This window comes from Oratosquilla oratoria, chromosome 9 (assembly GCF_046742065.1).
Source record: "Oratosquilla oratoria isolate Oo_2021 chromosome 9, ASM4674206v1, whole genome shotgun sequence".
Classification (NCBI taxonomy): Eukaryota; Metazoa; Arthropoda; class Malacostraca; order Stomatopoda; family Squillidae; genus Oratosquilla; species Oratosquilla oratoria.
In genome coordinates this window covers 46,033,224-46,105,312 of record NC_134785.1, presented here as the reverse complement: position 1 = coordinate 46,105,312, position 72,089 = coordinate 46,033,224, and the positions used below count along the sequence as shown (strand labels likewise).

General features: G+C 39.7%; 3 protein-coding genes across 5 annotated transcripts in view; all 3 read left to right on the top strand.

Moving 5' to 3' along the window:
• LOC143028054 (uncharacterized) overlaps window positions 1-589 on the top strand; it is a 786-nt gene extending 197 nt beyond the window's left edge. The window contains exon 1 of the mRNA XM_076189695.1: window positions 1-589. This exon is cut by the window's left edge and continues 197 nt beyond it. Coding sequence (XP_076045810.1) covers window positions 1-589 — 589 coding nt within the window.
• Window positions 590-12,867: 12,278 nt separating this feature from the next.
• On the top strand, window positions 12,868-47,276 carry ldbr (lariat debranching enzyme). Of its 3 annotated transcripts, XM_076190327.1 has the most exons (9): window positions 12,868-12,982; window positions 17,709-17,905; window positions 18,763-19,054; window positions 19,464-19,688; window positions 20,580-20,800; window positions 22,349-22,679; window positions 38,190-38,297; window positions 41,849-42,021; window positions 42,894-47,276. In XM_076190327.1, exons 2-9 carry the CDS (start codon window positions 17,709-17,711, stop codon window positions 43,243-43,245), a joined length of 1,899 nt encoding a protein of 632 aa, XP_076046442.1. In that variant the 5' UTR covers window positions 12,868-12,982; the 3' UTR covers window positions 43,246-47,276. The 3 variants fall into 3 exon arrangements, with proteins under 3 accessions (XP_076046442.1, XP_076046443.1, XP_076046444.1); XM_076190328.1 differs by lacking the exon at window positions 38,190-38,297; XM_076190329.1 differs by lacking the exon at window positions 12,868-12,982 and having other exon boundaries at window positions 17,766-17,905; window positions 18,763-18,854.
• Window positions 47,277-65,930: 18,654 nt separating this feature from the next.
• The window catches only part of LOC143028361 (cyclin-dependent kinase 4-like), a 495,706-nt gene continuing 489,547 nt past the window's right edge, over window positions 65,931-72,089 (top strand). The window contains exon 1 of the mRNA XM_076190325.1: window positions 65,931-66,043. The gene's annotated coding sequence lies outside the window, so the exon portion shown is untranslated. The remainder of the gene's footprint in view (window positions 66,044-72,089) is intronic.

Sequence of the window (72,089 nt, the reverse complement as noted above, 5' to 3'; positions counted from 1 at the left end):
CACATGTGTTTATGCGTTTCTCTCTGGCAAATCACAGAACATATATGAAGAACTTTTCCGAGCCATTGTCGAACAGTGTGCCACATTAGGATTCAACCTTGATCCTACGACAATTACAACAGACTTCGAACTCGCTACTGTGAATGCTATTCGGACTGTTTTCGGGGAACATGTTCAGTGCCACGGTTGTTTCTTCCATTTAACACAGAGTACCTGGAGGAAGATCCAGGAATTGGGCCTTGTGACGTTGTACAAGACAGATGCTGAAATTAGACTATTTTGTTCGATGCTGGATGCCTTGGCTTTTCTACCATGTGACAGAGTTTCGGATGGGATGGCATTCCTAAGAACTATTGTTCCCGAGCAACTGCATTTTCTGGTGAATTATTTCGACGTGTCTGGACGATATCGCAGTATCCAGATGTCTGCAGCCCGTCCAGGTGATGTGCTACCACCACTTCACCATATAACCTTGTCTGGTGAGTATCGTACGAACAATTATTGTGAGGCGTGGAATCATGCCTTCAAACAGATGATAGGACACGACCATCCTTCTGCGTGGATCGCGATCGAGCCACGACACTCTTAGAGAATGCCCGAGGCCAACCATCACAAAAGCGTCAAAGACACCAAACAAAGGATTTACAGTAAACGCTCTTCAATCTTTGCAAAAGATCAATTAGGTATGGACAGGAAAATTTGGCCGTGTTTCTTCATGCTAAAAATAGTTGAATCAGCTTTAATTGAGGAATGGCCCAACATTAACATTTCTAAAAGGCAGTTGACTCCTGACATTATTTCCCGAGAGGAGGTTAATAGGCTTGTCCGAAGCTTACAACCCCCTCCAACTTTCCTTCCCCCTCTTACCCCGCGTCTGAGTAATGCCATCAGTCCACATTCCCTCTCTTTTCTTTGTATCTGTAGCTTATAAGTCCCAATTGTCCACAGCAAGACGGCCATCGACCTCTCTTTCGTCTCTTCAAACCTGGCGGGGGCAACGGACTGGCTTACCCTCAACGATCCCATGTCCTCAGACCACCTCCCCATATCTATCACCATTCATCTCTCCCCTACACTCCATCTCCCACCAGCGCAGGAAAAGTTAAACCTTTCCAGAGCAGACTGGAAAGCGTTCCAAGCCTTCCTGGTAAATTTTCAATGTCATCATGACCCCAACTCCACAATAGAGGACCTAAACGCCAGATTCACTGACACCGTGCTCGCAGCGGCGAGCCACGCCATCCCCCAAGTAAGAACCGGAAATGGGAGACGGGGTCATCCATGGTGTTTATTCCATTCATTAACTACACGGTTGGCGAAGTTGTTTCTACCTACTTCCAAATTGAATCTATTTCCGCACAGATTGAGACCATTGTGTCTTGTCTGATTCTCATTCAATGTGAAAATTTTGTCACTTTTGATGTTGTCAATTCCCTTTAGGATTTTAAATACCTAAATCAAGTCACCTCTGAGTCTACGCTTTTTGGGGGAAAACAGATTCATATGGTTTAGTCGATTTTCGTATGATTCATTTTTGATATTTGGAATCAGTTTTGTGGCTAGCCGTTGTACTTTTTCCAGTCTGTCAATATATTTAATGAGATTCGGTGACCATACGGAAACAGCATATTCCAAATGTGGACGAACTAACGATTTATATAGTTTGTTAATGAGTGATGGACTTTTGAAATCAAAAGATCGCACAATCAGTCCTAGAATCTTATTTACTTTCACAGAGGCTGAAATACACTACTTGGATGATTTGAGATCGTTACTGATAATTACGCCGAGATCTTTTTCACTATCCACTTTTGTTAACGAATTTCCAAATAACTTGTAATTGTACCTACTGTTATTTTCACTTATGTGCATTACCTTGCATTTACTTGTGTTAAATCTCATTAGCCATTTTCAGACCATTCCTATAAATTATCTAAATCTTCTTGAATATCTAATTGGTTTAAGTGATCATTTGCCACTCCGCACAGTTTTGTATAATCAGCAAATTTAGAAACAGTAGATTTTAGTCCATGGTTTATATAATTTGTAGGACATTTCCCCATATTTAATTTATTTCTATAATGAAAATATATATATATCTATTTATTAGATATTCTATATTTATTCTGGATGTGATACTAGGGTAATATAGGGTGATATGATACATAGTCAAGAGTGATAATTTATATTGTTCTGAAGATCAAAGTAAGGGCAAACTTTAGCGAATAGTCAATGGGTGGTAATTTATATGGTCGAGTATATGGTCTTGGAGATCAAAGTATGAAGGCAAACTAATTTACTAATTAATTATTCTTTAGATTAATCTAAACACACACACAATACATACTAGACACTAGAAATGTGAGCTGAAGTCAAAACGCAATACTAATTTATATTGTTCTGAACATCAAAGTAAGGGCAAACTAATTTATCGATTAATTATCCTTTAATCTAAACACACAATACATACTAGAAATGCGAGCTCAAGTCAAGATGCAATACTAATTTTTTTTGTTCTGGAGATCTAAGTATGATGATTTTATTTAAACATTACAAATTTACATTATATATTCATTTAATTTGATTGAAGTATATGGTTAATCAAATTTAATTCAAAATACTATTTCCTAAAAAACCTGTGGTTTTAATTTATTCAATTAAATACTTCAATATGAATTGAAAGTTGAGGCTTATTATGAAACTATAAACTAACACTATGCATACAGTTCTTGCAGTGGAGCAGTGGAAAATGTGGGAAAATGTCCTACAAAATGTTGGAAAATGTCCAGTTGGAAAATGGATGTTGGAAAATGTCCGTGTGGGAAAATGTCCGTATACCCCTTGAAACATCCCCATTCTTCCTCCACTCATAGTTCTAATCTATCCTTCTTTCAGTTTCTTGTACTCTTTCTCATTTAAGCAATTAACTCTAAGCACCTTCTTACTTTCTGTCATTTACCTCTTTCTCCATCTATCCTCCACTCTCAACTTACCTCCCACTAAAAAATTATCTGATATTCCTCCATTCTCTCCCTTTAAAATGTATATATCCCAAACTGGTAGATAATGTTTACCTACACACGGGCCTTTCTCCATTCGGAGGCCCGTAAGTGTTGAGTCGCTCTGTGTTCAGCTACTCCGGCGTTTTTGTAGTTATCTGGGCGGAGGGTATCCGACCAGGATGTGGGCAAGCCGTTCTATGTTTTCGGTGATGTTGTAAACTATGTCGGCTCCAGTCTTCCAAGCTTCGGGGGCCATGGGGTTGAACTGTCTACCTCTTCTCAGGGCGATGGTGTGAGCGCACTCTAGCAGGTAGTGAAGGAGAGGTTCTGAGGTGTTCATCCCGCAGCCAAAACTCTTCTCCTGGTTACCATTATATAGTTGTAGTTGACTAAATTACCAGGGTAGTCAAGCATTAAAGGATAATTGACCAGGGTGGCTAATTCGAAGTTGACTCAATGACCAGGATGGTCAGAAATGAAAGGGGTTGGTATAAATTTAATTTAGGACCTTCGGATCACGGACGTTTGGCCCCAAAGAGTTAGTAAAAATATATTCCCCGTCGCCCAAACATGACATATTCCCCAAAGAGATAGAACAAAAATATTCCCCCTTGTCCAAACATGATGTAACCCCCCAAAAAAATAGATAAATAGAACTAAAGATAAATAATTTACTTTGTGGGTCAAACATCCACCTATGGTCACCACCGCGGTCCAAACGTCCTAGATTGTTGGCCCATGGCCGAGACGTCCGGGGCCCAAACGTCCGGTCATCCTCAAATTAAAAATCTGATGTTCAAATAAAAAAAAATTACTATAATTCAAAATGTCTGAATTTAAAATCAAAATATATTATTCTTTTATATCAATACGTGCACAGCTATACAAAAATGTCCATTCCCCCATATGAGGGAGGTGACCAGTCAAGGCATGCATCCACCGTTTATCCATCTTGCACCCATCTAACGCCTACTTCTTTTCTCTTTTAATTCAACTACTCGTGGATGAAGAGCCATCTTTGATTACCGTCCACAAACCGGATGAGAAGAAATGCAACAAGACACAGCACTTCCAGAGAAGGGTCCGGCAGCCAAAGCTGGTTTACACCAACCGATTTGCTACATGGCGACCCCCACCCCCTCGTTCAATAACGAAAATACATATCCGACAAGCTGAAATGCCTTCATGCCCGCGTCAATTTATCATCAATTCACAGGCACTCCCCACTCACACCTATCCTCTACCCTCTCCCTTCCCTGTTCAACAGACATTCCATTTGTACCCAAAGCCTGACCCTCAAATTCACCTCATTCACCTTCCACACTATTTTGCTAGTCTATTCGTACTTAATGTTTAAAACAATTGAATATCAATATAGACATTTAAATTCAAAATGAATTGAAAAAGTAATTGTGTGTTATTCTTATATTCCTTTTTAAGATGAACATTTCTTTTTTTTTAACAATGTCTAAATTTTGTCATATCTAATTCAATGCATTTCTAAGAATTTAGTTTTCTATGCGCAATTCCTAAAATCTTTATTTTCATTCTATTTTATAAGATTTGGGAATTCGAATATTAGATTTAATATAATTCAGGATTTCTACAGTTTTAATAATTGAAAAGAAAACGAAATTCAGGATTTCACACATTCCAAATATTAGCAATTTGGAATATTAGAAACATATGAGCTTCGGGTTTTTAAAATGATATTCACTTTTTCATGAACATAAATCCGAATGTTTTAGACTACCATCCACATATTTCAACAAGTTCACTTGCTTTAATCTGAACTTCAGGTATCTTCAAGCTGAGAGTGAAAAGATGTAGATTCTTTTGAGTGTCGTCGTAACCTATGGGCGTATTCACACTAGCGGTTTGAACCGCACGAAAAAAAGTGGCGGTATAGTATGGTAAAAAAAAATGCACGGTTGTGTGTGAACCCCTCTATTGACTTTTACTGAAATTAAACCTCCGCGGTTGAAGCCGCTAGTGTGAACAGGGCCTATTGTTTGTGTAGAAGAGGAGAATTGTTACGGAATCCGTTTCGAATCTCGAAAAATATCGATCTACATACCAATATGCTTCTTCCCCCCTTGTGAGGGAGGTAGCCAGCTAAGGCATACACCCGTCCCACCCATTTGTTTCCCTCTTCTCTTAGCTCCTAGTGGATGAAGGGTCATCCGTCTTCTGGCCACCGCCCGGGTCAGAAGCCGAATCCGGACAAAACACCCCGGACGTATTTTACCCAGGGTGGTTCCGTCTGGGGGAGGGGGGGTATCCGTGGGTGTTTTTTGTCCGGAGATGTTTTCTCCTACTCTTCCACAAGCAACGCGGGTAGTGGGTAGGGGCAAAGTAACTTCACATACACCTATGTACAGTATACACATGCACCCATATATGTACCTAGACAAATATGCGCATATACTCATATATACAGTGCATCTACATATATGTGGATATATACAGATTTGCGTTTGTGTGTGTGTGCGTGCGTGCGTGCGTGTATAGATATAGGAAGTGGAACAATTGTTCATTGGGAAAATGTTGAAATATTGTTCTTATTGTCTTGCTACATTGCTTCTGACCCAGGGCAGTGGGCAGAATACAGTGAAAAGGATCTCGGCGTAATTATTAGTAACAATCTCAAATCATCTAAACAGTGTATTTCAGCATCTGAGAAAGCAAATAAGATTCTAGGACTGATTGTGCGATCTTTTGACATTAACAAGCTATATAAATCTTTAGTTCATCCACATTTGGAATATGCTGTTTCTGTATGGTCATCGAATCTCATAAGACATTGGCAGATTGGAAAAAGTATAACAGCGAGTCACAAACCTGATTCCAAATATCAAAAATTAATCATACGAAAATCGATTAAAACATATGAGTCTGTTTTTCCAAAAAAAAAAAAAAGCGTGGACTCAGAGGTGACTTGATACAGGTATTTAAAATTCTTAAGGGAATTGACAACATCAAAAGTGACAAAATGTTCACACTGAATGAGAATCCGACAAGAAATAATATTCTCAAACTGTCAGGAAATAGATTTAATTTGGAAATTGATAGGAGCAACTTCGCCAACCGTGTAGTTAATAAACGGAATAAAATTTCTGCAGAAGCAGTGCAATGTACCGGGTAATTCAGTTCGAAGCTTTAAGATTCGTTTAGATAAACACCTAAGCAAGATGCTGTAATGCCTGTCATCTATATTATATTATTTGTTTGCTATTATATGTATGTTTATTATCATTTGCTTGATTTTCATTACAACTATTTATCTGTCAATTTAGTATTATTTACTATTTACCTATTTGTTTATTATTCAACTATACCTAGGCATTCATTTATTTTATTTATTATTAGTTATATTTTCATTATTACAATTTTATATATTCACTTATCTATTTATCATCATATTTTTTTGCGTCCGACCTAGTTAAGGACCAAAGGGTCTCCTGTAGGCTTGCTCCTCCTTTGTAATACAGGGATGACCCGTCATCCAGGAGGAGCTAAATGAGGGAGGAAAGGGTAATGGAGGGGAGTGAAATGGGTGGGAGTAGGTACTACGTGCCTTTGTAGGGGATAAAAAACTCTTGATGTATTGATAGATGGTATATAGAATAGCTCTAATTGTTTATTTTGTCTTAATCCGCCAGAGCGCTCTGTAGGACCGACATTTTTTCTTAACTGATACATGATACATGCATGCTACAAAGCTCTATACTAGAAATACGGTGTCCTGACATAATCCCTCCTGGACACAATCCCCCCGGACAAAATCCCTCCGGACAATATCCCTCCTGGACAGAATTCCCCCTGGACAGAATCCCTCCTTGAGTATATGTTTATTTAAGCATTTCAATATATTAATGTATAAGGATTACAAAGGCGGAGCATGCCGACAGGAGACATTTTGGTCCATATCTAGGTCGGATGCGAAAAAATCATAATAATAATAAAATGATAAATAAAAACTATAATACTGTAAATAACAAATAAAATACATAAATAAATACATAGGTATAGTTAAATAATAAACAAACAGGTAAATAGTAAATAATAATAAATTGACATATAACTAATAATAAATGAAAATCAAACAGACAAATGATAACAAAACAAAAACAAATAATATAAAATAAATTATCATCATTACAGCATCTTGCTTAGGTGTTTATCTAAATGATTCTTAAAGCTTCGAACTGAACTACATTGCACTACCTGTGCAGGAAGTTTATTCCATTCATTAACTACACGGTTGGCAAAGTTGTTTCTACCTACTTCCAAATTGAATCTATTTCCGCACAGTTTGAGACCATTGTTTCTCATTCAATGTGAAAATTTTGTCACTTTTGATGTTGACAGTTCCCTTTAAAATCTTAAAGACCTGTATCAAGTCACCTCTGAGTCTACGCTTTTTTAGGGAAAACAGATTCATATGTTTTAGTCGATTTTCGTATGATTTATTTTTGATATTTGGAATCAGTTTTGTGGATCGCCGTTGTACTTTTTCCAGTCTGTCAATGTCTTTAATGAGATTCGGTGACCATACGGAAACAGCATATTCGAAATGTGGACGAACTAACGATTTATATAGCTTGTTAATGAGTGATGGACTTTTGAAATCAATGTATATATTAATGTATTTTGATATATATTCTCATATGATATTTGACTGTATATGTGAATATATGTTTATTTATGTATTTTAATATATATATAATATTTTCATATATGTTTGTAAGGTGTAGTAGTGAAGCAATAAACTGTTTTCATAAATGATTTATTCTAATAAGTATATAAATGTCTGTACTGCATGCATTAGCACCTCGGTAAAGTACGATGTTAATTACTTTGCACGTGATGGTATATAATGGGAGAGCTGCTAATCTGAATAATGTGGGGGGATTTTGTCCAGCCCGCTCACTTTTGTGGAGGGATTCTGTCCAGGAGGGATATTGTCCGGGGGGATTGTGTCCGGGAGGGATTATGTCCCGGATCCAGAAATACACCCAACAAAACTTGTCAGAAAAACGACAAAGATTCGTAAAAAAAAAATCACCCTACCCAAAAAGGAAATTGACAGCCATATTACATATTTATTACAAATATATTACAACGGTATATTATAGGCATATTACAACAATATATTACATATTAGTCATATTACATACTGCAGACATATTATAAAAAACATATAACCTATTACAGACATATTGCAATAAAATATTACATATTACTGTATATTACATAAGACAAACATATTACAACATATTGCATATTACAGATATATGACAGCAACATATCGACTACAGACATATTACAACGAAATATGTACTGACACATCATGGGTCAGATAGATGATGTTTAGGTGTATATACTTTCTGAAGAAGTAATTACTGAAATATAAGAAAATAAATATTCCTTATCTTCTCTGAGTTTTCTTTGCAAACAGATCAATACACACACTCACATACACTGTAGCTATCTCCCTTCTCTAATTTCCTGTGTGTGAGAAATTATCAGGCTGGTTGACACCCTTTTCCTTGCACTGTCTACGGATTTTGGGACGGGTCTACGACAGAACGTCGAAAGACAGAATGTCGAATGGTCAAAATGTCGACACGACAGATGGTCGAATGCGACATAATGTCGGAATATGCATTTCACTGATTATTCAGTCATGTGTGCCTTTTATATTAGTGGCACTTGACCAATCATGACTAAAAGAGGTTGTTTGAAGATGGATATTGTTTTAAAGAAAATCTAACTCGGCAATTAAAGATCGATATTTCTCAAATCACTCGATCCATTATGGCCGCCAGGCATGATTTTCTTCTTTAACATAACAATGAAGATAAAACAACTTAAACAACAGTCACTTATACCAGTTTTCCTTGTATTGTATTCGAATAAATGTAGTTCAAGAATTGATTTTGAAATTAGAATATTTACTTAATGTACAGTCAAGAAACTTTTTTCCTCCTTTTTGAGCAACGAAGACTTCTGCCATGTTTTCTTTGTATTCTATTCGAATGAATGTAGTTCAAGAATTGATTTTGAAATTAGAATATTCACTTTATGTATAGTCAAGAAAGTTGATTAGGATTTCAGTATAGTTGTTGAGCGTGAACACAGGTTTGCTTTTTTCGGTCATTTTATGTACTTAATCACATCGATATCTGAATTTTCGACATTTTGTCGCAGTCGACATTTTGTCGCAGTCGACATTTTGTCGTTTCGACATTCTGTCGTTTCGACATTCTGTCGTTTCGACGTTCTGTCGTTTCGACGTTCTGTCGTTTCGACGTTCTGTCTTTCGACATTGTGTCGTGCACCGTTTTGGGACAATTGGAATTCATGGATATAGACTAAGTTGGTATTGTACATTAATTTGAGTCTAAAGTAAATTAGATAATAGGTGACGGGAACGAACGAGCGTTGCTCCTTTCCTGTACACTATAATTAGGTAAATACACAAATACGGCTACCAAAAACCGTGGGGCAACAAAAGGAAGAAAGAAAGAGATGAGAAGACGATGAGCAGATTTAAAAGTAGAGAAATGGTGATTCGAAAATTAGTACACACATTAAAATATATTATAGTGGTAGAGTAGCAAAAAGAATATCTCCCACTAAGAAAGGAACGGAAAATAAAATATAACTAAAGGAAGTGTGAAATAGAATGGGCAATGAGGCAGATGCAAATAAAGAAATGTAGATATTTAGGTTGAGTAGGTGTGTACAAGGATCCATGACATAATACCTCCGCCCAAAATACCTCCACCCAAAATACCTCCTAAACTACCCATAATACCTCCATGCAAATGATAAGTGTTATGATAAGGACATTTGGGAATTATATTGTAAACAATACGCAGAGTATAGAATCCTATAGAAAGTATCATTAGAGGACTTTTTCATTCAGGATTATGGTAGTATGGTAGATCAATTCTATAAAGAAATTGTTAATCAAAAGAATCGGACAAAACAATTGATCAAAGGAATAATTAATTCTATATAGAAATTTGCAATCAAAGGAATCAGACAAAACAATACAACGACTTCAGTTCACATGTTCAAATCAAATAATATATTTTACCCTATATAATGTATTTTACCCTATATCAGTACCTGGTCGCCATCTGTAATGGCATATATTAATTAAGCCGATTTTCAAAAATAAAATAAAATAAATAAAATAAAATAAGATACCTCTGACTCCAATTACTATATGCCAATTACTATATGCCATTACAGATGGCGACCAGGTACTGATATAGGGTAAAATACATTATTTGATTTAACTTCTGATTTTAAGGACCATTGTATCCAGTTTATTAAACAATTACCTATGGGTGAACATGTGAACTGAAGTCGTTGTATTGTTTTGTCTGATTCCTTGTTTACAATATCATTCCCAAATGTCCTTATCATAACACTTATCATTTGCATGGATGATTTGAGATCGTTACTGATAATTACGCCGAGATCTTTTTCACTACTCACTTTTGTTAACGAATTTCCAAATAACTTGTAATCGTACTTACTGTTATTTTTACCTATGTGCATTACCTTGCATTTACTTGTGTTACATTTAATTAGCCACTTTTCAGACCATTGCTGTAATTTATCTAAATCTTCATTCCGCAAATTATAATTATTCCAATAAACTTGACAATTTAAATTTATACCCTTTTAAGCAGTACAAACAGCACAATATGCATGGAGGTATTTTGGACATTTTTGGAGGTATTCTGGGTGGAGATATTTTGGGTGGGATTTTGGCCGGAGGTATTTTGGGTGGAGGTATTTTGGGCGCCTTCCTGTGTACAAGGCACGGTGAATGGATTGATTGTTTAAGATTGGAAACTAACAAAAACTTGGGATTTGTTTAGAAAAACGACATGAATTGAACTTGATTTGTACAATGTTTACAAATGTGCGAGTCGCAACTCCACCGGTCCTCATCATCCAGGCATCTTTCCTAGTGTCTGGGACGTATAGACATATAACGAAAGATGAAGATACAGGCATATAGATAGTCAACCGTTTTCTTGTGTGGTCTAATCTGAAGTGGCAAGGTAAGTAGAAAAATACTTAAGATGTCTAGTAGACATGATTTCCTGTGGTATCATAATTTCATTATGATTTACATCGGAATGATGTTCTGACCTTGAAAACGTAGTGATATTGGGTTTTCGGTTATATTTTGCCTCTGGAATATCTAAGTATCCAGCAATACTCAATCAGCATAGAAGGGCTCCTTTGTACCGAATTTTTATGTTCGAAATGTCTTGGTGAAATAGATATCCCGCCATGCTCGTGAACGATTGCACCAAGCATTATAGGGAAAAATCCGCTTTTTTTATTAACCACTAGCAGGCGACCTATTCGTGTTTGCTTACTTGTCTTACTAGTCGTAGCTATAGATGGGTACAGCTCCCTTCGAGGTTGGGCCATGTGGGACTGGATGCTCGTCTGGTCTGTCGGACAAGAACTTGTCCAGCCTCCTCTTGAAAACTTCAGTGCTGACACCTGACAGGTCTCAGATGTCCTTCGGGAGACAGTTGAAAATCCTGGGGCCAAGACTGTTCAAGCTCTCTTCCTGTATTGTCCTGATCCTCGAGGGGAGGGGGGGGTCACTTATTAAATGACCGTCTATAACAGGTTCTACCAAACCTGGGGTGGTGTTGGCCTTTGATGCCCTCTCCTTCACTTTGCGATTAGCTTGGTATATAGCCTTCGAGGTTTTTCCAAGTGTAAATGATGCTATATAGTTCCCGTCGTCTTTGTAGAGAATACAGTCTGTGGTGTTTCATCTTTTCCCAATAGTTCAGGGTGTCCCTCTCTACCTTCCTAGTGAAGACCCTCTGCACCTGCTCCAATACCTTTATCTCTTTTACTTTGTGGGGAAACCAAAGTTGACAGCTGTACTCAAATTTTTTTATACTACAAGGGTCTTCCACGGGGAGGAAGGGTGTTCTGGTCCTGAATGTGCGAAGGATCCAGCCGCTCATTTTTCTTGCCACCTTGGCAGTGACATTCATGTGTGCCTCAAAGCTGCAGTTATTATTGACTCCAAGGTCCCACAGCGTTTCCTTTACCTCTATTCTATCTTCGCCCACTGTGGATTCGCATTCCTTCAGGTATTCATTAGTGCCGTATTTTATTACTTCAAAATTTTTGTTGTTGAAGGTCGTATTATTTTCACTTGCTCATCTATATACTGTCTCCAGGTCACTTTGTAATTTCACTGTCTCTATCGAGTTCGATATATTGTCTTCAGCGAATGATGAGACTGGGACGATGGCTCCTCCAGGTCAATGTCATTTATATCAGAGCCATGTGTTATTCTGACAGGCTTTGCTCGGCCATATCTAGGTTCGGTGGATTTCTATTAGTTTTGGTAAATGACTCATGAACGAGGAATCTTAACCGAAGTGAAATTTGCTGAAGGAGAGTTTGTATGTTACAAATGATTCTGATATACAAGATATCCTAACATGAATGATAGCTGATATTTCACCATCCTCGTGTCAGCTTGTTTGAATGCATTCATATGGACATATATGAAAAAATATATTTCCCTATTATAAGGGGTTAGCTGATGCAAGGCATATATCAGCCCCAAGCTTTGACTGTCAACTTCTAAGGGGGAATGTTATTTTGGAATAAGCGAGATCATGTGACAACATTCGAACAAGTTTACTATCTAGCGTCATATGAACAACTGTTCATTTTTTCACTTTCTTTGATAGTTCAAATAAATCGTCAAAAATCTAAATTTTAAATTCAAATATTTTTTGCATTAAATGTTCATAGATATTATTTTGTATTTCCACTTTATTGCAAGCGAACGCTTTCAAACACCGGTTGTAACGTAAATAAGCGTTTGTATTGTGCGTCTTGATAGGGTAGGGGCAGGGTGAAATACTTCGTTAGATATCAATTATAACACTTAAGTTTATAAGGTAAGATTGTGTGATTGATATATGTATGTTGTATGATATTTAGTTACGTTTTAGTGGTAATATATGTTCAATTTAAACAGTTTTCAGTTAGATATGCCTTGTCGGTCCATTGTGCATGGCCATTTTCAATTTTGCTACACTAACACTGCAACTACATAAGCATCCACATTTATATAAGTTTAAAGACTATGATAGGTTCGCGATGTGTATTTCTTCACCAGTTATGTTGCATTTACTGGGCCCTGATCAAAATGAAGTAAAGAACTAGTGTAAATGGATGTCAGGTGTTCTTGACAGTTATGAATCATTTAAATTTTAATGTAGATTGTAGTAGCATTCTATAATATTTTTAGAATTTAACAAAGCGATTAATTAGTGGCCTATCTAACTGTGCTCAGAAGAATCCATTAAAAATTTGAATATAGAGCACATTACCATGATTACACAACCCACCCCAAACTACTGGTAAGGTAAGGGTTTGAAACTAAGTACTGTGTAACTGTAAGGGGATATCACTTCCTATATTATACCTGTCCTCCATTATTTAGAATATAACTTAGCATATAGAAATCTAGACTTTAAAACATTTAAATAGTGTCTAACATTCATATCTCTTGGTTCGAGCTTTGGCTTTGCTATATATTTCATGGAATGGTATTTGCATATATCTGTATTATTTTAGTTGTGCACACCTATGCAATATACCAATAGAAAATTTAGATATTTTGTAAATTATAATACATGAACGTAATATGTGATTTTCTTGACAAATAACAAAATGCCTTGCTACAGGCAAATCTAGTACTGAAAAAAGCCGCTAGGATACAGTCTAGATGCCATGTTATCGTCTGTCCAGTCCATTCACTGTCAGTTAGACAATGTCTTTCACGTTGTGGACCTGGTGTTCTCCATCTCCAGGAGACATTAATAAATGCTGTTACAAAGACAATAGCTGAATAGGGCTTCCTTGGACTTTTTGAGAAAACATGGGGTTCTGCCGTCATCTGTTAATTGCCCAAGGTACAATAATAATCAGACCATCAGCATCCATGACAATGACTGATAATCTTTAGAATTTGAGGTATCAAATTACTAAATATAGGTTAGGTTAAAATAGACAAATTTATCATCTAAGTGTATAAGTGCATCTTAATTTCTTCAGCCTCTGCATCTATCAAAACAAACACAGCATATCATTCCACTGCTATAACTTTGTTAATCAGTTTTATTAACTTTTTTGTTATTGATTTCTGCCAAGAAAATTGCATATTACATTGATGTGCTGTAATTTACAAAATTAATATTTAATTTTCTACTGCTATATCGCAGGTTGGAAATATCTATTTATAAACAAGTTAGGATGCCTTCTAACCCATAGAACAAAGTGTATAAAACAATGACTTCCAAATTAAGTTCACTTATATATTACCAAAAATACATATGTATGTACAGTTAAATGCAGTACGTGAATTATCATAAATTGAAATTAAGGATATAGACAAAGTTGGTACTGTACATGAATTTGTTCTTTGGTATGATCCAGCAAATTGGATTGCAGGAGATGGAACTTCATGGGTATCACTCCTATCCTGTACTTCAATGTGATAAATACCATGTTTGTAAATGCTAATTCTGAAAGAGGGTAAAATTTGGGTATACTTCTTAAATTGTGCATGCAAGGATATTTTCTATGAAATTTATGACGTCCAATATCTCCTAACCTAATTATAAGCTAACTTTACCTAACATAACATAAATCTAATAGAAAATCCATAGAAAAAATAGATCTTTCAAATGCAAAATAGAAAGAAGTGAAAATTGTTTCCAGGATACCAGAATAGAACATAAAAAAAATCATGCAAACACAGATATTTAATATGAAATTTACTCCTAACCTAATATAAGCTAACTTCACCTAATGCAACTTAACCTGATGTAATAATTCCATAGAAAAAATAGAACTTTCAAATGCAAAATAGAAAGAAGCAAAAATTGTCTTCATTATACTGGAATAGAACAAGAAGTTTAGCTGGTGACTAACTCATAATTGTACAATGCTGACTTGCTGGTTATGGTGGTTGGTGTAATTATATGTGTGAATTGTTCTTTATTTTTTAATTGTGATATTAAGTTTGGGTTACTCAAACCTCTAGACCTTTGATTTTCAACAAGTTCATAACAATTGTTTATGCACTATGTCAGCCAGGGTGACATAGCACATCCCTGATGAAGTCCCACCTTTACCTCGAACCACTCACTCACTCACTCACTCTCCATTTCTAATCCTGACACATGCTCTACTACTTTTGTAAAATCTCTTTACAGCTCCTAGCTTTCCTCCTATCCCGTATATCTGCAAAACCTCCCACAGTGCCTTCCTGTCTACCCTGTCGTAAGCCTTTTCCAAATCCATGAAAGCCCCAAAAACATCCTTCTCCTTTCCTATAGCTTTCTCACATATCTGTCTTGCCACAAAAATCTGATCTAAACAACCTCTCCCTGTCCTAAATCCACACTGTTCCTCTCCAATTACTCCCTCTGTTCCTCTCCTAATCCTCCCAATCAAGATCCTCCCATAAGTCTTCCCAACTACACTTAACAAGCTAATTCCTCTGAAACTACTACACCCACACTTGTCCCCTTTTCCCTTGTAAAGTGGAACTATAAGGCATTTCTCCAGTCCTCATATAAGCTGAGGGTTAGCTGAGGCATGTATCCAGTCATAATGTCCCCTTGCTAAAGTACCCCCCCCCACACACACACACACACTGTTTCATAAGAACATAAGAATGAAGTAGACTGCAAGAGACCATAAGGCCTACACTAGGCAGCTCCATATCCATCACCACCTGTCATCCCCATCCATAAAGTTGTCTAATCGTTTCTTAAAACAACTGATAGTTTCAGCGCTTACTACATGAATACTAAGTTTATTCCATTCGTCAACCACCCTATTAGTAAACTAATTCTTGCCTGTATCATTCTTCTCAACTGATTCTAGTGAATTGATGTCCATTCTGTAGGATGTAGACCAAAACTGTACCACATAGTCAAGGATGGGTCTAACTGTCGCTAGATAGAGTTTAATAATTACCTCTGCACTTCTATTCGTTACTATCCTAGCAATGAAAACTAATGCTCTGTTAGCTTTATTCCTGGCGCTAATGCACTGTTTCCTGGTCTCTCTCGCACTCATGTCAATGGTAGCCATAATACATCCCCATTATCATGTCAGAGGCTGTCAGTATGATGGTCAGAGAGTAACTAATTAATGAAGTGATGTGATAATGAGATTGTCAGTTTCCTGATTATAGGATGTGGCATTGTTCTTAAGTGAAGTGTATAAGTTATTTGAATGATTGTATTCATTTCCTCCCAGACCAATAATAATACAACAAAATTGCAAAACAATAAAGTAAAAGAGGTAATTTTTTAGAAGTGCACACCTATGCAACATAGCAATGAAAAATAAAAAAAATACAGGGGACGAAGAAATTACAGTTTGGTAAATTTGTCTATTCTAACTTACCTACTTACGTAACCTAACCTGCATTTAGTTATGCATGCATATACCAAAGGCATTTTTTCCCCTTATAAGTGAGGTAGCCAAAAAAACAAAGGCATAAAAACCACTCCCACCCATTCCATCCCAATCACACTCCACTGCCCTCCACCCTTTTCCCTCCCTCTTATCTTGGTACCTCCTGGATGGCGGGTCATCCCTGCATCTTGCCCACTGCCCTGGGTCAGAAGCAATGTCGCAAGACACAGCACAGTAAGGCCATTTCATTAAATCGGCGGCTCCCCTCTCCGTCCCCTTGTGCAGAAAAGGAGAAGACTGCGATAAATCCCTTCGGACTGTGTCAAATTATTTCTCACATATTCCCTCACCTCACATTCCACCTCATGCATCACAGCATCATCCATATCCAACCATTCTCCATTCAGCCCTATCTTTTGTCCTGTCCTGTCCGTTCTCAACAGACATTCCCCTCTTTCCCAAAGACCCTTTTACCCATCCATCCATCTCATCCCAGGTCAACTCCCTCATGTTCATTCCTTCCACCTGCCTTCCACACCTCTTTTACTAGTCTCTTTCACTCATTCTTTCCATGTATCCAAAACATTCCAATACTCTTTCATCAACCCCATCTCCCAGCTCCCTTTCCACCCCTGTTCTCCTCACCTCATTTCTCACTCTATCCTGTCTAGTAACCCCTATCATACTTCTCAGAAGTGTTTCCTTTCTGCCTCTCTTGAATTCTAACTCTATCCCATACATTGTCGTAGGCACAATCACCACCTTAATATCTTTGCATCCATTCCCTGATACTTTTCATTCCTCCAAGACATCTACTTTCATCTACAGTTTACCTCCACCCCAACTCTGCACATCCCCCAACCCAATATTTCTCATTGTATCCATCTTTGTAACCCTCACCATACTTCATAAACATTTAATCAGAAACAATGTGGCATGACATGGCACCTCCATAGCAGGTCCCAACAGCTGTTTACCCCCCCACTGTTTCCTTTACTTGGTAACTTCCATTTCTTATCCTATCCCATTGGTTCCTGACTTGATAAATTGTCATGCATTACCTCGTGTCTTCCTTAGAAAAGGAATTATAATGTGCAGAATTGACAACATACATACAAGCTATTGTAACTATTTAATGTGTATTCACAGTGTTTATCATTTCATATTGTTCCTTTGTCATTTCAGATGTATATAGCAGTGGAAGGATGTGCCCATGGGCAACTTGACACAATCTATAGGTCCGTTTTGCGTTTAGAAGAAATGCACAAGATGAAGGTTGACCTGCTCATCTGTTGTGGAGATTTCCAGTCTGTGCGTAATGAACAGGACTTGAAGTGTATGGCTGTTCCTGCCAAATATATGGAGATGTGTGATTTTTACAGGTAAGAGTAATGATAGAGTGCATGGTCTTTCCCATAGATTCTTTGTAGCTATATGTGGTGAGGCGTGCAATTATATTGCTTCAAATCCTGCACTGATCTTTGGAAAGTGTCAGTAAACTATGAACCTTATTCTTGTTTAAAAACAATTATTAATTACCAAAGCAAGAAGATCCTCATGAAATTCTGTCCTTGAAGTTTTAGCATGTCTTCTTCATTGGTACAATATGAACCTTGTTTAAAATAAATTATTAATCATCAAAGCAGGAAATGCCTCATGCAAATCTGTCCTCTTAGAAGTTTTAGCATGTTGCCTTCTTTTTCTTCTTTTCCTATTTAAGTGAGGCAGAAAGGAGGATTTAAAATGTCGTGGAGATGAAGTATTTTAGAAGTATGGTGAGTTGGTTTTATGGGGATGTATGGAGTGAGAAATGAAGTAAGTATGGGGTAGAAACAGCTGGCAGATAGGGCTGTTCAAAGAATAATGGGATTGTTTGATTATATGGAAAGGATGATTGTAGAAGGCAGGAATGGATGGAGTGAATTTGAGGGATAGTGGAGAATTGTCAGTCAAATAGGAAAGGGTGATGGCAAGAGGTAGGTATGAGTGGATAGGGGTTGTGATTGGATGGTAGTGACATAGTCCCAAGGGATTTCTTCTTGTCTTCACTTGTCTTATAGGTGACATTACTACAGTACTGGGTGTTATGATTTCACATCATAAACACTCTACTGAAGGGTCACTTGCAGCTGAATTTATGAACCAGGCTGTACCTAGAATAGAAAGACGCGTACCACTGTAAAGAAGGGATTCCTCTATCTTCAGAGTCTCATGCTTTCTATATGATTTCATGTTTCAGATATTACTCAGGGGAAGCCAAAGCTCCTGTTCTCACGATCTTCATTGGCGGGAACCATGAGGCTTCCAACTACCTTCAGGAGTTTCCATATGGTGGGTGGGTGGCCCCCAATATTTACTACATGGGCTATGCTGGTGTTGTAAATTATGGTGGTCTGCGAATAGGTGGCATTTCAGGGATATATAAGGGTCCAGATTACCTTAAAGGCCACTGTGAAAAGTCACCTTACACAGGGGAAACTGTCAGAAGTGTATATCATGTCAGAAACCTGGAGGTTTACAGACTTAAACAGGCAAGTTAGATTGTCCCAACTAAACCCCCAAGCTTGGTGATATGCTATGTAGTTTATTTTATTTATTTATTTTTATAGTTAGTTTTTGTTTTGGGCATAGGATTTTATTTAGTGTGTGGGTGAACCCTAGATCAACCATTGGTTATTGAGACCCATTTCAATAATGGAAGCCACAGTAAATCAATATCTCCAGTCTATGGTTCACCCCATATCTGAATAAAATTTCCTTAAATTAGCTGCACAGTATGTCACTGTGGTGAAGGGGTTACATCTTCATTCGTACCTCCCCTTAGGGAGGCAGTTTGGTGTGTTCCAAGACTTTTTTGGATGATAATGTATGTGATTACTTGTTTTCTCATGGGTATGTGACCCATTGTTAAATTATAATTAACCTTTTATGTAATTGCAGCTCTCAGGTGATGTAGACATCTTCTTGTCTCATGATTGGCCAAGAGGAATCTATCAACATGGCAACAAGCACCGGTTATTGCAGAGAAAGCAGCACTTTAAGGCAGAGGTTGAAAACAACACACTTGGGTCCAGAGCTGCAGAAGATCTTCTGAAGAAACTTCAGCCTGCATATTGGTTCTCTGGTCACCTTCATGTTAAATTCCCAGCTCTTGTTAAGCATAAGGTAATTATACTCTCTCTCTTCTCTCTCATTCATTGTTCTTGCTCATCTTAACACTTTACAACTAATTGTTCCTCTCATAATCCTCTCAATCTTAAGCCTTCCCAACTACACTTAACAAGCTAATCCCTCTGAAACTACTACATTCACACGTGTCCCCTTTTCCCTTGTAAAGTGTAACTATACAGGCACTCCTCCAGTCCTCTGGCACTCTACCCTCTCTCCAGCAAACATTGAATAACCTCACCAGCCAGTCCACAATCACTGTACCTCCTTTTTTTAGACATTCTGCATGGCATCCATCCTGACCAGGTGCCTTACCTGCTTTCATCATCTTAAAAACTGCCTTCACTTCACTTCACTTCTTTAAGAAGGAATGGCATGGATAATCCTTTCCCTTTTTCTTTCCTAGGGGATTTAAATGAGTCAACTGATTATGGAATGAAAATTCCGGATCGTTTAATACTCTCCATTTATTTTTTATATTTCCATTTTACATGATTTGTGGGAGTTTGTAATGAACTAGTTCCTTTTTTTGGAGTAGAATCAATGATGCACCCCAAAGTTTTGGTTAATTCATAAAACAAAAGTTTGAGAAACACTGGTCTATTGAGCAAGGAAGGTATCAATGGTATTTTGATGCAGCAGGAAGGGATTTCTCCCCTACTCAATTTTCCACATGAGGAGCGGGGGTCTTCATTTAAGTAAAGTGGCCCCGCTATGGATATGCTGTGTCTTGTTGCATTGCTTCTGACCCAGGCAGTGGGCAAGAGCTAAGATGAGAAGGAAACAAGGGTAGTGGAATGGGTGCATGACTTTTAAAGATGAAGACCTAATAAGTAACAAAATCTTGACATATTTATTTTTAAACCCCTCTTTCTTGTTTCTTTCCAGTCTGAAGGATCTGAAACAAAGAAGGCAACCAAGTTCCTAGCACTAGATAAATGTTTACCAAGAAGAGAATTTCTCCAGGTATTGGAAGTGAGTCACAACCCCAGTAAAGACCTAAGTCTCGAGTATGACCTCGAATGGCTCACTATCTTGAGGATGACCAACCATCTTCTCTCTACAGAATCACGCGTCACCTACATGCCTGGGCCAGGGTCCAATGAAAGGTAAGGACTTTTCTCAACTTCAGCTATACTAAATTAACAGTGATCTAGTTGTATCTTCAAAGATTGCAAATGATGGTGATGGTTGTTATGCATCTCATCAAACTAGTAAGATATACTCAACTACATAGATGCATGTTTAATTTCATCTTGGCTTTCACCAAGACACTTGACAGGTTTTTGCAATTTGCTAATATGGGAAGGGGGGAACAAAAGGAGAATTGAGTTTGTAAGTATTGGTTGCAAAGGATAGTTATGGAGACATAAATGAGAAGGATAAAGAGAATGAATGCCAGAAGCTGATTGACAATAGGAAACGGAAGTAGAAGTAGCATGGCTTTGTTTCAAGAAGTGATAAATTGTACAAATATGGTATGTGGGATGAGGAAGATGAGAGGGAATGGGAGAATCAGCAAATGAAGTATAAAGTAAGGGTGGTGGTGGTGATGGTTTGGTTGCCATGCAGAACTAGGAAGCATGTGAGATGTGCAGAAAGAAGAGAGGTGAAGAAAAATGCAAGGTGAGGGAGGCAAAGAGGAGGACAGATATCAAATTGAAAAGAATGGAGGTGGGGTCAGGGTAAAAGGTGCACAGACAGACAGATTTCAATGGAAGTGAAAGCAATAACAGGAACATGAGTATTTTTAGGATTTGTTGAATATGGAGATAGTTTGGAGGGGTTGATTGTGGCCTTGGGAGATACTAGGATTGAAAAAAAAGATACAAAGAACATGAATAGTGATGAACCCTTGACTGGCATCTGGGTTAAATGAAACTACCAAAAATAGCAAAGAAGACAGAATGAATTTGTGGGGGAGACCAGGATTGTGATAGATTGAGAGAAGGGGTTCTTGGATACGCAATGAATGTCTGTCAAGTATTAAACTGCGATTGCAACTGATAGATGCAAGTGAGGGGATTTTTACATGCCTACTTTATAAATTCTTGAATGGATGATGGAGGGGTGGTATATAATGAAACACTGAGGTTTGGTTGTTGGGCTCTGCTGTTGACATTCTATGTCTTGATGCATTACATAACATGCAGTGTGTGGGTTACAGGTATAACCCTTCAACCACAAGGAAATAAGAGAAGGGCCAACAAGTGTATTGTGGATGTTGGATAGGTATGGGAAGGGTGAAGTGTAGACCATCCATCTTGTAAAGAAAAAAGAGCCGTATGATATGTGTATATTGACATACTCTAGAACTGTTGGTGTGCCAACTTGTGAACTTTGGTTTTAGCCTCGTTTCAAATGGCCCCATCATGAAGTTGGTTTTCTTGTTCTTTATAGTAGAAAGGTCATGTACTTATTCATATTCTGTTCTTGCTTATAAAGTGAAAGGGAAATTACATTAAAAGGTATTAAGATGGGAGATGATTGTATGCAATACATCGTATCTTAAGCAGTACAATTTTTTTATTGGTGGCTGAAGAAGTTGGGGGGAATTGGAGATTATGGTTTTTCTCAGTAGTTACTGGGAGAAAGTCTGAGAGAGTAATGGATTTTCCTCGGCACAGAAGATTCAGCATTGTATGTTTGTTTACCAGATATGACTTCACACCCACAAAGGAGGAGCTTGAGGAAACTAGAAGAATATTTCGTAACAACTTGACGATCCCATTGGCCTTTACAAGAACTGCTTCCGTCTTCAATGACTCTCATGGCAAGCCCAACATGCACACTGTGAGCATGCCCAGGCCACAGCTTAATCCACAGACGATCACCCTCTGTGATAAATTAGGCATAGATGACCCTGTATCTCTTCTCTTGGGGGGCAGACGAAGAACATCACCGAAGCACGTGGAGTACTGTGGTTGGAATGATTCTGATCTTAACATTACTTTGGAGAATTCCAAAGCATCTTTGAATCCTGATGAGGTAAAGGGGTTGCACTGAGTGTGCTTTTTGTGTTGTTTTTCTTCATAAGAGTAGATGTTGGATTAGCTACAGGTCACATGTTTATGCATGGAAGGATGAAAGGCATTGCAGATGGTCATTTTCCTTAGTAGTTTTAGATTTGCATAGGTGAAAGAATTTTGGCTTAAGTTGTTTGGGATTTCTATTACAGTTTTAATTTATCTCAATTTTGTTCACTTCCTCATGGTATTGTGGATATTTTCTGACATAGTTATACTGTTGTTTACTCTATGTATTTTTTCTTCTGTTTTATTCTGCATCATTTCTATATTGAGAGGTCTCCTGACAGCATACTTTGTTTATTTTTGGCAAGCATTTCATGTCTTTAGGGTTTCAGTTGCGGAGGTGCATGTATGTATGGAAAATCTTCACTTCCTTTTTTCCCCTATAAAGGGGTTATCCAAGTCATTTAACACATGTTCAAATCCATTCATTGTTCCTCCATCATAGCACCTTGTGGATGAGGGGTCACTGTTGTTGCCACTATACTGTTGGATTTAGAGGCAATGCAGTGAGACACAGCACTTCCACAGTAGGTTACTCCCATCACTTCATCATATGGTGTCCCTCTTCCCTGCTCAAAAGATTAAAAAGCAGAAGACATGCCTTCAGGCCTTATCATTCATCTATTGCCAGATACTTATTGATCATAATACCACCCTTCATTAATTTATCCTTCACCTTTTGTACATCATGTCATCTTGCTTTTACCCATGTCAAGAGTTTTTATGGGAGTAGTAGAGCTTGTGTCAGGATTAGAAATGGAGAGAGTGAGTGGTTCGAGGTAAAGGTGGGACTTCGTCAAGGATGCGTTATGTCGCCCTGGCTGTTCAACTTATACATGGGGTAGTGCGAGAGGTAAATGCAACGGTAGTGGGTCAGGGATTGGAGATGGTTAAAGAAAATGGAGAAAAGTGGGAGGTGAGCCAGCTGTTGTTTGCGGACGACACTGCGCTTGTGGCAGGATCGGAGGAGGGATTGAGGAAGTTGGTGACAGTTTGGGAGAGTGTGTGATAGAAGAAAGCTGAAGATAAATGTGGGTAAAAGTAAGGTGATGAGATGTACAAGGGGTGAAAGTGGCAGTAGTAGTGAGCATTAAGGAAGAGCGACTGGAGGAAGTGGATAGTTTTAGATACTTGGGTGTAAATGTGGCAGGAAAAGGTGGAGGTAGAATGTAGATCGAGAGAAGCAAGTAAATGCCTTGGTGGATTAAAAAGTGGAATGAGGAATAGACATTTGGGAATGGATGCTAAGAGGAGACTATATGAAGGAGTGGCTGTGCCAACAGCACTGTAAGGGGCAGAAACATGGAACATAAGAGAGGAAGAGAGAATGAGTTTGAATGTGTTTAACCCCTTCCATACGGTGCCGCACACGTAGGCGTCATGGGGAGCGAGTGTATTCGCGAGGCTGCCATATCGGCGTCTTGATTATATTTATTGTAGTTCTTTTGTAATCGCATTTTCTATGGTTATCAAAATTCACGGGTGAAGAGAGAACGATCGATATAAGCGGTGACTATATTTTATGATGCGAGTATTATTACGACACGTCGTACGGCTGGCATTGGCTGCTGCCACCGAGATCTAAGTCCATGACGCCTACGTGTGCGGCACCGTATGGAAGGGGTTAAGATGAGATGTATGGTGGGGGTTACTAGGCTAGATAGAGTAAGAAATGAGGAGGTGAGGAGGAGAACAGGGGTGGAAAGGGAGTTGGGAGATAGGGTTGATGAAAGAGTATTATGATGGTTTGGACACATGGAAAGAATGAGTGAAGAAAGGCTAGTAAAAGGTATGGAAGGCAGATGTGGAGGGGGTGAACATGAAGGGACGTCCTAAGATGAGGTGGATGGATGGGGTGAAGGGGGCTATGGGGAAGAGGGGAATGTCTGTTGAGGAAGGACGGGAGAGGACAGAAGACAGGGGTGAATGGAGAAGGGTTGTATATAGATGATGTGATGCATGAGGTGGAATGGGCAGGGGGATGGGGGTGAGGTAGTATGTGTGAGGAAATTTTGACGCAGCTCAAAGGGATTTCTCCTCATCTTCTCCTTTTATGCATGGGGGGACGGAGAGGGGGGGTTTGTATTGCAACACTGCTTCTGACCCAGGTGCAGTGGACAAGGTAGCAGGGATGACCTGTCATCCAGGATGTGCTAAGATGAGAGGGAGGGTGGAGGGGTGTGGAGTGTATTCAGGGATGGAATGGGTGGGAAAGATTTTATGCCTTTTCCTTTTTGGCTACCTCTCTTGTATGGGGGAAAAAGCCTTTGTATATGTATGTACTTTCAGTTTTCACCTTAATGTCATTAGCATACAAGACCTGGCTCACCTCCCACTTCTCTCTAGTCTCTGTCTCCAATCCTCTGCCCATCACCCTTGCAGTTACTTCCTGTACCACCCTATCCATGCACATATTGAACAGCCATGGTGAGATGGCACAACCCTGGATTAGCCTCACCCTCACATCAAATCACACACTCGCCATTCTCAACCCAAACAACTCATGTAAAATATTTTGACTAATCTTAACAGCTTTCCCCATATCCCAGGTATTTGCAATACTTCCCACAACTCCTTACTGTCTACCTTGTCATAGGCCTTGTCATTCACCCATAAAGGTTAAGAAATATATGCATATCTTTTTGCCAGAAAACTAAAAAACTGACGTAGCACTGTTCCTCACCAATTACTCCCTTTGCCTACTAATCCTCTGGTTAATACCCAACCAACAAGCTCAAAAACTGATGTCTCTAAAATTACTACATCACATTTGACCCCTTTTCCATTCTGAAGCAGAACTATACAAACACTCCTAGTCCTCTGGCACACTCCCTTTCCTTAGGCACACATTAAACAACCTCACTAGCTAATCTACAATAACTGTTCCTATGTCAGACACTATACATACACCCATCCAACCCATATGGCTTATGAGTTCTCATAGTTTTTGATACTCTTTGTACCTCAAATTTTCCTGATCACAGTTGTTTTCCCACTACCACAATCAATTCCTTCCCAACCCCCCCCCCCTCGACCCATATTCCCCTCTGCCTTCACAACTACTAACATGTGTCCATCTGCACCCTATACCTTTTCCTTTCTACTTGACTTGCCCCAACTCACTCATAACCTCCTTCCAAATTGTCTCTTATTCTTTTCAAATTTCCTTGTCAAATTCCTAGCCCATTTTACATCCCCCTTATTTGCCTCCCGTACCTTATCTCTGGATGGATGCCATGCAGAATGTCTAAAAAAAAAGGAGGTACAATGATGTTGGACTGCCTGGTGAGGTTACTTAATGTTTGCTGGAGAGAGGGTAGAGTGCCGGAGGACTAGAGGAGTGCCTGTATAGTTCCACTTTACAAGGGAAAAGGGGGCAAGTGTGAGTGTAGTAGTTTCAGAGGGATTAGCTTATGGGAAGATCTTGATTTAGAGGATTAGAAGAGGAACAGAGGGAGTGATTGGAGAGGAGCAGTGTGGATGGGGTGGTGTGAGAGGTAAATGCAAGGGATTGGAGATATTTAAAGAAAATTGAGAAACATGGGAGGTAAGCCAGCCGTTGTTTGCAGACGACACTGCACTTATAGCAGGATCAGAGGAGGGATTGAGGAAGTTGGTGACAGAGTTTGGCAGGAAAGGGTGGAGTGGAGGTAGTATGTATGAGAAAAATTTGACGCAGCCCGAAGGGATTTCTCCCCGTCTTCTCCTTTTCTGCATGAGGGGACGGAGGGGAGATGTCACCGATTTAATGAAGCAGCCTTGCTGTGGATGTGCTGTGTCTTGCGACACTGTCTCTGACCCAGGGACAAGATGCAGGAATGACCCATCATCCAGGAGGTGCCAAGATATGAGGGTGGAGGGGTGTGGAGTGTATTAGGAATGGCTTTTATGCCTTTTTCTTTTTGGCTACCTCCCTTGTAAGGGGGGAAAAGCCTTTGGGATGTATGTATGTATGTACCTTATGTTATGGTTTTCTTTTCTTGTACTTCTCATTTGCTTTATAGTTTTATCTTCCGATCAATCCACATTGCTTACTTCATCTCTTTATCCCACTATTCTCTACCATCCATTTCCTTCCATCCTCCTTGATCCTCATACCATCTTTACATGCTTTGTCACATCCTCTGTAAGACCTATTTTAGCTCAGTATTCGTAAACAAAACACCTCAATGTGAACTCCAAACTGAAACCTTTGAAAAATCTAGGGTGAACTTACTACGGTAAACATAAACAAAAGGGCCTGACAGTTGGCATCCAAGAATCTTAAAGGAAATTAAAAATGAGATTGCTGTTCCATCAGAAATTATTTTCAAAAAGCCCATCATATCCGGAGAGGTCCCAAGAGAATGGAAACTAGCTAACGTTACTCCAATATTCAAAAAAGGTGACAAAAAGAAACCAAATAACCACAGGCCTATAAGCTTGACTTAAGGCATAGGGAAAATGATGAAAACTATAATCAGAGATGCTATCAAACATCATTTAGAAAGTAACTGTTTGATCAATGATAGCATGGATTCAGACAAACATTCTTGCAAGAATAACTTACTTGAATTCTACAACACAGTCATCTCAAGTTGTGACAAGCAATATACATACATACATACATATACCAAGGCTTTTTCCCCCTTCCAAGGGAGGTAGCCAAAAAGGGAAAGGCATAAAAACACTCCCACCCATTTCATCCCTAAATACACTCCACACCCCTCCCACCCTTCCTCTCATCTGAGCACCTCCTGGATGACGGTCATCCCTGCACCCTGCCCACCGCCCTGGGTCAGAAGCAGTGTCGCAAGACACAGTACATCCACAGCAAGGCCGCTTCATTTAATCGGCGACCCCCCCTCTCCGTCCCCCTTTGCATATAAGGAGAGGACGGGGAGAAATCCCTTCGGGCTGCGTCAAAAATTACTCACACATACTACCTCACCCCCCCGCCCATTCCTCCTCATGCAGTCACAACATCATCCATATACAACCATTCTCCACTCACCTCTGTCTTCCGTCCTCTCCCTTCCTTCCTCAACAGACATTCCCCTCTTCCCCAAAGCCCCCTTTACCCCATCCATCCACCTCATCCTAGGACGTCCCCTCATGTTCACTCCCTCCACATCTGCCTTCCATACCTCTTTTACTAGTCTTTCTTCACTCATTCTTTCCATGTGTCCAAACCATCCTAATATTCTTTCATCAACCCTATCTCCCAAATCCTTTTTCACCCCTGTTCTCCTCCTCACCTCCTCATTTCTCACTCTATCTAGCCTAGTAACCCCCACCATACTTCTCAGACACCTCATCTCAAACACATTCAAACTCCTTCTCTCTTCTTCTCTTATGTTCCACGTTTCTGCCCCATACAGTGCTGTTGGCACAATCACTCCTTCATACAGTCTCCTCTTCGCATCCATTCCCAAATGTCTATTTCTCATTACACTCTTTAAACCACCAAGGCATTTACTCGCTTCTCTCAATCTACATTCTACCTCCACCTTCACTCCACCTTTTCCTGCTACACTTGCACCCAAGTATCTAAAACTATCCACCTCCTCCAGTCGCTCTCCCTTAATGTTCACTTCCAGTCTACTGCCACTTTCACCCCTTGTACATCTCATCACCTTACTTTTACCCACATTTATTTTTAGCTTTCTTCTATCACATACTCTCCCAAACTCTGCCACCAGCTTCCTCAATCCCTCCTCTGACCCTGCCACAAGCGCAGTGTCGTCCGCAAACAACAGCTGGCTCACCTCCCACTTTTCTCCATTTTCTTTAACCATCTCCAATCCCTGACTCACTACCCTAGCATTCACCTCTCGCACCACCCCATCCATGTATAAGTTGAACAGCCAGGGCGACATAACGCATCCTTGACGAAGTCCCACCTTTACTTCAAACCACTCACTCTCTCCATTTCCAATCCTAACACATGCTCTACTACTCACATAAAAACTCTTGACAGCTCCCAAAAGCTTTCCTCCTATCCCATAAATCTGCATAACCTCCCACAGTGCCTTTCTGTCTACCTTATCATAAGCCTTTTCCAGATCCATAAAAGCCCAAAAAACATCCTTCCCCTTTCCTATAGCTTTCTCACATATCTGTCTTACCACAAAGATCCGATCTACACAACCTCTACCCGTCCTAAATCCACACTGTTCCTCACCAATTACTCCTTCTGTTCCTCTCCTAATCCTCTCAATTAAGATTCTCCCATAAGCCTTCCCTACTACACTCAACAGGCTAATCCCTCTGAAATTACTACATTCACACTTGTCCCCTTTTCCCTTGTAAAGAGGAACTATTCAGGCACTACTCCAGTCCTCCGGTACTCTACCCTCTCTCCAGCAAACATCAAATAATCTCACCAACCAGTCCACCATCACTGAACCTCCCCCCTTCAGACATTCTGCATGACATCCATCCAGACCAGGTGCCTTACCTGCTTTCATCATCTTTACAACTGCCTTCACCTCATCCTTCCTTATTTCTCCTCCATTCTCCTCACTCATCACTCTCATTTTCTTCGTATTTCCCACTGCAGCTATCTTTCCTTCCCTATCCTCCTTCACATTCAGCAACTCCCTAAAATATTCTGCCCATCTTCCCCTCACTGCCATCTCTTCCATTATCAACTCTCCATCTGTACCTTTTACCTTTTCTTCCCTACTTGATTCGCCTCCTCTTCCTCTCTTAATTTCTTTCCAAAACATCTTTTTATTACTTTCAAAATTTTCTGTCATACTCCTACCCCATTTCACATCTGCTCTCCTCTTTGCCTCCTTTACCTTTTGCTTTACTTCTCTTTTCTTTTCTTTGTACGTCTCATATGACTCCCCTGTCCTCTTTTGTAACCAATCTGTGAATGCTCGCTTCTTCTCTTCTACAACCTTCTTTGTTTCCTCATCCCACCATTCACTACCCTTTCTTCTATTTCCCCCTGTCCTTCTTGTTCCACACACCATCCTTGCACACTTTAAGACTCCCTCCTTGAACCATCCCCATTCCTCCTCCACACCCATCTCTGCTCCATCCTTTACTCCCTCCCACTCCTCCTTCAGCTTCTTTTCGTACTCCTTCTCCTTTTCCTTTTCATTCAAGGAGTTCACTCTAAGAACCTCCCTACCTTTTGTCCCTTTCCTCTTTCTCCATCTATCCTCCACTCTCAGCTTACCTTCCACCAAAAAATGATCTGATATTCCCGCACCCTCTCCCCTTAGCACATGTACATCCTTAACTCTTCCTATCATAATCCTATTTACCACTACATAATCCATTAGCGCTCTATCTACTACCCTTCCCTCCACCACCCTCTCCCATGTGTACTTATGCTTGACTTTCTTCCGAAACACTGTATTTGCTATCATCAACTCTCTTTCTAGACACATTTCCACCATCAACTCTCCACTACGATTCTTTCCTGGAACTCCACACTTCCCAACCACTCCATCGATTGGACCATTTCCTACCCTAGCATTAAGGTCTCCCAGTACTATTACATTGACATTTCTTCCTAAACCCTCTATGCACTCATTTAAATCTATCCAAAAGGCCTCCCTTTCCTCCACGCTCTTCTCACTGCCAGGCCCATATGCACTTACAAAAACCCACATCTCCCTTCCCAGTTTCACCTTCATCCACATTATCCATGAGGAAACCTCCTTCCACTCCACCACCTGCTTACCTATCTCCTCACTTACTAGAATAGCCACCCCTTCCCTCCCTCGCCCTCTCTTCACTCCTGATAACCTCCCACTTACACTCCCAAACTTACACTCACCCTTCCCTTTCAACTTAGTTTCACTCAAAGCCAACACATCCATCTTTCTTCTCACAAACATACTACCTATCTCTTCCCTTTTACTCTCATCTGTACCACATCCACGCACATTAAAAGACCCAAACCTTAGGGTGCTGGCCCGAGGCCCTCCAGCACCCCTTATGCCTTCACTTTTGTCTTTAGGATGTGTGCCCCGTGGGGCTACAGGGAGAAGGATGCCTAGTCCCTCTCCCCGTCCCTTTTTTCTCGCCTCTTACGATCCAAGTGGGATACTTGGTGGCAGTATTCTTTTCCCCCACCACAGGGAATTCCCCCATCACAGAAAGATAATACTCAGAGAAATGGTACAGGACAGCAACAAGGGGTTGGGGGACAGCATAACGGAGGGACAGTAGTAGTATAAAAGTGTCATCATTTCTCTATGAACAGAATTTCTTCTATCATAGACAAAATGATGTGAGGCTCTGGTCCGTAGGGACACCCCATATAGACCCTAAAGTATCGACTGCATGCTACTTTGCCACAATAACAAGCAGCCAATACCCCAGACAAGCAATATAGATTTAATATATTTAGACTGCAAAAGCCTTTGATACTGTCCCCCACGAAAGACTACTTACTAAATTAACTTCACATGGAGTAACTGGTACCCTATAAGTTGGGCTAACAATTGGTTGAATGATCGAAAAGTTGTTTTAAATGCCAAAAATTCTAGATGGGAAAATGTTATGAGTGGAGTTCCTCAGGATTCTGTTTTTGTGCCACTTCTATTCGTAGTATATACATACGGACTAAAATCTATTGTCTCCAAATGTGTCGATGACACAAAATTGTCCGGAATGGCAAATGATCACTTAAATCAAGTAAATGCGACATTAGTCAAAATAACAGTATGTAACATACCCTTTCTTCTGCTCCTACCTCCCCTCCTTCTTTTATACCTCCCACATTGTTCTCAGCTTCTAGTAATCTTTAAATTTTTCACTTTTTCCTTCTCATTTGATGTATGAGCTCTGCACCTTTCTGCCTCCCACCTTTTTCCTCTACTATTTAACCTCCTCAACTTTTACTTTCCCTTGTATAAAAAATTGACATTCCATCATGCTCTCCCCTGAAAACATGAACATCCAGTCCTCTTCCTTGCCTTCAGATACCACTACATAATCCATTACAGTCCTGTCAAACACCCATCACCCTTTCCCATATTCGCTTATGGGGGAGGGGATCACTGAAGTGAAACAGCCTTGCTATGGATGTACTTTTTTTTCATTGCTTCTGACCTTGGGCAGTGGGCAAGAGATGACCTGACCCTTCATCCACAAGGAGCTTAGATGAGAGAGGAACAAGGGTAGTGAATGGGAGTGGAATGGATGTGTACTTTATTAGGGGGAAGAAGACCTTGGTAAACACTGTTTGCTACCATCAATTCTCTAATTACATCCTCAACATCGTCATCACCAAGATTCTTACCTGTCACTCCAAACCTCCCTACTATTCCTTCTGTTGACTTTAGCTTTGAGATCTCTCAATACCACTACATTCACATTCCTCCAGGAGTGAGAAATATGGTGGTGAGGCAGAGAGTGGGGTGGAAATACATGGTTGTTAGGGTTCTATGTATCTACTAAAAGCCATTGTCCCCTTAAGAAGGGAGGTAGCCAGCCAAGGCATGTACCCACCCAGGCCCATCAATCAATCTTAGCTCCTTGTGGATGAAGGGTCATCCTGTCCCCTGCCCGCTGCCTGGGTCAGAAGCACTGCAACCAGAAATACCACATCCACCCATTTCCATTCTGTCTTATCCCCTTACCCACAGCCTGGTTATGAGCAGTGCAGCAAGACAAAGCACATCCACAGCGGGGTTAGCTGCTTCATTTAAGTAATGACCCTTCTTCATCCCCACCTGTGAAAATGAAGATGAGGAGAAATCCCTTTCAGCCACATCAATTTCTATTCCATTCACAGTCTTTCTCCACTCACACCTATCTCTTGACTTCTCCCTTCACCCCTTCATCTTATCCACCCATCCATCTCATTCTTGGTTGTTTTTGCTAGTCTTTCTTCATTCATTCTTTCCATGTGCCAAAACCACCCCAGTATTCTTTCATCTGACCTATCTGCCAGCACTCTTTCACCCCTGCTTTCCTTAATTCTCACTATCCTTCCTCGTAACACCCGCCATACTTCTCAAACAGTTTCTCTTTTCTGCCCCCTTGAATTCCAAGTCTGGCCCATACAGTGATGTTGGCACTATCACCCCTTCATACAGTCTTCTTCGCATCCATTCCCAGATACCTTTTTCTTAGGACATTTTTCATTCCTCCAAGACATTTACATGCTTCCCTCACAGTTTACCTCCACTCCTACTTCTCCATTTCCTGCTACATGTAACCAAATATATGTACAACTATTCACTTCCTCTAACCTTTCTCCTTTGAAACTTACCTTCATCTTGCTGCCATGCTCACGTCTTATAAATCTCACCACTCCACTGTTACATACACAAACATACATATAACAAAAAACAAGGCATAAAATCCACTCCTACCTATTCTGTTCCCACATTCCACTCCCATTCACCCCTTCCCTCCCTCCCTCCTTATTTTGGCTCTTCCTGGATGACTGGTCATCCCTTCATCTTGCCCATTGCCCTGGGTCAGAAGCTGTGTCACGAGACACAGGACATCCACAGCAAGGCGCTTCATTAAATTGGCAACCCCCACCTTCTCCATCTCCTCATGCAGAAAAAAGAAGCCAGGAAGAAATCCTTTCAGGCTGCATCAAATTATTTTTTCACACATACCCCCTCATTCCCCATCCCCTACCCACTCCCTTTCATGCATCACAGCATCATCCATACATAACCATTCTCCATTCACCCTCATAATCTGTCTCCTCCCGTCCTTCCTCAATAGACATTCCCCTCTTTCCTAATGCCCCTTTTACCCCATCCATCTATCTCATCCTTGGTCACCCCTCATGTTCACTCCTTCCACCTCTGCCTTTCCATGCCTCTTTTACTAATCATTCTTCACTCATTCTTCCCATGTGTCCAAACCACCCCAATACTCTTTCATCAATCCCAACTCCTTTTCCACCCCAGTTCTCCTCCTTACCTCGTTTCTCACTATCCAGCCTAGCAACCCCTATCATACTTTTCAGGCACATATTCAAACTCCTCTTCCTCTTACATTCCATGTTTCTGCCCCATACAGTGCTGTTGGTACAACCACTTCATTATGCAATCTTCTCTTAGTATCCATTCCCAAATGTCTATTTCTCATTACATTCTACTTCCCCCTCCACTCCTCCCATTCCCACCACATTTGCATCCAAGTATCTAAAATTATCCACTTCCTGCCACTTTCTCCCCTTTTACATCTCATCACTTTACTTTTACCCACATTTATCTTCAACTTCCTTCTTTTGCACACCTTCCTAAACTCTGTCACTAACTTCCTCAATACCTCCTCTGATCCTGCCACAAGCAGTGTTGTCAACAAACAACAACTGGTTTCTCTCTCACTTTTCTCCATTTCCTTTAACCATCTCAATCCCCAACCCATTACCCTTGCATTTACCTATTGCATCGCCCCATCCATATACAAATTGAACACATCCCTGGTGAAGTCCAATCTTTACCTCAGACCACTCACTCTCCATTTCTGATTCTAACACAAGCTCTTAACAACTTTGCCCCTATCCCATATATATGCAATACCTCCCACAGTGCCTTCATGTCTACCCTGTTATAAGCCTTTTCCAAATCCATAAAAGCCCCCCAAAAACATCCTTACCTTTTCCTAAAGATTTCTCCATGTCTGTCTTACCACCAATTACTCCCTCTGTTCCTCTCCTAATCCTCTCAATCAAAACCCTCCCATAAGCCTTCCCAACAACACTTAACAAACTGATCCCTCTGAAACTATTACACTCACACTTGTCCTCTTTTCCCTTGTAAAGTGGAACTATACAGGCACTCCTCCAGGCTTCTGGCACTCTACCCTTTGTTAAACAAACATCAAATAACTTCACCAGCCAGTCCCCCATCACTTGCCTCTCTCTCTCTCTCTCTCTTTCTGCATAACAACCATCCAACCCAGGTTCCTTACCTGCTCTCATCATCTTAACAACTTCCTTCACCTTCCTTCACCTCCTTATTTCTCCTCCATTTTCCACACTCATCACTAACATTTTCTTAGTGCTACCCAGTGCAACTACCTTTCCCTCCCTATACTCCTTCACATTTAGCAAGTTCCTAAAAATACTCTGTCCATCTTCCTCATATTGACATCACTTCCATTGCCATGTCTCCATAGGCACCTTTTACATTTTCTTCCCTACTTGATTTGCCTCTTCCTCCCTTAATTTCTTTCCAAAACATCTTTTTATTACTGTCAAAATTTTCTGTCATACTCTTACCCAATTTCACATCTCTACTCTTTGCCTCCTTTATTTTGTGCTTTATTTCTCTTTTCTTTGTACCTCTCATATTATTCATCCTATTTTGTAACCAATCTGTGAATGCTTGCTTCTTCTCTACAGCCTTTGCTTCCTCACCCCACTACTCACTGCCCTTCCTTCTATTTCCTCCTGTCCTCCTGGTTCCACACACCATCTTAGCACACCTTGTGACTCCCTCCTTGAACCATCCCCATTCTTCCTCCACTCCTAGTTCTACTCTATATTTCACGCCCTCCCACTCTTCTCTCAGCTTCTCCTTCACATTTAAGCAGTTTACTCTAAGCACCTCCCTCTTTCTTCATCTGTCCTCCACTCTCAACTTACCTTCCAAAAAATTATCTGATATTCACCCATTACCCTTAGAATGTGTACATCCTTAACTCTTCCTACTAGTCTTCAGGTTACCACTATATAGTCAATTAATGCCCTATCTACCACCCTTCCACCCACCATACTCACCCATGTGTACTTATTCTTGAATTTCTTCATAAACATTATTTGCTATCAACTCTGGAGACATCACCATCAACTCTCCACTACATTTTTTCCTGGAACTCCACACTTACCAACCACTCCTACCCTAGCAACACCCCTACAATGACTTCTCCCAGAACCCTCTATGCACTCATTTAAATCTATCCAAAAAGCCTCTTTCCGCTACACTCATCTCACAACCAGGCCCATATACACAAAAACCCACATCTCCCTTCCCACTTTCACCTTCATCCACATTAACCTTGAAGAAACCTCCCTCCATTCAACCACATGTTTACTGATCTCTTCACTTACTAGTATACCCACCCCTTCTCTTCCTCATCCTCTCTTCACTCCTGAGACCCTCCCGACTACACTCCCAAACTCAAACTTGCCCTTCCCTTTCAACTTAGTTTCCCTCATTGCCAACGCATCCATCTCTCTTCTCACAAACATACTGCCTATCTCTTCCCTTTTACTCTAATCTATACCACAACCACACGCATTAAAAACCCAAACATTATGATTCTGATTGAAAAAAACCCAGACCCTCTTTTTAAGGAATGTCCCCTTTGGGACTACAGGGAGGAGGATGCCTAGTTCCATTGCTGTCCCATTTTTGTTGCCACTTTATGACTCAAGTTGAAATACTTGGTGGCAGTATTCTTTTCCCCCACCACAGGATTTGGCAAAATGAGAAATGAATATTCAGAGAAGTGGTACAGGACAGTAACAAGAGTGCGGAGACAGTGTAACAGAGGGACAGTTGCAGTATAATAAAGTATCATAATTTCTCTATGAATAGAGATTTCCCACAGACAATATGATGTGTGGCTCTGGTCTGTAGGGGCACCCCATATAGACCCTAAAGTATCAGCTGCATGCTACTGAGCAGCTTTCAACCCCACAATATCATGCAGCTAATACCCCAGTCAGGGTTACCTCCATTAATTTCAAACTCCTCCACTGTCTCAGACCCTCCTCAGACCCAGCCACAAATGCAATGTCATCATTAAACAACTGGCTCACCTCATCTCTAAACTTTCTAACCATCTACAATCCTCTACCCATTACTCTTGCATGTACCTCCAGTAACACCCCATTCTCATATATATTAAACAACCATAGCTACTTAACACACCCCTGGCACAGCACTTCCTTCACCTCAAACCACTCACTCACCACTTCGTTCCAATTCCCAGGAACGACTGTTAGCTGACCCAACAATCCAAGCACAGACCAAAGGTGATTACTTTGGCTCCTCACTACCTTCTCCACCTTTAAGGGGGTCCACCCCGGTGAATTTTTCACGAATATTTTTTAAAATTTCACTTTTCACTTTTATCGGCTCAAGATGTCAGTCCTACCCAAAACTATCACTTGGTGAAGTTTTTTTCTGAAATATAATTTTTTCCCCCTTCAGATGCCATTTTTAAATGACCTGGGGTTTTGTGTCATAGCCTGACACGTGCGCTAGAAAATGAGGCATCATTCAATGCTTATAACTATGTAGAACTATCATTAAAATAATTTTTCTTTATATAAATTTCGACAAATGGCATCTCTTCCCCGCATGCGTGTGGTATTCCTAGCTACTCGCGTCCAGTACATACGGAGACATTACAGACAACGCAAGGCTGCGTTCCTGTAATATGTCTTTTATATTCGTCTTGCAAGATGACTTACAAACGAGGATATCCAACTTCAAGAAGAGTAAAGGGCATCAAGACTCTTCAGATCAAGGAGAAATTAGTGAAGAAATTAGCAGAGATGAAGGGGAGAGCGTGTTATTGCCTTCCGGCTTATCACCTCCTTCTCCGCCACCACTCCCACCCACGCCACAACAGCAGTCACCCCCCATTTCTCTTCATTCTCCACTAAGTCAACGATATATACACAATCATATGTGAAAATTTCATGCCAATCAGATGAATACACATGGCAGGAAAAGGAAAAAACCGAAAAAAACTTTAGAAGCCGATATCTCGAAATGTTGTTTTTTGAACTTCAAATATTTTCAAAAAATCGGTAAAAACTCTGATCAACTTATGTTAGGTATCAATTTATACTTCAACAAAAATATAATTTTTTGTTGGAATTAGATTTTTCAATTTGTCAAAAAAAAAAATTATTTTCCTTCAAAGACGAAACAAAAAATTGAAAAACAAATCCAACAAAATGTAGATATATAAACAAAGTTTCTATGATAATTTTTTCAAAGCCATTAAGTGAAAAATTAATCTTGGTAGCCGCTACCATTCATCAAAATTTCATGAAATTTACAGAATAGCATTTCTTTACACCAACAAACAACATATTAAAATTTCAAATCAATTGGATGAACCAGAAGCGAGATATGAGCCCAAGGAGTTTTCGGGGGTGGCCCCCTTTAAGTTTTCCTTCACTATTATCATGATAATAATAGTGAAGGTGGAGAATGTAGTGAGGAGCCTACATCAGGAGGCATATAGCTGCAGCCAAAGTCATTGCCTCTATATGTTATTTCTATTGCCTAATCTAATATTATAATCTTGTTTCTAATTTAGTCTCTGCTAGACATGGTATTTCAAGTTCTCCCTTCTTCAAATTATTTTTTTTTTCATGCAACTGATATTTAGCCATTAGTATTGGTATGTCACCCTCAAGCTCTTGTTTTGACGTTTTCCTTCAGTACCTTTTTCAGATACCATTTCTTCATCCTCTGGTCCATCTCACTCTGTTTAAACTATGCTCTGTCTATTTCTACCCCAGTGCTCTAGAACTCTTGCAGGTAACAACAGCCGCTGGATCTATCAATCCACAGCCTCCAGGAAACCTGCAACAGCCACCAAGTGTGACCATAATTCACTTAGAGAAGAGGTATTGTGTTGTCTGGGGATTGTTAGTATGAGGTGTTCTGTGTCTTTGTGTGGTGGTGTCATCAGATTCATTGGATTGCCCCATGAATCTCACTGAAAAATCAAATTAATATATTGTTGTCTCTGTATGGTAAGGGTGAGGCAGCTTGTTTCTATGTCCTGGCCACAAGATTGTTTTTGTGGTAGGCAGTAAACTTAATAGTCATGCAAGTGTGGTTGTTGCTTCTTTTGGGATTTTCTTTTTATTCTTTTTCTGATTCCTCCTCTTGTTTCTGCTTCTTTTTCATCATCTATCTGGAGGGTATTGATAAATTAGGGAGATCACTGGTCTATCCTAAAGTGCATGTTTTGTGTATGTGTGTTTTCTTTGGGTGTGTTGTTTGGTGTAGGTGGTAGGTTGTAGATACTTGAATAGTATAGAGTACCACTTCTTTATTTTCATTTATATATGTATACAGGGGTTGGACAAAATAATATGAACACCTGCCAAATACACTATTTATTTATTAATACGGTGTTGGGTCACCATTTACCTGTAGAACAGCTGCAACTCTTTGCGGTATGGATTCTTAGAGTGTCCGATAGAATAGTTTCCAATGGAATGTTGTCCCATTCTTGTACCAAAACATTTGCCAATTGCTGCTCTAAAATTCCTCATAACGGTTTAATTATGTTGAGGTTTGGCAATTGTGCAGGCCAGGGAAGTTGTTTGATGATAATCAGATGCTCTAAGAACCAATACTGAACCTTTTTGGCTGTGTGTATGGGTGCCTTATCTTGTAATATCGCTGTGTCTGACAGCAAAATGCTCATCATAGTAAGAACCTCATCATTGAGGATGTCGAGATATTCATTAGCAGTCATCCTGCCTGTGATGTGAGAGGACCGGCTGAATATCACAATATAGCCATCCAAATCATAAAGGAACCACCCCCATGCTTGGCTGTGGGAAGCAGGTAGTCCGGATTGTAGGCCTCTTTTGGGGTTCTCCGTACATAAACCCTGCTGTTCATAGGCAATAGCATAAATGTGGATTTATCAGACCATACCACATTCTTCCAATCATCAAGGTTCTATGTTCGTGGCACCACTTAGTGTTGGCATCTGTTATAAGGGGTTTCACAATTGCAGCCCTACCAGGATTCCTCAGGTGTGTGCTGAGTTCTGCTGTCACTTTTACCACGATTGTTTTATATTAATGTTTATCAGTCTCTGTTGGATCAATTTGGGTTTCGCCTAGTATTCTTTTTTGCCAATGATGTTTTCCCATGTTTTGTGTATGCTGTCATTACCATGGATACTGTTGCTTGTGAAACATCCAACAGTTCAGCTGTTTTCGTCACCAACGCTCCCGTTAAAGGGGCGCCAACGATTTGCCCACTTGAAGCCTGAGAGATCACACATTACACCAGATGTTTGTTGTAACCGTCACAGACCAAAGCATGTAATAGACTGAACTACAAGACCTGCTACGTAAGCTGTGCAATACATACGCGTGCCATTATTTACCCTGAAGCAGTGTTGCCAACATGCATCAAGATGTACTATTTTGCATGGTGTTCATATTATTTTGTCCAACTGTATATATATTTCCCTCTTTCTTTTTTCTCCCACTCATTCAGATGGTTGCGTTTATGTAAATAAAATGGGGGTGCCAAGATAAGAGGGAGGGAGGAGGGTGGAATATATAGGAAATGGAATGGGTGGGAGTGGTTTCTGTGCCTTTATCTTTTTGGCATGTAAGGGGGAGAAAGCCTTTTTTTATATGTGTATGTAACAAAATGGGGATAGTGCCAAGGCATCTTGCATAGAATTGCATCTTTATAATTTTCACGTGATGCTTTGGGGAGGAGTTTGGTCTGTGCAGATGTTCCATAGGGATGGTTTTGGTGCATCTGCATATTATTCTCAATGTTTTACTTTGCATAGTCTTGGAGAGTGGTGTTTAAAGAGACTGGCAACAGCCTCTGGGATTGTTAGTATGGGGCATAGTAGCACGAGGTGTTCCATCTTGATTGAGAGGATTATGAGAGGAACAGAGGGCGTAATTAGTGAGGAACAGTGTGGATTTAGGACAGGTAGAAGTTGCATAGATCAGATTTTTGTGGTAAGACATTTATGAGAAAGCTATAGGAAAAGGTAAGGATGTTTTTTGGGCTTTTATGGATCTGGAAAAGGCTTATGACAGGGTAGACAGGAAGGTACTGTGGGATAGGAGGAAAGCTTCTAGGAGCTGTCAAGAGTTTTTATGAGAGTAGTTGAGCATGTGTCAGGATTAGAAATGGAGAGAGTGAGTGGTTTGAGGTAAAGGTGGGACTTCGTTAGGGATGTGTTATGTCACTCTGGCTGTTCAACTTATACATGGATGGGGTGGTGCAAGAGGTTTTTAGGGCTTTATGGATTTGGAAAAGGCTTATGACAGGTGGTGCAAGGGTGGTGGGTCAGAGATTGGAGATGGTTAAAGAAGATGGAGAAAAGTGGGAGGTGAGCCAGCTGTTGTCTGTGGACGACACTGTGCTTGTAGCAGGATCAGAGGAGGGATTGAGGAAGTTGGTGACAGTTTGCGAGAGTGTGTGAAAGAAGAAAGTTGAAGATATACGTGGGTAAAAGTAAGGTGATGAGATGTACAAGGGATGAAAGTGGCAGTGAGTATTAAGGGAGAGAGACTGGAGGAAGTGGATAGTTTTAGATACTTGGTGCAAATGTGGCAGGAAAGGGTGGAGTAGAAGTGGAGGTAGAATGTAGATTGAAAGAAGTGAGTAAATGCCTTGGTGGATAAAAAAGTGTAATGAGGAATAGACATTTTGGAATGGATGCTAAGAGGAGATTGTATGAAGGGTATGATTGTGCTGAGATCACTGTATGGGGCAGAAGAGAGGAGATTGAATGTGTTTGAGATGAGGTATCTGAGAAGTATGATAGGAGTTACTAGGCTGGATAGAGTGAGAAATGAGGAGGTGAGGACGAGAACAGGGGTGCTGTACCTTGCAGCACTGCTTCTGACCCAGGGCAGTGGGTGAGATGCAGGGATGCTGTCATCTAGGAGGAAGCAAGAAAAGAGGGTGGTAGGGTGGATCTTATGCCTCTGGATTTTTGGCTACTTCACTTGATATATGTATGTCTATGTATTTTGTTATTTCATTAGTAATAATCAGAACTTCTGTCCTTGGGGGGAAAATAGGGCACTGAAGTGATGGAGCTATGCAAGTGCTAAAGATAAGATTTTAGGACAATAAAAGTAGGGGTTTAGTCTTCAGTTGTAAAAGAATGCTGCATGACAGGGTCTATAATTTGATGGGTTCCACTGTATAACTAGCTGTGGGATTCCTTTAGTTTCAGGCTCTGTTCACTGAAAGAGCTTGGTGGTCAGTGGTATGACTGATAAGTTTCTGTTTCTTTCAGGGTTTCATGTTTTTCAAACCTCCTCTACTGTTGCTATTGAATTTTTGTCACCTGTTGCCCCCAATTTACTTTTCTTGTATGTGTACCCATCTCTCTCTCTCTCTCTTTCTCAACACCAAACATTGCTTACAATTAATTATTTGTTTGCAGGCTGAGATGAGTGACGAATATGATGGAGACATTATAATGGAAATTAGGGTCAGTCCAGATCCACCTAAAGAAGTGGATGACCTTGTGAATGAAGTGAGTCCAATCAAGAGTTCTTCTCGTGAATTGAGTTCTGAAGACTTTATCAGCTTAGGACCTGTTTCTAGCTCCCCAAGGTTAGTTTCAGCATATGTTGTACTACTTCCACACCTCGTACCTCATACCACATACCACACCTCATACCACATACTCATACCTGTCAAGCTACTGTGGTGTCTTACAGTAAGATTTTGCAGTAGAGACAGTAATTAAACCATAAGAAAACCATTCAATATTTGTTTCAAAACAAATGCAGATTGAAAACAATGTAAACACAGGACACTGTATGAGCACCACATAATGAAAAACTACTGTTTAAAAAGACTTGTAATCATTACTGTTTTTCATTATGTGGTAGTCATGTATAATACTTGAAAAGGGGAATTTATTTAAAACACATTAAAAAGCAGAGAAAAAGCGTAAGATTTTCAACTTATGCCGTAAGGCTAGAAAATCATGAAAATTACATTAGATTTATGCAAAAAATGTAAGACACCAGGGTCAATAGATTGATTGATTTCACCCAACATGCAATCTACCTACCACCATCATCATTCCTTGTAATCCTATAACATTGTTTTCCAGTATTTTTATATATATATATATAAAAGGCATTTACTTGCTTCTCAATCTACATTCTACCTCCACCTCCACTCCATATTCGTACCCAAGTATCTAAAACCATCCACTTCCTTAAGAGTCTCTCTGCCTTAATACTCACTTCTGGCTTATCTCCCAATTTGGTCCATTTTTCTCCCTTGTAATTTGCTATTGGAATACATCTGGACTGCTTGTCTCCTGCAGCTAGTTTTAATGGGTTTCAAAAATGTACAGCAGTGCTGTCTGTTTTGCAGTGACACTACAAGCAGGTATCCATCATTAGCTCTTAAGTATGTACTTTGTAACCATATGTGTGCACACTTATTTTTACTGAATTTTCTTACAACAGGTACCATAAGGAACGTGTAGGTCTTACTTTGTCTTCACCAAAACAAGCATTGGGAAGTGCATCATCTTCATCAGCCCTGGAAACATCATCCACCTCCTCCCTTAGTGAAAATGAATCCTACCAGGCAAGCCCTAGTAGAAATTCTCAAGTAAAACGTGGAAGTGAAACTGAAACTCCACCAACATCCAGAACACCAAGAGACAAAGTAACAACACCAGAAACCTCAACAACAACAATTGAAAACACACCAACACCAGAAACCACTGAAAGAACAGTTTCCGATGGTCACAAGAAATTCAAACGCAGAAATCAGGCTTTGTACACTATTGAAGATGACAAACTTGTAGAGTAGTTAAGAGACATCATTATGAGTGAAAATTCTGCGAGTTTTTATGTGATGTTTGGGAATATAAGTATAACAAAAATGGTTTTACAAGTGTATGTTGTGGACATGTTTGGACAACAAATGGTGCTAATGTGTTTCATTGATAGATTGTATGCATGCACTATGTTCTCTTTCTTTTTCTTTCATTCTTTCTTGCCATGGTTATGATTATCATTATTGTTATTGTAATATATTGTTTCAAATATATATATTTATGAAGTATGGAGGCTGTAAACAGTTACTTGAAGACTGCAGCTCTTTTGTAAGAGAAGCTAAGAGTTATGCATTGATTGATTGGTAAAAGAATGGAGGACAGACAAGTGGCAAGGTGGTGAGGTAAAGATAGAAATTGTTTTTATTCCCTGACAGCACAGTACACAGAATCCATAGTTTGGTGTTTCAAATTTTCTATCTGTTCAAATTCTGCAGCAAAAACATTAATATATACTCATAAACAATAGGAAAAATAAAGTCTGAAAATATTGTTCAGTTTATTTATTGGGTCATACACAGATTGGTTATTTAATTATTTGGTTTTACGTCACAAACTCCCCCCTGTTGGGAGGCTAGGTGAATGAATTTTATTAATTTGAACAGAAACATTACAAAACCCATTACAGTTAATTTATAGTGTCACTTCCATCATTAGCCTGTGGGCAGTTTTCCAATGACAGGCCAGGAACAGGATTCTCAAATGATGACACTGACAAAATGCTAGGAGAGACCATATTTTTAAAGGCCTCAAGTGTCATCTGTGTCATTTACAAAGAATTTCATGATTTTCTTGGAACTTAGCATCAGTATGAAGCTGTTTCATATGTGTTGGAATTTTGTTTAGAAGATTTTCATTTGATATAATCTTTGTAAATTCACTGATGCAATTTTCAGTAGCTAGTAGCTTCATGGTCGTCAGAAGACTTTACCACAGGTTTTCAGATATTCCACACCATGAAGCTTCTTGTTTCTGCAGCAATCCTTTTGAGTATTGACAATTATTTTCAATATTAAAAAAAAGAAAACATTCGATGGTATAGTGAAACTGAGGATGTCATGAAAATATAACTTCATATAACAGGGGAGAGAACCAGAACCATGTTTGTCTAGTATTCAAATCTGTTTAGCATATGTAAACATGATCACAGTTTTGGCTAGGTAAACCACAGACTCGTGGTTGTTGTTTCATCTTAGTCAATGATGAACATTAACAATTTGCTTGTGCACCATGTTAAGATAGCTGTAAATAGATTGATGTGTTTTTAGGGAAAGGGTGATGAATGGATTCAGAAAGATACTTTAGTAGAATCAATATTAACAGGATGTTGGGTGGAAGGGGGTGGAGATTTTTAAAGTGGCTGTCTCTGTCCTGAGGGCTGTTATTTAAGAACCATACTGGGTAAGTAGAATTCATTAGTTGGTCAATCCTCCAGGCTAAATTGGGGAACAACAAATCCTAAAATATCCTAAAAATACTTTTTAATATTTTCCAAATGATCTATTTACTCATATATACCAAATGCTCCTTCAAACTGTCCCCACTTGTCATTTCACACAAAATGTCATCAGCATGTCTGTACCAAAATATACTGTGGTCCCATAAGAACCTAAGAATGGAGAAAACTGCAAGAGACCCCAAGACCTATTCTTTGAACATCCAGTTGTTTCAGCACTCACTACATGGTTACAAGTCTATTCCTTTCATTAACGACTATTGGTAAACCAGTTCTTGCCTATTTCCTTCTTAAACCTAAGTTTGTCCAATTTAATTCCAATAGTATGTGGCATATCCAGCTTGTCTTAATATGATGACCTTGTGCATCACCCTAGTTAAAGCCCTTGACCCATTTGAAAACCTTTCTGGAGAGTAACTTAAGGTACCTAAGAACAATTCTTACACCCTTGTATCATTTTGGTCATTCTCCTCTGTACTGATTCTTGTGAATTTATATTCTTTCTATAGGACAGATCAAGAATGGGTCTATCACCAGATAGTTTAATGATTACCTCTGCACTTTTGTTTGTCGTCCTAGCAATAACTCCCTAACGCCCTGTTAGCCCTATTCCTGGCACTAATGCACTGTTTCCTGGATTTAAAGTTACTACTCTTGTTTTCCCTTATATGGCATTATAAGTTGGCTTGTGTAATCCTATGTTTAACACATTATATTTTGAGATACTGAAATCCATATGGCATTTCTCCGACCATGCAAACAATTTATTAAGGTCCTGAAATATTTCAGCATCTTCCCGTGACTTAATATGGTGTCCAATTTTGTTGTCATGTATGTACCAAGGGCTTCTTCCTCCTTATAATGTAGCCAGTCAAGGCACACACATCCTCCCACCTATTTCACTCCCATGCACCACCCTTGTTTCCCTCCTTGGCTTCTCATGGATGAAGGGTCATATCAGTCCTCAACCCACTGTCCAGGTCAGCAAGACACAGTACACCCACTCTGTTTATCTCTCTCTTTATTTCTCTCTCTCTCTCTCTCTCTCTCTCACACACACACACAGACACACACATTTCCCAACTTACCTTGTCCTCGTTAACTGTTACAAACCCATCACTTCACTATTTTCGTTTGTCAGGTGATGATCTTGTATTCATATTCTGCCCCCACTCAACTCAGTCACATTCAGTCTTTCTTATCAGAATACAACTGACATCACTAGTTTCCACATGTTTGTTTCAAAAAATACAATCAACTATAACCCTTGGAGTTCACATCAATGAGGCATTGTCCATTCTTTCCACTCCAGACACCTTAAAACAGTGTCTCACCTTTTACATTCATATCCCATAGCCTGATAGTATACATTTTAAACATCTTTCTACACTTGCAACAAACAACCCTCTCTTGTGCCTATAATGCACGCACACACACTCGGCACGGTGGTAGCATTCGTGATTGCTACTACAGTGGTCCTAGTTTGAATCTTGCCCAGGGCTGTAATAATTTCAGTATTGCTGCGCTGTGAGTCATTACTCCAACTCTCGTGAGCTAGGAGTTGGGGGGATGTGCGTGTAAGGTCACAGCATTACCCATAGATTGGTCATATATGTGAGCTCTGAGCTCTCATCCAGGTGGGTAATAGCTGTTGATTATGAGTCCAACATGTGATCCAAGACAACGATGAATCACATACACACATACAAGTTTTGTACCACTTGTACCTTCATCATGAATTCATATAGTTTCCCACACACCCTTCCAATCTAGTACCCCTTAAATTATACCCTCTTGCGCCATCTACTGTTACTGGTAATACTATTAGTGAACTGCTGCTTTGAGTGCTGTTCATTGTAGACTATTACTACCATTGCGTTAGTAATTTGAATTTTGTTTTTGCCATCAGTTTTAATATGAATAATATGGTTAATGCAAACTTTTAATGATTTTGGAATGCTCATTGTAAAGTAATGTTGTTGAAGGTTCATCCTTCTAACTGTAGATTCAGAAAAGTCTTATGTTATTGTATACTCAAGAACACGGATCATGAAACTGGAATCAGAACCACCCCCAGCTGGCCTAACCTTCTACGGACCAAGGACAAATGTTAATATGTACAAAAAGTTTTGAACATCCAAGGCAGCCTTGTTTTAAGCTTTTGTTAAGTATGGATATTTTTATTTATGTGCCTGAATAATGTAAATCCTAACTGGAAAGTTTTATATTTAAAAATAGGTTTTACTATTTTCAACTCAAAGTTATTGTTCAGTCGTGTATTTATGTAAAAGGGCTCCTGTGCTTATGTTTCAGTATTTATGTGTTACTTTTATGAAGTCATGAACAACACTTTATGTAAAAAGTTTAAATCTCCTGTGTATCACTACATCTCGGTGTTCAAAAGTACAAGGACTGTTATGATGGGAGAACTGCTCATTGTGAATTGAAAGTGGCGAGTGCAAGGTATACAAGGGCTGCAAGACCTTTGGTTTGTTAAGGTATTTTTGTACAGTTGAAGAAAAAAAATACATGTTATGTAAATAAAAATCATAAGAATGTCTGTGTATTCACTACATCACTTTCATGCAATAGTTAACTGAAGCACACCCACATGTGGCATCTCAAATTTAATACTCAAAAGAATGGTGGAACAAGTACATGCATATACTAAGGGCTTTTTAAGGGAGGTAGCCAGAGTCAAAGACATAAATCCATTCCCACCCATTTCATCCCCATATACTCTCATTTACCATGAAAGATGGTTTTGTTAGCATTGAGTGAAACAAACTTTAAAGGGAGGGTCATGTTTGAATTTGGGAAGGTCTCTGGAGTAAAGAGAGGATGAGGGATAGAAGGGGTGGCTATACTAGTAAGTGAAGATATAGGTAAACATGTGGTTCAGTGGAAGGGGGTTTCTTCGAGGTTAATGTGGATGAAGGTGAAACTGGGAAGGGAGATGTGGGTTTTTTAAGTGCTATGGGCCTGGTAGTAAGAGTGCAGAGGAAAGGGAGGGTTTAGGAAGAAATATCATTGTATTGGTATTGGGAGATCTTGATGCTAGGATAGGAAATGAACCAATAGATGGAGTGGTTGGGAAGAAGAGTTCCAGAAAAAAAATGTAGTGGAGAGTTGATGGTGATGTCTAGAGAATTGATGATAGCAATTTAGCAAATACAGTGTTTAGGAAGAAAGTCAAGCATAAGTACACATGGGAGAGGGTGGTAGACAGGGCATTAATGGACTGTATAGTGGTAACCAGGAGAACAGGAGAGTTAAGGATGTACATATTCTAAGGGGAGTGGGTGAATATCAGATCTCTTTTTGGTGGAAGAGTTGAGAGTGGAGGATAGATGGAGAAAGAGGACAAGGTTGGGAGGTGCTTAAAATAAACTGCTTAAATGAAAAAAAAAAGTAAAGGATAGAGTAGAACTAGGAATGGAGATGGTTCAAGGAGGAAGTCGCAAGGTGAGGAGGAAGCAAAGAAGGTTGGAGAAGAGAAGATTCAAGCATTCACAGATTACAAAATAGGATGAGAGGTAAAAAGAAAAGAGAAGTAAAGCATAAGATAAAGGGGGCAAAGAGAGCAGATGTGAAATGGGGTAAGAGTATGAAAAGAAATTAAGAGAGGAAGTGAATCAAGTAGAGAAGAAAAGGTGAAGATGGAGAGATGATAATGGAAGAGACGGCTGAAAAAGGAAGATGGGCAGAGTATTTTAGGGTGTGCCGGAAGACTAGAGGAGTGCCTGTATAGTTCCACTCTACAGGAGAAAGGGGATAAGTGTGAGTGTAGTAGTTTCAGAGGGATCAGTTTGTTGAGGGGGTGTGGAGTGTTTTCGGGGATGGAATGGGTGGGCGTGTTTTTGTGCCTTGTCCTTTTTGGCTATATGTATGTAGTACAGCCTGTCTTAGATTTAGAAATGGAGAGAATGGTTTGAGGTAAAGGTGGGACTTTGCCAGGGATATGTTATATTGCCATGGGTAATGGGTAAGGGATTGGGCATGGTTAAAGAAATTAGAGGAAAGTGGGAGGTTAACCAGTTATTGTTTGCTGACAACACTGCTTGTGGCAGGATCAGAGGAGGGATTGAGGAAGTTGGTAACAGTTTGGGAAGGTGTGTGATAGAAGGAAGTTGAAGATAGGTGTGGGTAAAAGTAATGTAATGAGATGTACAAGGGGAGAAAGTGGCAGCAAACTGGAAGTAAGTATTAAGGGAGAAAGACTGGAGAAGGTGAATAGTTTTAGATACTTGGGTGCAAATGTGGTGGGAAAGGGAGGAGTGGGGGTGGAGGTAGAATATAGATTGAGAGATTAAAATGTAATGTGAAATGGACATTTGGTATTGGATGCTAAGAGGAGATTGCATGAAGGAGTGATTGTGTCAACAGCACTGTATGGGGGCAGAAACATGGAACATGAGAGAGGAAGAATGTGTTTGAGATGAGGTGTCTGAGAAGTATGATAGGGGTTACTAGGCTGGATAGAGTGAGAAACAAGGAGGTGAAGAGAATGTGGGTTGGAAAGGGAGCTAGGAGATAGGGTGGATGAAAGAGTGAGGGGGTAACCCAGGATGAGATGATGGATAGATGGGGTAAAAGGGATATTGGGAAAGGGGGGAATATCTGTTGAGGAAGGATGGGAGAGGACAGAAGATAGGGGTGAATGGAAAATGCTGTGATGCATGAAAGGGAGTGGGTGGGGGAGGGAGGTTAGGGAATATTTGTTAAAAATAATTTGCTGCAGCCCAAAGGGATTTCTCCCCTTCTCTTTTTCTGCATGAGGGGAGGGAGAGGTGGATGTCACCGATTAAATGAAGCAGTCTTGCTATGGATGCGCTGTGTCTTGCAGCACTGCTTTTGACCCAGGGCAGTGGGCGAAATGCAGGTGATGATCTGTCATCCAGAAGGAGCCAATATAAGAGGGAGGGAGGGGGTTGAATGGGAGTGGAGTATATAGGGATGAAAGGGGTGGGAGTGGATTTTATGCCTTTGTTTTTTGGCTACCTCCCTTGTAAGGGGGAAAAGCCTTTAGTGTATGTATCTATGTATGTATATGTAGCTAGCCAAGGCACACAAACACACACATGACACTTGTTTCCAGTTAAAAATCTTGATCTCCATGATGAAGGGCCATCCATCCCCTCCACCCACTGCCTGGGCCAGTAGCAGTGCCGCAAGACATAGCACTATAACAGGACCCCACCCCCCCGCCAAAGTTTGTTTACCCACCACCTCTTCAATTATATGGCTTCCTCATCTTATATTATATGGCTACCCTCCACCCATGCCTATCTCATGCCCTCTCCCTTCCCTGCTGCCATCCCATTCTTAATTCTCAACTCAGTGTCACTCCATCCACCCCTGCCTTCCACACTGGTAATCTTTCTTCACTTATTCTTATTATATGCCCAAACCTTCCCACTATTATTTGGTCAATTCCCTTTCCAACCCCTTTCTCCACCTCACTTCTTCATTTCTCATTCTATCCATCCATATAACCACCACCATACTTCTTAAACACATTTAAATTTCTCATTTCGGTCTCCCTTACATTACAAGTCTGCCTCATACAGTCCCATAGTTACAATTGTCCCTTCAAGATACACAATTTGGGGAGACTCCAACAACCCTACAAGGCAGACTGGTACCCTTCATGCACCGACCAACCGACACCCTTTCGTTTAAAAACAATGACCAATACATACATTGACCTGCTCTTGCGCAAGATAATTTTTCACTATGAATGGTCGAAAGTACCAAACCTACACGATAGTCAGTGTTTCCCATTTCTGACATCCCTTACAGCCTCCCCCAAATCCTCCATAACCTCGATGATCCCGTTCTCGACAAAAAATGGATGTTTTGTTATTCCAGATACCCTTGACTAAATAGAGAGGCTCTAGTTACTAGACCAAGATCACACATCGAGGATAATGTTGATCTAACCGAAAAATTGCTTGGACAAAATATCACCTTTGATTTTAAGCTGGTTAGTTTTGATATTATTAGTTTATTTACCTAAGCCCCAGTTTTAGATTTATTAGGATTTCTGGAAGAACTTAAATTATATGTAATAGACTCATGTCAGAATTTAATGGGAATTTCTACACTCAAAATTTTGGTATAGCAATGAGAAATTGCTTGTCTCCAATTTTGAGCAATTTGTACTAATGCAGTTTGGTATAGATATGTTGACGACATATATATTCAGCCTATTGATCAACCTTTGGATACTTTTATGCTAGAATTAAATAATCTGATGCCGTTGTAGTGTTCTGGTATGGACAACCAAGGAAGAAATCAAACTTTTGATTACACAGTAATCCTTATCTCTTATCGAATCAAGCGAGAATATGGCGAGCCTGAAATCTGGAACTGGAGGTCCTCGATCGATGCTAGGAGGAAGAAGGTCTTGGAGCTGGAGGAATCGCTTCTGGCCACCTGGTAAACCTGTCGATGCAATGAAGCAGGTAACGCATTCCATGAGAGGGAGGTAGGGGGCTCACAATGTCCACATGGACCTATTGGAAGCGTTTTGTAGGTGCGGGGAAGCGGAGTGGGGCATGAACGTGGCGCGTCACCTTTGATGACTGGCAGGTAAGGCAGGTACGGGTCCATTCTCTGACGCCTTTGTTGATTCCAGGCCAGACAACGCGATTCGTGAGGAGACGTCGTGTTGCCCGAATTCCAGGATGACTGTGGTCGTGGAACGAGAACACATCCTTGCGATGACAGGCCGGGATGTATGATTGAGGTTTGCTTGTAGAGATATCACACCACACTGGAGCGGGGGTATTGGGGAGCTGTCGGAGCTGCAGAGTGTGTTATTCAGGCGGGGGTGATGGAGTTCTCCGTCGTTAGTCTGGGAGGCTGTGATGAGTGCATAGTCGATGGATCGGTGCTCAGGGTTGACGCTACAGATAATCCTGGACAAGGTATCAGCAACATGGTTATCTTCTCCCATGATGTATTTGATGTGAGTGTCAAATTGGGCAAAAAATTACAGCTGCCGAGAAACTCTCGATGAGTGGTGGTCAGATACCCTGTCCAGTGCGTTGGTGAGAGACTTGTGGCCGGGAAGTATGGTGAAAGTACGTCCTTCTAGAAGGTAGGGGAAGTGCTTGACGGCCGAAACAATGGCCAGAAGCTCTCTATCAAAGGCACTGTAGCGCATTTGGGAAGTGTCCAACCATTTGGAGAAAAATGTGATCGACTGGAGCTGTCTGTTGACTCTGTTGGAGTACTGCACCTATGGCTGTAGAGAAGGCGTCAGTGGTGAGGACGGTAGGAGCATTAGCCACCGGGTAGGACTGGCGGGTAAAGTTTGCTATTGCAAGTCGATGATGGTGTCCACTTTTTGAGGGAGAGGAGAGGCCCTCTAATGATATACGATGTCCGAGGAAGTCGAGTTATGGCACTCCTAGAAGGCACTCCTGAGGCCATAATCCTGCAGTTGGCGGAAAAGGAAGCGGAGATGGTGGCGGTGTTGGTCATGATTATCAGAAGCCATATGCGGCTTAACGATATTAATCCTATACTAATATCATTAGTATAGGATTTTGTATATTATTAGTCTAATAATATACAAAATGCTATCCAGGTGAACAAAACTTTGTAGAAAAAAAACATGTAATCCTTACGCAACTGCAGTCACATCGTAACTAACATAATAAACATTATACAAAGAAACAAACATTCTTGCACAAAACAAAACAAAAATCATAATCAGTTCAAAATAATTTCGTTAAAATAAAGAATAGCACTAAAGAAAAAAAAATCACTCGTTTGTCGACCATTTTGGACTTATTCACCATAGCTCTCTTGGCCACGTTGGTAGAGTGTGCTGTCTGGTTAATGCAACAGAAATTCAAATCTGCTGTAAACATAATTATGGGCATTATCAAATCATTACAGTATTGCCATTGGTTATAGTCTTCTAGACTACATTTTCTAATATAATTGTAATACTTCGTTTCAAAAAAATGAAAAATTGTACTATGTTTACTACACAACATATTAGTAATGCAGTATGCTTTATTAATAATATTTTGTCAAAACAAGTTCCAATTTCATTCCACAGCACCGGCATTTTTATTTCTAGTCCACCGTTGGTCACATCAGATTAATAATATAGCTTTCTTATATTTTTTAGGGATTTTTTTTTTCGAATCTGGTGTAGTGTTCTGGTATGGACGGCAACCAAGGACTGAAATCAAAGCACTGTCTTTTCTCTTTATTGGTTGAATCAGGAGAGAATGTGGCGAGCCTGAAGTCTGGACTTGTAGACCCTCCATCCGATGCTAGAATAGAGGTCTCGGAGGTAGACGAGTTGTTGCAGTTGCTGGTAAAGAAGCTGTTCTGCGATTTGCGATTTGGTAGGTAAGACCACTCGCTTGCGCGGGATCGGTTTTCGTTGGAGGGGAAGAATGTCTGTAAGAAAATGAAAAGATAATAGTGTATAAAAGAGGGCTTTTGCCACTGGGCGATTAGGGATATTTATTTCGCGGCGTCGTGGCTTTGGAGGTATGGGCAAGAGACTTGGGTTTGGAGACTGCGATCGATGTGTAACCGCGAGGTTACATGGAACATCTATTCTTCTTATCCTCATCCAACAAAGTTAGGAAATGAGTAGGAGGCTTAGTCTTAGGGAAATTGGGAATGATTTTAGTGGTAGATAAACTGAAATGAGAAGATGTAGTAGGAGAGAAAGTTGGAAATGAAAATAATTTCAGTAGAAGAGAAAGTTTATGTGGTTGTGCTAGTTTTGTTTGCGGTATGGTTTTGATGCCTCAACGTGTATGCTTATAGCCTGTCAATTAATGGACTACATGCTGTTCTGCCCTCCGTTGGCAAGAGGACGTCTTTTGAACCCTGGTAGCGGCTCACAGTCAAGTCCCGGTTTCTGACTAGTCTTCTGATTGGCCGCCTTTAGCTGTAGGTTGTTATTGATCAACCTCAAAATATAGGTAGTTGGTACAATGTACAATATGGCTAACACAAAAGAAACCAAAGTCTTCTGTATTATGTATATCTTATTATATATAATATAGTTTCCTCCCATGCTGACATTAGTCCATGAAAACTTGGAAGTTAGTAAAGAACCATATGGATAAGCAGTACATGTATAGATAATTATTTATTTATGATGACACTTTTATACTACGACTGTCCCTCCGTTATGCTGTCCCCCAACCCCTTGTTGCTGTCCTGTACCATTTCTCTGAGTATTCATTTTCTGTTTTCGCCGACCCTGTGGTGGGGGAAGAGAATACTACCACCAAGTTTTCCCACTTGAGTTGTAAAAGGCGACAAAAAAGGGACGGGGGATGGGATTAGGAGTCCTACTACCTGTAGCCCCGAAAGGGGACATTCCTAAAAAAAAAGTTTGGGTCTTTCAATGTGCGTGGATGTGGTACAGATGAGAGTAAGAGGGAAGAGATTGGCAGCATGTTTGTGAGAAGAAAGATGGATGAGCTGGCTTTGAGTGAAACTAAAATTAAAGGAAAGGGCAACTGTGAGTTTGGGAGGTACTTAGGAGTGAAGAGGGGACGAGGGAGAGAAGGGGTGGCTATACTAGTAAGTGAAGAAGATAAGTAAGCGGGTAGTGGAGTGGAAGGAGGTTTCATCAAGGTTGATGTGGATGAAGGTGAAGCTGGGAAGGGAGATGTGGGTTTTTGTAATTGCGTATGGACCTGGTAGTGAGAAGAGCGTAGAGGAAAGGGAGGCTTTTTGGGTAGATATAAATGATTGCATAGAGGGATTAGGGAGAAATGTCAGTGTAGTTGTATTGGGAGACCTTAATGGTAGGGTAGGAAATGAGCCAATAGACGGATTGATTGGGAAGTATGGAGTTGCCGGTAAAAATCGTAGTGGAGAAATGATGGTGGAGATGTGTCTTGAAAGAGAGTTGATGATTGCTAATACAGTATTTAAGAAGAAAGTCAAGCATAAGTACACATGGGAGAGAGTGGTAGGTGGAAGGGTGGCAGATAGAGCGTTAATGGCCTATATAGTGGTGACCAGGAGTATGGTAGGAAGAGTTAAGGATGTACATGTTCTAAGGGGAGAGAGTGGGGGAATATCAGATAATTTTCTGGTGGAAGGTAAGTTGAGAGTGGAGAATAGGTGGAGAAAGAGGAAAAGGACAGAAGGTAGGGAGGTACTTAGAGTGAACTGCTTAAATGAGGAAAAAAAGGAGAGTGAGTTTAAGAAGAAGCTGAAAGAGGAGTGGGAGGGAGTAAAGGATGGAGTAGAACTAGAAGTGGAGGAGGAATGGGATGGTTCAAGGAGGGAGTCATAAGGTGTACAAAGATGGTGTGTGGAACAAGGAGGGCGGGAGGAAAAAGAAGGAAGGGTAGTGAGTGGTGGGATGAGGAAGCAAAGAAATGTGTAGAAGAAAAGAAGCAGGCATTCATAGATTGGCTGCAAATTAGGACGAGGGAATCGTATGAGAGGTACAAAGTAAAGAGAAAGGAAGTTAAGCATAAGATAAAGGAAGCAAAGAGGAGAGCAGATGTGAAATGGGGTAAGAGTATGACAGAAAATTTTGAAAGTAATAAAAAGATGTTCTGGAAGGAAATTAAAAGAGAAAAAGGAGGCGAATCAAGTAGAGAGGAAAAGGTAAAAGGTGCAGATGGAAAGATGATAATGGAAGAGAAGGTGGGCAGAGTATTTTAGGGAGTTGCTACATGTGAAGGAGGATAGGGAGGGAAAGGTAGTTGCAGTGGGAAGTTCTAAGAAAATGAGAGTGATGAGTGAGGAAAATGGAGGAGAAATAGGGAAGGATGAAGTGAAAGCAGCTGTTAAGATGATGAGAGCAGGTAAGGCACCTGGTCTGGATGGATGCCATGCAGAGTGTCTGAAGAAAGGAGGTACAGTGATGGTGGACTGGCTGGTGAGGTTGTTTAATGTTTGTTTGAGAGAGGGTAGAGTGCCGGAGGACTGAAGGAGTGCCTGTATAGTTCCGCTTTATAAGGGAAAGGGGGACAAGTTTGAGTGTAGTAGTTACAGAGGGATCAGCTTGTTGAGTGTAGTTGGGAAGGCGTATGGGAGGGTCTTGATTGAGAGGATTAGGAGAGGAACAGGGAGTAATTGGTGAGGAACAGTGCGGGTTTAGGACAGGTAGGGGTTGTGTAGATCAGATTTTTGTGGTAAGACAGATATGTGAGAAAACTATAGGAAAGGGTAAGGATGTTTTGGTGGCTTTTATGGATCTGGAAAAGGCTTATGACAGGGTAGATAGGAAGGCACTGTGGGAGGTACTGCAGATATATGGGATAGGAGGAAAGCTGTTAAGAGCAGTCAAGAGTTTTTACGAGAGTAGTAGAGCTTGTGTTAGGATTAGAAATGGAGAGAGTGAATGGTTTGAGGTAAAGGTGGGACTGCGTCAGGGATGTGTTATGTCACCCTGGCTGTTCAATCTTTACATGGATGGGGTGGTGCGAGAGGTGAATACAAGGGTAATGGGTCAGGGGTTGGAGATGATTAAAGAAAATGGAGAAAAGTGGGAGGCGAGCCAGTTGTTGTTTGCTGACGACACTGCACTTGTGGCAGGATCAGAGGAGGGGTTGAGGAAGTTAGTGACAGAGTTTGAGAAGGTGTGTGAAAGAAGGAAGTTGAAGATAAATGTGAGTAAAAGTAAGGTGATGAGATGTACAAGGGGAGAGAGTGACAGCAGGGTGAAAGGGTGAAAGACTGGAGGAAGTGGATAGTTTTAGATATTTGGGTGCGAATGTGGCAGGAAAGGGAGGAGTGGGGGTGGAGGTAGAATGTAGATTGAGAGAAGCGAGTAAATGCCTTGGTGGATTGAAGAGTGTAATGAGAAATAGACATCTTGGAATGGGTGCTAAGAGGAGGTTGTATGAAGGAGTGATTGTACCAACAGCATTGTACGGGGCAGAAACCTGGAACATAAGAGAGGAAGAGAGAAGGAGTTTGAATGTGTTTGAGATTAAATGTCTGAGAAGTATGATGGGGGTTACTAGGCTGGATAGAGTAAGAAATGAGGAGGTGAGGAGGAGAACAGGGGTGGAAAGGGAGCTGGGAGATAGGGTTGATGAAAGGATATTAGGATGGTTTGGACACATGGAAAGAATGAGTGAAGAAAGATTGGTAAAGGAAGTATGGAAGGCAGAGGTGGAAGGAGTGAATATGAGGGTTCGTCCTAGGATGAGATGGATGGATGGGGTGAAAGGGGCATTACAAAAGAGAGGAATGTCTGTGGAGGAAGGATGGGAGAGGACAGAAGGTAGGGGTGAATGGAGAGGGGTTGTGAATGGATGATGCTATGATGCATGAGGGGGAGTGGGTGGAGGATGGGGGGTGAGGAAGTATGTATGGAAAAAAATTGACGCAGCCCGAAGGGATTTTTCCCAGTCTTCTTTTCTGCATGAGGGGACGGAGGGGGGGGGGGGTCGCCGAATTTATGAATCGGCCTTGCTGTGGATGTGTTGTGTCTTGCGACACTGCTTCTGACCCAGGGCAGTGGACAGGATGCAGGGATGACCCGTCATCCAGGAGGTGCCAAGATAAGAGGGAGGGAGGAGGGTGGAGGGGAGTGAAATATATAGGAAATGGAATGGGTGGGAGTGGTTTCTATGCCTTTTTCTTTGTGGCTACCCCCCATGTAGGGGGAAAAAGCCTTTGGTATATGTATGTATGTAATTATGTGGATGATTATTTCAGCACTGTATTTGTCTTTGGAAATAGACCATATGTTTTTTAATATAATAAGAATTATATTATAGATAATAATTATCTTTTAAAGGTTATTTTTAAGGAAACTAAAATATGAATCTATGGAAATCCAAGGAAATTGGGCAGTAATATAATAAAACTGATTTTATTCTTGTGGAAACACTGGGTTTCGGACTCAGTAACTGAGTGTAGCATTTAAGGTAAATTTTTAGAAATGCACACCTACGCGATATAGCAATAGAGAAGTAAATATCAAATTTGTAAATTGTGTACTGACACCGCTGTCACCCAAGAATATGTATTGCCAGAATGACTACTACGTTTATATCAATGAATGGATGGGCGAGATGTATAGTACGCCTTCATAAAATCGTGTTCAATCAAGAGCACCACGTATGATGATGACAATTTGTCAAATATATCTATATAATATGATTGGGAAATCCTAAGTCTGATTATTTTGATTAGTAAACGCTGCCACCATCCCAACCACTATATATTAGAAACGCGGTGATTCTTGACCAATGCACGATTTTATTCCATCCTCCCCCCCCCCCAGATTAGGTGAATTGAAGAAAATTTCAAGTTTATAACCAGTAGGGTCTTCCTTGTTTTCCCCTTTATATATTGGTACTATATTTGCTCTTTTCCAATCTTCTGGAACTTTTCCTTCTTTCAATTAACTGCTTATTAGACTATGTATTTTGTCTGTTCGTTCCTGCATTCTCTCAAAATCCAGTTTGCCATTTCATCTGGTCCATGCGATTTTCTGACATCGAGATTACTCAAGTGATTCATTATTTCTTTTCTTGTTACTTCTATTTCTTTCATAGGGGGAGGGGGACTTCCTCCTCCCACTCGACACCTCTAAGTTGTATGTTCTCCCTCGTAAACACCGATTTAAAATGATTGTTCATAATTCCTGCCATTTCTATTTCCTCTGTGCATTCAACTCCTCCTTACTGTAGTTTCTCTAATTCTTGTTTGTTTTTCAGTTTGTTGTTTACAAATCTATAAAATAGTTTTGGTTGATCTTTACATTTTTCTATGACATCTTTTTCATATTTTCTCTTTTCTTCTCTGCATTCTTGTGCATACTGTTTCTATAACTAGTCAATATTTCCATTTTTCAGGTCTTTTGTATTTTTTCAATTTTATCCAAGCTTTATCCCTTTTGTCTTTTTAACTCCCTACATATTTTGTTGTACCAGCACTTAACATATTCTTTTGCTTGTGTTTGTCTCGGAACATATTTTTCCACTCCTTTTTAATTTTTTTTCAAAATATTCAATTTCTCTTCTACTGTTTTTTCCTCCTTGTGCATTCTTTCCCAGTCTGCTTTTTGAAATAATTATCTTATTTCATCAAAATGTGTGTGTGTGTGTGAGGGAGAGAGAGAGAGGGGGGGGGTCACCGAATTAATGAAGCGGCCTTGCTGTGGATGTGTTGTGTCTTGTAACACTGCTTCTGACCTAGGGCAGTGGACAAGATGCAGGGATGACCCGTTAACCAGGTGCCAAGAGAAAGCAAATAAGATTCTAGGACTGATTGCGCGATCTTTTGATTTCAAAAGTTCGTCCACATTTGGAATATGCTGTCCACATTTGGAATATGCTGTTTCCGTATGGTCACCGAATCTCATTAAAGACAATGACAGACTGGAAAAAGTACAACGGCGAGCCACAAAACTGATTCCAAATATCAAAAATAAATCATACGAAAATCGACTAAAACATATGAATCTGTTTTCCCTAAAAAAGCGTAGACTCAGAGTGACTTGATACAGGTCTTTAAGATTCTAAAGGGAATTGACAACATCAAAAGTGACAAAAAATTTACATTGAATGAGAATCAGACAAGAAACAATGGTCTCAAGCTGTCCGGAAATAGATTCAGTTTAGAAGTAGGTAGAAACAAATTTGCCAACCGTGTAGTTAATGAATGGAATAAACTTCCTGCACAGGTAGTGCAATGTAGTTCAGTTCGAAGCTTTAAGAATCATTTAGATAAACACCTAAGCAAGATGCTGTAATGATTATAATTTATTTTATTTATTTTATTTTCATTTATTATTAGTTATATGTCATTTATTATTAGTTATATGTCAATTTATTATTATTTACTATTTACCTGTTTGTTTATTATTTAACTATATCTATGCATTTATTTATATATTTTATTTGTTATTTACATTATTATAGTTTTTATTTATTGTTTTATTATTATTATGATTTTTTTTCGCATCCGACATAGATATGAACCAGAAGGTCTGTCGGCATGCTCCGCCCTTGTAATCCTTCATTGGCTTTAATATTACTTATAGTAATATAATAAAGAATATATGATATAAATATTTATTCTAAAACGCTTATGTTTATGTGTATGTGAAAGTGTCTGTATCATTATTGGAACGCCGTCGCCTTGATAAATGTTGTCATTTAGCCCTTTTATTACGGATAAAAATGATGATGATAACACTTGATAATTAGAATTATAATAATAACAACAATAAAAATAATTATAGTAATAATAACAATAATGATAAGGATAATAACAACTATAATAATAATATTATTAGCATTAATAACAATAACAACATCAATAATAATAATAAACTGACATAATTCGTGAATTAATAGTTTGGGGGTCTATAGAAACTCTTAAACTTTTCTAGGGGGTCGATAAGCTGAAAAGTTTGGGAACCCCTGATGTAGGGGATGGAATGGGTGGGAGTGGTTTCTATGTTGTTGTTTTTTATTCTGCTACCTCCCGTATAAGGGGTAAAAAGCCTTTGGTATATGTATGTATGTATGTATTAAGAGATTTATTGTGGCAGATAATTTCAATTTCTCTTACAAACCTGATTCGAATTACATGCATAAATATAATTCAATAAGAACTGTATTTTATAAAAGGTAAAGGAAGCTGAAGCACATTAAAATGGTTTGATAAAACCATTTTGTTATTATGGAAAATTAAGATTTATACAGTATTAGACATTTTAATTATTCATTACACATTGGTGGCATGTAATAATAAAATAAAGGTATTTTTCAAATCTAAAAATATACATAATACTTGTTATATTGATCATAAAATATATAAAATAGGTACTATACATATAGTATATAATATACCTATACAAAAATAAACTTCTTGTATTTCTATATTAACTCTAGATTTTAACATATTACTTGAATGTAAGTAATATAATAATACCATAAATGTATTTTTCACTGTCAAAACTAAAAACATACATATACTTCTATAAAAGTAAACTTCTATTGTATTAATAAGAACATAAGAATGAAGGAGACTGCAAGAGATCATAAGGCCTACACTAGGCAGCTCACAAAATTTATAAAATAGGCACTATACATATATAATATACCTATACAAAAACGAACTTCTCTTCTATTTATTAAATCAAATGTGGTTCTTAACACATTACTTAAATATAAGTACTTGAAAAATTAATTAGAATGTAAATGTTTCCAATTCAATGTTTTCTTCTTCCGTCTCTGCATGCCTGCTACGTTTTGCATAAGTGTACTTTTTCATGTATGTTTTTCTTGCATTCATATACAATTGGGTAATTCTTGCATTTACATCAACCTGTGATGGGAAGGTTTCTGCTGTTTTAAGGACAGACTCCAAGGTACGTACAGCAAGGGGACTCCTGGTTTTTTTTTTTTTTTTTTTTTTTTTTTTTTTTTTACATTATGCTTGGAGAATGTCCGCTCTAACTCTGCAGTGCCTTGAGGCAAGGAGGTCATTTGTAACACAAAGGATGCAACATTTTCATATTCAGGAAGGCGAATCAAACTTTACCATAACTCTGCAATGATTTTGCCCTTCCAGTTGTAGCCTCCTTTCTTTATATTGTCACCAACTAAAAGTGAACGCCTAGGAGACCCCTTAACTAGAACGCCACCCGATCTAACATTAGTGAGGCCGTTCACGATTTTTACATGGTCTACATCTTTCAGAGCGTTCAGTACTGGGTCAAACAAATTTATCCTCTGAAGAATTTGGCGCACAGCTTCCTTGCACCAATTTCTGCACCTCATCAAAAAAATCTCCCTCTCATGTGGAAGCATGACTTGTATTGATTCGCTTGTCATTATTCCAGTGTAGATCTGATTAACTGGTAACCATTAAGATTCATCATCAACGTTAATATTGTTCAGGTTCTAAAGAGGCTTCATGAAATTTTGACAAAATGCCCTTACTACACGCTGGACTTCTGTCACAAGACGATGAAGCTGAAACACATTTGACTGGAAGATTAAATTAAGATCTGTCAAGTCCCAAGTACATAATCACAAAACTCCATTGTCGCCTTAACATAAGTAGATTACAGAGCCTATAGGATCCTAATAGCTCGCATAGAGCTCTTCTCGTTTACTCCAGCAGTAAAATATGAACTAGAGCAAGCCATTGTTCCAAAATACGATGAACAAACTGTGCTGAAGATAACCAATGAGTCTGGCAAGGCTACAGGATTCGGTAAGCATCAACATCTACAAAATCTTGGAATTCAACATAAATTTTCTTCCTGTTGGGAGACATCTTAAATTAATTATAAATATCTTGTATTAGGAGATCAGCTGTTTTTAGATAAAACCTTACTGGTGTGTTCGGCATCAAGATGGAATGTGTGACAATAAGCACAAATTTATTTGGTGCTGTTTTTTCTACTCTTATTAGAAGAGAGTTGCTAGTTCATTGTTACTGTTCAGGAAGCGAACATTCAAGCAAAAGACTTTGTTCATTGTGATGTCAGTTGCCTTGTCGCACAAGATGGAAAATGCACGTGACAAGCTTTTCATGGGCACATTGCACCAGACGCTCAGTGAGAAGATATGTACCTTTGGTACAATTGCAGATAATCCTCCTGATGCCTGTTGAATCATCGGCAATACCATAAAGTGTTGACACAAGAGTGTCTAATAAGATGAACGATATATATATATATATATATATATATATATATATATATATATATATATATATATATATATATATATATATATATTTATATATATAGATATATATATATATATATATATATATATTTTTTTTTTTTTTTTTTTTTTAAATTAGGGCCATAATGTTAAATTCAGCCTTCACAATTGCAGACTCTTTGGTGACAATAAAAGAAGACATAGGACGATTCTCCTGGCAACCCTTGACCATCTGCAAGTGATTTGATGTCTTCGCATGTCTAATGAGCTCTGATTTTCCGGGCGTGAGATGTTTATCACAAAGTGAACAATAGGCCCTACCTGGGTGATGACGGGATGCAGAGAGCCCTTGTCCTCAAGTCTCTGTCTGCCAAGGCGGTAGCTTTGGGATCGATATTTATTATCGAGTACTGTCGGCGTCTTAGTTTTTAAAAGAATATATATATATATATATATATATGTATATATATATATATGTATATATATATATTATATATATACTCTATATATATATATATATATATATATATAGAATATGTATATATATGTATATATATATATATATATATATATGTGTGTGTGTGTGTGTGTGTGTGTGTGTGTGTGTGTGTGTGTGTGTGTGTGTGTGTGTGTGTGTGTGTGTGTGTGTGTGTGTGTGTGTGTGTGTGTTTGACGAGTTAAACACCATATGAGGACGGAGCCTTTATTTGTACGACGTTTCGCTTATTGCAGCTTTTTCAAGTACTTGGAAAAGCTGTAATAAGCGAAACGTCGTACAAATAAAGGCTCCGTCCTCATATGGTGTTTAACTCGTCAATCTTGTCGGCAACTGCCACTTTCAAGGAGATATATATATGTATGTATGTATGTATGTGTATATATATTGGTATTTTTGTTGTTGGGTGTGCTACAGTTGCATGTGTGCATTTACCTAGTTGTATTTTACGGGAAGGGGAGCTACGCTCGTGGTGTTCCGCCTTTGTATCTCGCAGTGTCTAGTTTGCTCTTAAACTCATGAATGGTTTTTGCGCACACTACTTTTTTTTTGTCCAGTTTGTTCCAAGTGTCCACCACTCTATGTGGAAAACAGTTTTTCTTCAGATTTCTTCTATAACCATGTTTTTTTTTTCTTTCCATGTCCTCATGTGTTTCTCTTGTCCCAGTTTAACAAGTCCTCTAATTACCAAAATTGTCCTACCATAGGGTAAAATCCCTACGCGTGGCAGCGTTGCCAATCCTACGCTTTATACCCAACAGTGCCACGAACGTATTCGCATCACTGGACGAAGATACTGACTACCACTTCGTAATAAAAGTCAAAGTTCCTCTACTTCGTTTCGTGTTGGAATATTTATGTGTTAAAAATACTAAATGTAAGGTTCCTATTCGGTTATTACATACGAATGCATCCTCATGACGTCATGGGGGTGGAGTAAGAGCTGTATGGTCCACCAGGCCCATACGTGACTCAGCCACGTAAAAACTAAAAATAATACTTAAATCCCTGGCCTTACGATTATAATACATCAACCTACATACATACATATACCAAAGGCTTTTCCCCCTTACGCGGGGGTAGCCAAAAAGAAAAAAAAAGGCATAGAAATCACTCCCACCCATTCCATTTCCCATGTATTCCACTCTCCTCCACCCTCTACCCTCCCTCTTATCTTGGCACCTCCTGGATGACGGGTCATCCCTGCATCCTGTCCACTGCCCTGGGTCAGAAGCAGTGTCGCAAGACACAGCACATCCACAGCAAGGCCGATTCATAAATTAGGCGACCCCCCCTCTCCGTCTCCTCATGCAGGAAAGGAGAAGACGGGGAGAAATCCCTTCGCGCTGCGTCAATTTTTTTCTCATACATACTTCCTCAACACCCATCCCCCCTCATGCATCACAGCCTCGTCTATACACAACCCTTCTCCATTCACCCCTATCTTCTGTCCTCTCCCGTCCTTCCTCTACAGACATTCCTCTCTTTTGTAAAGCCCCTTTCACCCCCATCCATCCATCTCATCCTAGGACGTCCCCTCATATTCACTCCTTCCACCTCCGCCTTCCACACTTCTTTTACTAATCTTTCTTCACTCATTCTTTCCATGTGTCCAAACCATCCTACCAACCAACCTAATATACGTTATTCTTGGCGGAAATCAATAACAGAAAATGTTGCTAAAAGCGATACACAAGTAAACGTACCCGCTTCGACTACTTGAGATGTCATCTTTATTTTGGTAGATGCGGAGGTCGAAGAAGTTAAAATATGATATATTCATCTAATCTAACTTTGCCCAACTTAACCTACATTTAGTAATGCGGTACCTGTAATTCTAGAGGTCATCAGGGTCGTCGTCTTCTTTGACCTCCTAATCTATCAAAACAAATATGGCGCCTAAGGGAGTCGACGCGACTTTGTTCGTTTCGTTTGTGTATAGCTTTTAGCAACGTTTACTGTTATCTATTTCTGCCAAGAAAAACGTATATTACGTTTATGTATTATAATTTATAAAATCAACATTTAAAATTCTAATGTTATATCGCGTAGTGTGCGCTTCTAAAAAATACCCTTGTGAATTTACTCAAAATTACCAGAGATCTCTACGAGGTATTACTCCACCCCCAATTACTCTTTTAGGATACTTTCCCTCCCTGAAGGTGAAAACCATTCAGCGGATCTTCAAGAAATATTCTCTCTTTGATTCCCTCCAGCCATGGTTTCATACCCCCCTAATTTATTTTCTTCTGAAATCGTAACGGTATTTGTGTTGATCAAAGACTGGCATACAGAGTAAACTAAAGAGAGAGGAGGAGAAATAAACTACTGAAGGTTTTTGTATATCTAATGAAATTGTCATTTCATCTTGACCATTGTATAATGTATATATTTTTTATAATTTATTTGTCTTCAGCCATGAGTGTATAGTCGAGTAATGATAAACTGACGATGAGATGAATAAGACGACATTCAAAGTTCTACATCGTATTTTAGAAAGCGAAGGTGAAAAGAGGAAGACATCTGACCATGAGTGTTGTCAAACTTTCATTAGTCGATGGCAGATAACAAGGAATAAATTCGAAGATATGAGTAGCAGGTAGGGTGTACACTGTATATACGCATTTTTTCTGTACAGAACTCGAAATAAACGAGACTAGACATAATAGTACTCGAAAATACGCGGTTTCCATTCGGAAAAAAATCGGTGGTATCGACCATGTCACATAAGGACACAACTAGCGACTTCAACAAGATTATGCTAACAACCCAACCTAACCTCCATATGAATGCGACTCGGGTGGATTTCTTCACATATCAACACAAAACCATCGGGGGACAGACCCTCTCATACAATTACAATAAGACTGAAAAACGTATATATATCGGAACGTATTTCATCACATACAATAATTGTGTTTATATATTGTTCCTCCAAGTGTGATAGGACTGAGGAATGTAGCATATTGACTTAAAATAATTTAGCCACCCCTTCAGTATTTTCGTTTTCTATAGCCATCACATGGTTGCTCAAGTATTCCATTCATTGAAGTGTTGTGGCTGGTGATAACAAGTAGTACGGTGTAAGTGGTATTAAGTCGTATGTATAAGTGGATTAAGTGTTGTTTCGTTCGAGGAGTCATTCTGGCGGATGTGTACAGGTATGTCGTGTATGTTCATTATAATAAGGTTACCGGTAATTATTTTTAAGTGAAAAAATTAATTCAAGAACAATCGTGTTTGTTGTGGTATCTGGTCCCCTTTAAGCGCGGGAGGCAAGAGTGGGTAACCCTCCAGTCTCTTGTCTTGATCTGCATAGAACGTCACTGTTATACTTTAAAAATTATGACATCCTTTTTCGTATAGTTTTAAAGATGTCACTTGGTGTCGTCGTTGGATGAATTTGATAAACGAACGAATCTTGGCACGGGGTGTTTGTTAGGGGAGGAGATTGGTTTCTCATGCATAGAATTTAGACGGAAGAAAATTAAAACAACATTGTGAAGTTTCATCCAGATACATTGCTTGCTCAATTCAATACCTCCCATCCATAGACATCAAACATAAATTTTGTTTGAGCCAACTTTAGATGATTTTAAGTTGCAGAGTAAACTGAATTGTTATGATTGGCCCAGCACCCTGTTAGTATTTGCTCTCAACATTATTAGGAATTATCAAATAAAAAAAAAATTCAACTAGGAGTGAAGCTGATGAATGCAAAACCTTTTAATTTTGTCAGCCATTTACCAATTTGCCACCCAGTGGAACAGTGGTGTGGCAGTAGGTATAAGATTTTTTTTGGCAAACCCTACATGTTTTATAAAAAAAAATAATTCATTGCCCCAGATCTCACTTGTAGGAAACCCATGTTCCTGGTGACTGACAACAGCCATTGATCTCCCCCATAAGTTACTCGAGGAAGAAGTATTTTATTATTGTCTTGGTATGGCCCTGGTGAGGGCAGCATGAGATAAGGTGTACATTTTGATTGTCTTCTGCATAATGGTTGTATGTAGGGTAGTTTGTTTCTATGGCCAGACCTATTCTGTGTTGGTAGTATTTTAGTGCTGGATGACCTGGGTATAGTTGTGTTTGTGCAGTTCTTGTTTCTTTTAAGAGGGATTTGTCTGTAGGGCTAATGATTTGTTATCCAACCGTAAATATATTTTTCTAAAAATGGGTTTTGTGGTGCAGGTAATAGATGGTAAATATCTGAGTAGTATGAAACTAGTATGTTTTTGATGCATACAGTTGGCTGTATTTGTGGGATGTAATGAAATGAGTGAGTTGGGTTGAGAGAGATCTTGAGTAGAACTGTGTACTTGTTATTTTCATGTGATGTTCTATTGAGGAGGGTTTAGTTGCCGTATGCAAAGTTGTATTAGAGTGTTTTTGGTGTATCCTGGAAACAATAATGACAAAAATTGGTTGACAAACTTCCTATATAGCAAAGAATGCAGAGTATTACATGATAACCATGTATCAAGGACCACAAAACAATACATAGTTTTCCAAGGACTATTTAATTTGTTCCCACATAATTTGTAGGGGTTAGGCTGTACTTACGTGCTATGAAACCTGTCCCAAGGTCATGCAGTCCTCTCGATTCTCTCTTTGATCTAAGAAGCAAGAGGCAAAATAAGAAAATGGGATAAAAAAACAGGAAGGATATACAATTGCTACCTCACCACCTCCAAATGGTGCCCATGCGTAATGATAAAAGTGAGGAAGTGACCGAAACTGATAGTATGGTCAGTTGCAATGTCTCCCACTAACTAACAATAACTTCATTTTTCCTGCTAACAACCATAGGTCCTCCAGCAGTGGTGTATGATAGTGGGAACCCCATAGTCACAACTCATATAGTAGTTGGTTGCCCTGTGTGAGTAGTAGTACAGCTAAGTAGCAGCCTACACAGCTGAACTTACCCATAAACAGACAAGCAAATGCCCCCAAATCACTTTACATAAACAAACCATCTCATCCCTCACCCTGATGACCAATGCATCATCCAATGTAAGAAAGACAGACTAAGAATACACAACCTTCATAGGCTGCCAGACTCACCAACTCACCATCCCACTCCCACAAATTGGGATGTGAGAATTTCTCTATCTCTCTCTCCCTCTCCCCCCCCCCCCCACAGGTTGCTTCCCCACCTAGCCAGGGCTATTGGGAACCAATTCAAGAAGCACATAGTGGGTCCCGGGAATCAAATTCATGACCATCTGCTCATAAATTCAACAAGGTATCCACAGATGAAGCATATAATCCATAACCTCAAGCACTCATCCACTTGTGGTCTGGACAACATAGATAACATCCACTTAAACCACCTTGGACCACATGGCATGCATGCACTCATCAACAATGCAAACTGTAGTTATTTGCACAAAACCATACCCAACATTTGGAAGCATGGGAAATTCATCACAATCCCCAAACCTAACAGAAACCCAAAAGTTCCAGCATCCCAATCACACTTCTCTGCACCCCTTCCAGAATTGTAGAATGCTTCATGCTACAACTCATCACACTGCATATCCTCCATGCCAAATCACACCACAATTTTAGATCACTACACCCCACAAACACCCTTCTGATAGATCTTACACAAACATATTTTGATGGCATCAGTTCAGATAGGTCTCCACTCAGAGTACTTCTTATAACATTAGATATTAGTAAAGATTTTGATGCTGTCCCCTGACACAATCTCACAAATAAGATATATGACACAGACATGCACAATAATACCATAAAATGTCTGGCCAATTATCTGACAGGTAGAAATGCATGTCATATAATGGTCAATCATGGCACACATCAGAAACTTTAGGAGTGGAGTGCCTTAGGGCTCCATTCTATCCCCCACACTCTTTAATCTATACATGCATGATATACCCACACCCCAGAAATACAAAGCTCTTCTTATACAGTCGACATAATTACAAGCACACATCATGATGCAGACATAGCTGTAGAAATACTACAGCCATACCTTGTTATGATCAACACCTGGTTCACTACAAACAAACTCAAAATACCCCCAACCAAATCCACAGCCACGCTTCTTACCAACTGGACAGCAGAACACAAATACATACCACACCTCTTTATCAATGATGCATTCATACCACACACACACTCACCCAAGATTCCTGGCATAACATATGATACATCTATGTCATTCACACAATACATCACAAACAGAAAAGACAAAATGTACACTTAGACTTAACACACTTAAATCACTTAAGGTACAACATTTGGGCACAACAAAGAAACTACCATTACAGTATGGAAACACTATATAAAGTCAATGTTGAATTATGCAAGCCCAACATGGACCTCTAACTTCACTAAGGCACACCACAACACCCTGCAGACTATACAGAACAAAGGACTTAAGATAATTACAGGCTGCACAAATATAACGCCTACATTTACATCATGAAACAAATGTTCTCAAAGTCAAGAAGCACCTTGACATGAGAGGCTTGCAAACACTTCCCACAACCTCCAGAAACAGCACACCCATAGAACACCTACACATACCAAGAAAAAAAAAAAGATTACCCAGATACCTCTATCACAAATACTCTCTTCTCTTTCTCCACAACTACCAGATACCTGCATCCAGAAGCATATCCATTATCATATTGCTCACTGCTCCATCAACACTACTGCATACCAGACCCCCTAATATCCATTCCTCTGAATCCTCTCTCCCCTGAGAGGACAGAGTCCACCTGGCCAGGCTGCAATGTGGCCACCATCCAGCCCTTCTAAGATACTAGAAGCAGATGGATGAATGCATTGTAGATAACTGTCCAGGATTTAACACTTCAGCCTATACTACATTGTACACAATTACACATGCCAACAACACAACATATATTCTGTAAGGGATGTATATGAAAACCTCATTCCAGCCATGGCGTTCCTTAAGGAGATGGAACTGTTCAACCAGACAGTTTAGTTAATGTCATCATCACCTACACCATTGAAACCTCTGCTATTCATCAAGAATTTAATAGATACAGTAAAAGTTCAAAACTGACTATTTTGGGGGTATGACCCAGTCCAAATTAAGGAGATTTAATAAGAGTATTCATACCTGTAGTCGCAATCATAACTTGTAACCTAATGCATTAATTCCCTGAATATTATCAAGATAGATTACAAATGTCCACATCAACAAAATTATAAACTTACAGCACCTCACATGAATAAATAAACAGTACAAGTCCTGCGACTGTCCCTCCGTTATGCTGTCCCCCAACCCCTTGTTACTGTCCTGATACACTTCTGTGAATATTCATTTTTTTTTTTTTTTTTTTTTTTGCCTATCCTGTGGTGGGGGACAGATTGCTTCCACCAAGTATTCCCACTTGAATCGTAAGAGGCGAGAAAAATGGGACGGGAATTAGGACTAGGCATCTTTCTTCATGTAGCCCCACAGGGGACATTCCTAAAAAAAGTAAAGGCATAAGAGGGTCTAGGAGGTTTCCAACTAGTACCCTAAGGTTTGGGTCTTTTAATGTGTAGTACAGATGAGAGTGAAAGGGAAGAGATGGGCAGTATGTTTGTGAGAAGAAAGATGGATGTGTTGGCTTTGAGTGAAACTAAGTTGAGAGGGAAGGGCGGGTGTGAGTTTGGGAGTGTAGTTGGGAGGTTCTCAGGAGTGAAGAGAGGACAAGGAAGAGAAGGGGTTGCTATACTAATAAGTGAAGAGATAAGTAAACATGTGGAGTGGAAGGAGGTTTCTTCAAGGTTAATGTGGATGAAGGTGAAACTGGGAAAGGAGATGTGGGTTTTTGTAAGTGCCTATGGGCTTGGTAGTGAGAAGAGTGTAGAAGAAAGGGAGGCTTTTTGGATAGATTTAAATGAGTGCATAGAGGGATTAGGAAGAAAAGTCAATGTAGTAGTATTGGGAGACCTTAATGCTAGGGTAGGAAATGAACCAATAGATGGAGTGGTTGGGAAGTGTAGAGTTCCAGGAAAGAATCGTAATGGAGAGTTGATGGTGGAGATGTGTCTAGAAAGAGAGTTGATGATAGCAAATACAGTGTTTTGGAAGAAAGTCAAGCATATGTACACATGGGAGAGGGTGGTGGATGGAAGGGTGGTAGATAGAGTGTTAATGGACTATGTAGTGGTAGATAGGAGAATAATAGGAAGAGTTAAGGATGTACATGTTCTAAGAGGAGAGAGTGGGTATCAGATCATTTTCTGGTGGAAGGTAAGTTGAGAGTGGAGGATAGATGGAGAAAGAGGTAAAGGGCTAAAGGTAGGGAGGTGCTTAGGGTGAACTGCTTAAATGAGAAAGAAAAGGAGAAGGAGCACAAGAAGCTGAGAGAGGATTGGGAGGGAGTGAAGGATTTGAGTAGAACTAGGAGTGGAGGAGGAATGGAGTTGATTCAAAGAGGGTGTCACAAGGTGTGCAAAGATGGTGTGTGGAACAAGGAGAACAGAAGGAAATAGAAGGAAGGGTAGTGAGTGGTGGGATGATGAAGCAAAGAAGGTTATAGAAGAGAAGAAGCAAGCTTTCACAGATTGGTTACAAAAAAGGATGAGGGAATCATATGAGAGGTACAAAGAAAAGAGAAGAGAAGTAAAGCATAAGATAAATGAGGCAAAGAGGAGAGCAGATGAGAAATGGGGTAAGAGTATGACAGAAAATTTGAAAGTAATAAAAAGATGTTTTGGAAAGAAATTTAGAAAGGAAAATGAGGTGAATCAATTAGAGAAGAAAAGGTAAAAGGTGCAGATGGAGAGATGATAATGGAAGAGAAGGCAGTAAGGGGAAGATGGGCAGAGTATTTTAGGGAGTTACTAAATGTGAAGGAGGATAGGGAGGGAAAGGTAGTTGCTGTGGGAAGTGCTAAGAAAATGACCATGATGAGTGAGGAAAATGGAGGAGAAATAAGGAAGGATGAAATGAAGGCAGTTGTTAAGATGATGAGAGCAGGTAAGGCACCTGGTCTGGATGGATGCCATGCAGAATGTCTGAAAAAAGGAGGTACAGTGATGGTGGACTGCCTGGTGAGGTTATTTAGTGTTTGTTTAAGAGAAGGTAGAGTGCTGGAGGACTGGAGGAGTGCCTGTATAGTTCCACTTTACAAGGGAAAGGGGGACAAGTGTGAATGTAGTAGTTTCAGAGGGATCAGCTTGTTGAGTGTAGTTGGGAAGGCTTATGGGAGG

Excerpts from the sequence above, each read along its gene's own strand:
- ldbr (XM_076190327.1), top strand. The coding sequence starts at position 17,709 with ATGTATATAGCAGTGGAAGGATGTGCCCATGGGCAACTTGACACAATC. Across the intron at positions 17,906-18,762 it reads GAGATGTGTGATTTTTACAG|ATATTACTCAGGGGAAGCCA; the intron begins GTAAGAGTAATG and ends TTCATGTTTCAG. Across the intron at positions 38,298-41,848 it reads ATAATTCACTTAGAGAAGAG|GCTGAGATGAGTGACGAATA; the intron begins GTATTGTGTTGT and ends ATTTGTTTGCAG.